A 61,273-nucleotide genomic window follows, 5' to 3' on the forward strand; every position below is an offset into this window, starting at 1 on the left:
TGTGGCCAGCTGCACATTCTGTCCTGAAGGTCCAGATGTCCAGACAGCTTCATTTTGAAGGGATCATAGGATTTAGGGCTGAGAGGGACCTTGGAGACGATCTAGACCTCATTTTATAGTGAGTCCCAGTGAGAGGAAGTCAGAGCTGCTGGGCTCACGGAGCTCACTGCTCTGTCCCCCTTCCAATAAGGAAACTGAGGTGGCGATAAAGAAACCAGAGAGGTGAAGTGATTTGCTTAAAGACACACAGCAGGGTCCGTGACACAGTTACAAGTAGAGCTTGGTTCTTTCCCTGCCCACCTGAGGATGGGATAAGGGAACACCTATTTGACTGAGTGCCGGCTCCCCACCGACCACCAGCCCATCCGTGTAACGGGGCAAACTTTCCTGAGATGCTGAGGGAAGGAAGGGCGGGTGAGGAAGGGGGGAGAAAAAGGTAGAGAGTCATGGAAGGATGTTCAGGGAGAGGACAGGAGGGATGTGAGAAGGAAAAACAAAGGATGGAGGGAGGAGGGGATGAAAAGTTAAAGAGGGCGATGGAGGGGGAACTGAAGCAGGAGGGCTGGGAGGGAAGATGGAAAATAGAAGGGACTGGGGGAAATGGAGGGAGCAACGCAAGGAAGGTGGAGTAAAAAAAGATGGAAGGGGAGAATGAAAAGAACTGCAAAGGCAGGAGACGGGAGAGAATAACAGGGAAGGGAGGGCTGATGGAAAAGGCAGAATAAGGCAGCCTGTAACGGGCAGAAGCTGAGGACGGAGTGTGGGGGGCGGAGAGGGAAGGGCAGGAGGAGAGAATGCGAAGCAGGGCGCCTGAGTAAGGGAAGGGCAGAGGAGCAGAAGGTAGGGGCTGGGCTGGAGAAAGGATGGCAGGGGAAGGAGGAGAGGGCTGAGAAAGGAAGGGGGAGGGAGGGAGGGGCACCTGAGTTGGGGAAAGAGGGGAAGGAAAGGATGGAGGGGGAGGATAAGAGGGTGGCGAGGGTGAGGGAGGGATGGAAGGGAGAATGAAAAGAAGGGCGGGGAGGGTAAGGCAGAGATGGAGCTGGGAGGAGGGAGGGAAGGATGGAGGGGGGAGAATGAAAAAAGCAGGGCGGGGAGGGGAGGGGGCCGGCACGTGCCGCCGAGCTCAGCCAATGCGGAGCCCCGCGGGGCGGTCACGTGCCGCTGTTTGGCGCTTTTGTGCGCGCCCGGGTCTGTTGGTGCTCGGAGTGTGGCCGGGCGGCTCGGACCGAGCAGGTGGGTGCGGGGCCTCGGCACAGCGGCGGCGGGAGCAGCAGAGGCATTGGAGGGCGGGGGAGCTAGGGAGGCTGGACGGCCGGCCGGGGCTAGCTGGACGGCGGCCCCCGAAGTGGAGCGGGGCGGGGGCTCGGACGGTCCGGGGTCCGAGGCGCTGCTTTGTGTCTGCCGCCGGGCGGAGCCTCTCTCGGAGGCTTGGGGGGGACCGTGGGCTCTGGGGATGCGGCGGCTGCGATGGTGACTTGGGCGGGGCCCCGGCCCAGTAGGGGGCGCGGAAGCAGGTCGGAGGAGACAATAGGGGGCGGAGACCCTCCTTTGGGCGGGCGCGGCCCCCATTGTCCGAGAGACCCGGGGTCAAGCTGTCGACCCCCCGCCCCGACCCGAGACTGCGTGACTGACGGGCCGCCTGGCCTTTGTGCGGGTGCCACTGGGGCCGCGCCCACCCCTCGAGGGCTGCGACCCCCACCTACCGGAGCCGGGGCGTTGACGGACAGCTCGTGGGGGAGGGGGCCCTACCCCGAGTCAGGGGGCACCCCCCCACCCTCTGTCGAAGCGGGGAGCCCGGGTGGGGGATTTGGCGGGAGTAGGGGGAGGGGGAAAACCTGAGGAGGGCGGAGTTCCCCGGATGGGACCGTTAGCCCCGCCCAGTGCCTCCTCCTTTATCTTGAAGCTCCAGCGCGCGCGTGCGCGCGCTTCCCTGCTCTGGGATGTGGAGCGTTCGGGGAGATTTCGAAAAGGCGCGGGGAGGGAAAGGGGCGGGGCGCCCACTACGCGACGATTGGACAAGCCCGGCCTCCCGGGGCGCGGGCCACGCCCCTCTCCGGGGCAGGTGGCTCTGGTGGCTGTTGGGCCTTCTCTAGCTCAGCCCTGGCAGGATGGCATCTTCTCAAGTGACCCTCTGGTAGTCACAGTGATGCAGCAGGTAAAGCTCAGCCGAGGCTCTCCGGCCTGGAGCGCCTCGAGCCTGAGGCGTGAGGATGCCTTCCCGACCCTCCGGCAGGTCCCCGGACCCCAGAAACAATAGGAATTCTTTATTGCGGGTCACGTTTGGGGAGCTGTTTTCCACCGAGACCTGACTGGGGAGCAGAGGTAGATCTCTGTCCTACACAATGGAGGGATTGTACGCGGAGTGCCTCCGCTCCTATAACAATGCTTCTAACACTGGCCCCCACAGCTCCCAGGGATGGTAGTTTGTAGTCAGGACGTTTTTGTTCTCGATAGAAAAATGTTTTTTACTTTGAATGGTTCAAGTTCAGCAAATCCCATGATTTTCTTTTCGATGCAGTACTAATATTTCTTTCTAGAAAATGTCATTTTAACATGTCATAATCTTTTGGTATTGCAGTACTTTATACGTTATTGTCTGTGGTTGTAGTCCTTTTCTTCCTCCCTGATACCCAAGTAATTTTTGCTGAGATCTTTTTATATTGAAATGCATGAAGCTTGATTTTTGCACTTAAAAAAATAATTTTCAGGGTTCTCTCCACCGTGTGGATTGTCTAGAGTACACTGCCAGTCTCTTGTCTTCTATTCACCATGGCTTCTTCTGGTATGTAATAATAAACCAACTGAATAAGCTTAAATGTTTAGATTATGAAATAGCTGGGGTCCATGCCAAACACTGTGGCTTTTAGGGGAAGCCTGATCTAACCGAATGTATTTGCCTTTGTTTGGGTAGGGGGAGGAGTTTAAACAGAAATGACAGGCTAACACTCGGTCTACAATCATGCTATTCACCTACTTTGTTATTAAGATCCTTCAAAGTAGGTCTTAGGACTTTTACAAAACATATTGTTAATGAAAATAACCAACTATTACTGATGATTTGACCAGAAGGATTAACCCCAAAATATAGAGCCCACTGAATTCTGGAGGGGAAGAGTGAAAGGGGGGATTGGATTTCAGTGTAGTGTGAAACAATGTTTTGTGGTTCTGTGTTTAGATGTAAAGGAATGGATTCCTTGCCTGATAAGACTAGCATACATATATATGCTTGATCTTAATTCAGTACCTTAAATTGTTCAGGGTTTTGGAGGATCATAATTAGTATATCAATAGCGTTTCCCAAGTACTCCAGAAACATGATCATCATTCTGTGTCTAGATATCCAGGTGAAAGAACTAGAGAAGCGTGCCTCGGGGCAAGCATTTGAGCTGATACTTAGTCCTCGTTCAAAAGAAGCAGTTCCAGAATTCCCTCTTTCCCCTCCAAAGAAGAAAGATCTTTCCTTGGAAGAAATTCAAAAGAAACTAGAAGCTGCAGAAGAAAGACGCAAGGTAAACACTGTTATTATTTGTATTGGATACATCAAAACTCATTTTGAGCCCAAATTTAAAGATCCTCAGAAGTTCTTGTTCATCACATCATTTGGTAATGTACTTGTTTATTGTACTGTATCATTTAAGCATCTATTTTGAAATTTGCAATAATTCAATAAAGATGTTGTTTAACTGAGTCATAATTGATGTACTTTAAGTATTTGTGCTTTGAATGTGTGTGTTCCCAGTTATATGGAGCAGCTAGATGTCAAAGTGGATGGAGATTCTGCCAGGAATCAGGAAGATCTGAATTCAAAGCACAGGCTTCAGATACTTAGTAATTGTGTGACCATGGGCAAGTTATTAATCCTGTTTGCCTCAGTTTTTATTATCTGTAAAATGAACTGGAGAAGTTAATGGCAAAGGACTCCCAACATGTCTGCCAAGAAAATCTCAAAAGAGGCTATAAAGAATCGGTCTTAATTGAAACAATTCAATGATAAAAATTCCCAGTAGTAAAGTATTTATATTTGATCTATTTTTATTCTTTTCTTTTGTGACTATCAGTCAGTAAGTAACAGTTGTATATACTGTGTTGCCACAGAATAATGTAAAACACGTGCTTGTAAAGATAAGACCTTTGATGTAGAGTCGTTCTATACAGAAATGTGTAAGGGACTTGCAAGGTCGTCTTTTAATTGTCAAATCAGAGAGAGGAGTTATAACATAGGGTTTTCTGTTTTTCACAAACTTGCATGTATACTGTTTAATTTATAGTCATTACAATCAGCCATGATACCCCTACTTCATGCAAGTATGGTCCCAATGTTACCCTCATTTTCCAGATAAGAAAATAATTTCAGAGCTTTTTGCTGACTTGCTTACTAAGGTTACGCACCTAATTGAAGTTGGAATCCAGATCCCTTGATTTGTACTATTCTTTGTACTATGCCATTATAACATTATAGAATACCTGCATTAGAATTCTGGTTTGAAATAAGATATCTGGCTGCTTCTTTGTGGCCCTGTCAAGTTAGATCAAATTCATATTGAACAAAGTGATATTTTGACAGTTGTGACTTGACTCATAATACAAATAGATCACTGTAATAATGAGTTATGAGAATGCACTTCTAATAGAACTGGATGAATGCCTGCTATCTACTAAAAAGGCAGCTGAAGTAAAGAGGACTGAATTTGGAATTAGAGCTACTGTATTCAAATCTGAATCAACTGCTTAGAATCAGAGATGAAAGGAACATTAAAAAGTCATCTTGTCCAACTGTCTCATTTTACAGATGAGAAAAATGAGGCCCAGAGAGGTTAAGTGTTTTTCCTGAAGTTGTAACTAGTGACTTAAAGATTATGGGATCAAATGTGTGACACTGTATGTAATAAAATACTTTCCAAATCTCTTAAGTACTGTATAAGTTTGTTAGTAATAGTGGTCATATTGTATTGCTGAATGGGCATAAGAAACTGTCATCCAGACTACTGGATCCTCCTAAAGCTGGGACTGGCCTAGGAGGGAATAACTGAATATTGTTTCTCTTAGAGCAGAGCAGAGTAGAAACCTTCTTGGTGCATGTACCAAGCTGGAAACTGACTTGAATTTTTGTATCAATGTCTTCAGTTGACAACAAGTCTATTCTTACATAGTATTTGGATATTGGTGCCAAATTCCAGAGCCTTTAACAATAAAACTTAATAATCTTTTTAAAAATCCACAAAACTACATTAGTTTTTTATTTATAATACTTAGTTCCAAAGTGCTTTTTAAAAATGGAATCATAGGTTTAGGATGGGAACTTTAGAGGTTCCCATTTTTAAAAATTGTCACAATATGGGATAAGATATTTAAGAATTATCTCCATTTACAGTTAAAGAAGAATCTTTAGGAGACAAAATGACTCATTTGGGTCATCTAGCCAGTTTTGCTTTGACCTCAGATTTTCATTACACTGCCCTCAGTCTAAAGATATATCACCATGAAGTTCAGCTTCAAGCTATACCCCTAAGAAATAATTTTAACAAAAACTTGGGGCCAAACATTTCTGTTTTCAGATAGAAATATTGGCCATTTCTTCCCATCTACTCTCTGCTGCCCCATTTCCCCCCAATCATGCACCTGATATCTAAAAGTATGACCACAGAGATTTTCATTTTACCTCATTCTTTAGTACCATTCTTTAGTAAGGTAGTGACTTCAGAAGCATTGAAGAAAACTTTTTCTTTGCCTTTTTTGAAAACACTTCTGTGTCTATTTAAACTGACTTGCCCAGCCCATTTCAGAGCTCATGGTCTGTGACCCTTATTTTTTTTCAGTCTCATGAAGCTGAAGTCTTGAAGCAGCTAGCTGAGAAGCGGGAACATGAGAAGGAGGTACTTCAGAAAGCAATTGAAGAAAACAACAACTTCAGTAAAATGGCGGAAGAAAAACTGACCCACAAAATGGAAGCTAACAAAGAGAACCGAGAGGCACAAATGGCTGCTAAGCTGGAACGTTTGCGGGAGAAGGTAGGTCTGGGCCACAAGCCTCTTTGAGGCATAAATGACATGACTTAATTGTCTACATAGAAAATGTGTGTGCATTGGAATGGTTTTATTTGGTGGAAGGAGATGATCATTTGTACCTTGTGGGGCTCATCTCAGGAAGTGACCTATGCAAAGTCTTTTGTTTTGTTTTAGAACAGGATTTTGTCACTTGCAGTGTGATTGCACCCTGGCGGGAAATGGGTCAGGTGTTAGAAACCATGTATTGGAGGGGCTCTGTTCAGCTGGGAGAGGGGGGGGCAATCCGATTTACTGGCGGCCCTTTCATGGGCCATATGTTTGTGTGTATGCTCTGCCTTGTTTTCTCCAGGATAAGCACATGGAGGAGGTGCGGAAGAACAGAGAGTCCAAAGACCCTGCTGACGAGAACGGTGCTGACTAGCTGGCCAAGAGCTGGCTTCTCCCCCTCCCGAGCATCCAAAGACTGAACTGGCCAGTGTCGCTTTTATTTTATTCCTCCTGACAAATATTCTAGAAACTGATGTAGAGCTGCATAGATAGATCAAAACCGTACAGATGTTGTTTTGGGGACAAAGGGGGAGAAACTACAAGTGTTTTGCTCTTTTTCTAAAGTGTTGAAGTCTTTCTAACGTAGCTATTTTTCTTGTTGCATCTTTTCTATTCCAGTATGCTCGGTGCTGGGTTAATGGCTAGTACTGTATTGGCTCTGTGAAAACATGTTTGTGAAAGGAATCTGTAGTATGCTTCTTTCCAACTGTTAGATGCTGAATATATCTGTCTGTTCACTTTTGAAACCTGACCTTTGTCCCGGTCTTTCCAGATACTACTGTACTTGAATGGTTAATAAAACTGCACAGTGCTGTTATGGCAATGACTTCTTTCTATCCAGGTTTTAACCACTTCAGCTGAATAGACTTGCCCAGTTTAAATTGCATCCCAAAGTTGCTCTGGTTTGGTAGAATGACTTAGCATGTGCTACAGCACGCTCTGTGCCCCTTTTCTTCAGATTTTGTTCTGGAGTTGTCCGTCTTCTACAATAATAGCTTTGTTTTGACGCCTCAGCCCAGATCAGCTGTTGCTAGTCTTTCGGATGTTTATTCACACACAATCATTTTCTGTTTTTGTGTTCCTATTTAATTCAGATGAAAATCACAATTGGTACAGTATGTAACATTTGGAGGCTTTACCATAGAACAAAGATGTAATAATGTTTATTTACCTCCCGAGGCTGTTCCTGGGGTGGAGGCACATCACCACTTTTATTTCTCTGGGTTTCAGCAGCTCACTCATTTAAGGAAGGAAAACTGGATTAGGAGATTTTTAAGGACTCTTCCAGCTCTCAGGAGAAGGATCCCAAAACCTATGACCTTTTCTGCCATTTGGTACACCACGAGAAACAGAAAAATATTAGGAGAAGCCTCTTCTATTGTGCCTTAATAGATACCCTTTTGTATTTTATAATTTCATAATTGGAAGGTACTTTAGTAGTCATTTTTAGTGTAAACCAACCATAACCCCCAAAAGAATGCTTTCAAGTCTATAATCTCAAAATGGTTGACTAGCCTTTGCTTTAAAAACTTCTTAAGTGACTTGAGTGATAAGGATTGGCAGTGATTTGATCTTTGGATCTTTGAGGAAGGTTTCTTAACTTTTTCTGAATCATGGACTTCTTTGGCAAGCTTATGAAGCCCATGAAGTCCTAAAGTTAATGCATAGAATAAAACACTTAGATTACAAAGGAAACCAATTATATTGAAATAGTTGTTAAATTATTTTCTTTTTAAAAAATTCATGGAGCTCTGGTTCAGAACTCCTGCCATAGAGGTTGCAAAACTAGAAGCATAATAATCTTATTTAAGAGAAACTTTTGGCAAATGGCCTCAGACATTTAGGAAAGTGAATTCTGAATACAGTAAGATTGTATCACTCCAGAGCTGACAGTTCTTTGTAAAGAGGCCTTTGAGTGCTAGGAAGCCAAGAATCTGCCACAAAAACACAGATATAGGAATAAATGGTGAAAATCTTATTAGTGATCTTGATATTTCTAATACAGAAATCTATGGATTTTATAAAATTTAGCTTTCATTTTATCTTTGGTTTTACTTTATCTGATTTCATTAAGGCAATTGTGATCATAAAATATGGTTCTTATGATTTTAGATGTCTGTTTAATTCATAATAATTAAATTTTAAAAGTAAGGTTTGAGGGTAGAAAGATATGAGGAAGATGACCCTGAGTCTGGGATTTAGAGGATATAGATACTAATTTTGGCTCTGCCACCCATTAGTTTTATGATCCTGTCACTATACCTTTCTGGCCTTCAGAATCCTCATCTTTAAGATGAGATAAGAGAAATGATTTAAAGGTCCCAGCTCTAACATTTCATGGTCTGTAGGCAACAGAGGCTGCAAACATGTGGAAAAGTCCGAAGGGAACGTGTTATATGCTAGATCTTAAGAGATCGAGCAGGGAAGAGAGCAAGCTAAAAAGCAATAGAATCAGGTAAAGCTCCTGGGAACTACAGGAGACGAATTGAATTGCATCCTGGGAAGAAGAATGGCAAGTAAGGCAATGCAGAGGTCAAACTGGGGGTTTGTGACAGAAAAGGCTGATGGTGGGGGCTGAATGGAAGTAAAGGATGTGAAATTCTAACAGAGTCCTGGAAAGGACAACACTGGAGCAGAGTGAACTCCAAACCATCGGATCAGAAAACAGCCTTCACAGTAATAGATTCAACAGCTCTTTCAAGCTCGTGCACTGGATATAACATTGTATTGTGCTGGAGGAAAACAAGCAGTAAAGGCCCACTTTCTTACCTTGGAATGAGTGGTTGGGCAGAATGGAAAAAGTCACTTGCCCCTTGTCCTGTGACTAGTGGGGGGCCTTTAAGCACAGTCACAAAGGCTTAGCACTTTCTAAAATTTAGGATCAGGAGACACTTGAGAAATCTCAACCTAAAGCCCACAGAAGGGAGGAACTTGCCCAACTTCACATAATGAGCAAAATCCAACCTTGGGCCTCACTCTTCTGATACCAGATCCAGGGCTCCTCTCCTTGAATCTCCTGTTCTTCTTGGATGAATTTCAATATTCCTTTCCAGTCAAAGTGAACTATCCCTGCCTTAGCCTATAGCATACTTATTGTCCCATTTCATTGGTTTGAGCTTCATATGGTTCAAAGTGATTTAACCAAACTTTAGACATATTGGAGCATGAATATGAGCCATAGCTGACTAGTTGAGTCCAGAAAACCATACTGGAGGTTAGCAAGAAACTTTTTTTTTTTTTTTGCCCCAAAGCCTATAAACCTGGTCCCTACCTTCTAGAAGCTCCCAGTTCAGGAAGGGGACTCATAGAATGCTTTAGGGAGGGCTTTTCTCCCAGCCCCTTGAAGGAGCATATTGTTAGTAAACATTATAGCCAAGAAAATGGGCTTAGCTGGAGTGCTAGAATTCTGGTCTCAGGATTCTAAGTCCAGAATCTGAATGGAATTTTTTTCTTTGTGTATATTGGTGATCTGTGCCTAAAGCAACATTTCTATAGATTTAATCCACATGGCAGTATTTTACTCAATTCTTGTTGAATGAGATTAGGAGGTCTTGTACAAAAAAAAAAAAAATCAACTTATTTAGCAGAGTGTGTCTTGTTCATTCTCTGGACCTGTGAGCTCCCTGGTAGATGACAGTGCCTCTGTCAGTTCTGCTCTGTCTTCAGAACTGCGTGGAGCACTGAGATGTGGCCTTTGTCAACTGTGGGCCCATAATCAGTACGTGTCAGATATGGGACTCAAACCCAAGTCTTCCCCATTCAGGCCTACTCTTGATCCATGTGTCAAGACTGCCTCTCATACTTAATAGGCATTTAATAAATTTCAAATTAACTTAGTTATATATAGAAATAAATGTTGCTTGTACAGATGACTTGTACACACAATTCCATGAGAAAACATCATTGGAGAGAGTCTGTCTTTTCTGGAAAGAAGGCAAGATTTGGCTAAATTGAGAGCGGCCAGGTGAGGGGTGGAGATGCATGTAACAGGTAGGGAGATGCTAGAGCCAAAGCTGTGGGCTCCTCCAGGGCTAGGATGAGAGGGAAGCAGATCTGGCCTTAGGAGGACTGAAAGAGACCAATTGGTGGCTCCTCTCAGAGTCCAGAGATCAAGTCCTGAGGATCATGGGCCTATAAAGGTGTCCAGGAGATCCCTTGGGTACACAAATGCAACAGAAACTGCTCCAGGCAAGATTGGGAGAGAGGAGTGTGTCTTTTCATCTTCCCTCCTTCCCAGGCTTCTCCTTCAGGGTTTGAGTTGGCTCCAGGAGAGCCAAGAGCAGAGAACTCTTGGGGCCCATGTTAGACCCACTTCAAATGTAGCAGAGCCATCAGGGCCCAATCCAGCCCCTTAATTTTGCAGAAGGAACCTGAGAACCCAAGTTTCCTGACTTCAGGAGTCCTTCCCTTACCTGCCCATATGGCCGGGAGCAAACCAGAGCTGTGCAGCCTTGCCTTTCGTTCCTATTCTATCACATCCATGCAGACCTGTACTCAGACTTCTCTTCCCCACAGGGACTTGTCTCACTGCCCCTTTGTTTGCCGAGTAGGTGTTGGTGGGGCGAGGAAGCCCTCTTTCTGCCTCCCTTCTCATGAGAATATGTTCATACTCTGCTTATCAGGTGACTGACCTTCATATTTGTGTTTTGCAGTAACAGAGGGTCTTTTGTCATGTGCCTCTTCCTTCTTCAAGCATTCCTGGGAGGGAGAGAAGGAGATAGTCTTATTCCCATTTTACAGATGGGGAAGCTGAATCTCAGATTAGTGAAGTGACTTGCCCCAGATCCCACATTGTGTCACTTGAGGCCTTCTGCATCATAGGCTCTTATAATTGGAAGGCCTTTAGGAGGTCCATCTTGCTTAGTACAACCTCTTTGTTTTACAGATTCCTTCTCTGCAGAACTTCCCAGCTTCAGAATCTAAACTTAAATCATAGGCATAGAGTTCAGATACTGTGATGGAAAGAACTTTGAAATGGAGTAGACCTATCAGGAACTGAAATAACTTGGTATCCTTTATCAAGGATTTAGAACTAGAAGAGACCTTAGGGGCCCTGTAATCCAACCTCCCTCATTTTAAAGATGAGGACACCCAGAGAATTTCTCTGTCTAGATCCGTATCTATCTACTGCTCCAGGGTAGCTCCAACAAGAGGAGTTTGAGTTCTGTCACTTTTAATACTTGTGTTACCTTGGGCCACAGTTTCCCATCTAAAATAAAGGGACTGGATCAGATGATTTCCAAAATTCTTTTCAGCCCCCAAAATAAGGAAATAATCATCACAAGCATGAATGAATGATAAGGTGTCAATGAGAAGGTGGCCGCCAGGGGGCACACGCATTCGCCTGGTTAAGAGAAACAAAGGCTTTTCACGACCTACTTTTCCTCATTTCCTTTGGTTTTGTCATCCATTCTCGGGAGAAGATTGAGAGCAAGGAGAATAATATTCTTTAGTTGGGCAAGATACTGACCAAGTCGGGTATTATGTTTGAAGTATGTCTGATGGAGAAAGGCCCCATTGGTGGTTGTTTTTTAATGTGATGTAGTGGAAAAATCAGTGGATTTGGAGTGCTGGGTTCCAAGCCTGGCCTTTGTACCAGCTGTGTAACCACGGGCAGCCTGGCGAGCAGACTCCCCAACAAGCACAGTTAGCTTCCGATGTTCAGGCCTCAGATCCCTGGGGCCACTGTGCTGTTCCCATCAGTACAACAGACCAGAGAGGATTTTATTGGGACAGAGCCAAAAGCAGGATGGCTGACACCCAGAGCTAATGCTTCACCCTCTTGATTGACCTGGTGATCCCTTCCTCAGGAACTGATCACAAAATAATTCTGCTGAGGTTGTGGGATGGCAGTGGGGTTGGGGGAGAGGAATGGACGGCATCTGACAATCAGATTGGAAACTATTAACCAGACTTGTCAGGTAGGCCCAGGCATGTTTGGGGTTTATCAGCCAGGCATTGGGAGGGAAAAATGGGAGGAATGTAGAACAACGTGCCTTCCAAAAGGTACATGGGAAATATGTGCAAAGTTACTGGCCATATAGCTACTACCTTCACAGGCTTGAGTTGCAAGAGAACTGAATTGGTCAATAACCTCAAGGACCCTATTTTTAAAACCTTATAAATAGTTGTTCCCCCAAGCTGGGGAAATTGAAGTAAACAGAGGGCTTAAATGAATGTTGGGCTTTCTTACCCCAGGCTGGAGCTGTCTGCTGTGTGACTCAGCATATTAATGAGATCAAGCAGTCAAGTTCATTGGATGATCTCAGAAGGAATTCACAGATCCCTTTAGTTTCTTCTTGGGGGGATTGAAGGGTAGATGGGCATCAAGTGCTAACCCCTTGTGGTGGGCATGGTTTTATTTCCTAAAGCCAGTAGTACTATGTCCATGGAGTAACTGACTGACTGAAGAGGCAAAGACTTTTTAGTTTAAAAATTCAGATCAGTTTCTGTGTGACGTTCTATGAGGGTATTGGGCCATTTATTCCTTGATTGATAAAGCTTTTTCTTTAGTATCCCTGAGCTTGATCCTAGTTTTCTCTTGCTGCTGAGAATGACAGGTAGCATCTATATTTAGCATTTAGAAGCGTAGTAGATTACTGTTATCCCATAAGAAATAATAAATGTATGAAGAATGAGGCAAAAGTTAAGAAAATCTTATATAGAATATAGAGGGCTAGATTCAGCAGAGAACACAGATCAAATTAGTTGTCATTTTGTTAAAAATTATATCACACCAGAAAAGCAGAATGAAAGAATTTTTCAAAGAAATGTAGTTTCCAACAAAAAGATGTGTCAGCCATGTGGACCCACAGGATTGTTGGTAGCCACCTAATGTAAAGTGTGATAAGGGAAGATTTCTGGTACATGGGGTTGGAGCCCCATTTGTCAGATTTGTCGGAGAAGCATGGTCAAGAATCACACAGGATGGACAGGCCTAGATGGACATTTGTATAAAGGGAGTGAATACCTACTTCGAGGAGATCATAGAACTATTTAAATATCAAAGCATCAAAGTTTTATTGTTTTTTAACCAAGCATTGTAATTCAGATTTAAAGTATTTTTTTGAAAAATTTACTCTATTTTTTCAATTTATTTGTCCTTGTTGAATGTGTTAATTTTTCAAGAGAAGAACAAAATGATATAGGGAGAGAATAGTACAAATCGTTCTTTCTTAGGCTGTTCACCCATCTCCACATATTTATGCTATGTGTCTTTCCCTCCCTTGGCTTCACAGCCCTTCGAGAAGGGCCTCTTTTGGGGTATGAAGCAACCAGCTCTCCTGATTCATCCCCCAGACAGAAGCCATCTAGATGCTCCCTCTTCCATTCATCCAAATGCCTGCCCCTGTGTTCAGTCCTTGGAGAGAAGCTTACAATCTACAGGGAGGATGCACATACCATAAGTTTAGATAAGGCAGAACCTGATGTAGCAAAGGAGAGAACTAGATAAGCATTTTCTGCAAGGGAAATTCAGGGTCTTCTTGTTTCCTATTATGGATTTTATCCACTGCTTGAGAGGATTTAATTGTAACTTAAATAGAAAGTTAAATAAAAAGAAAGATCTGCAATGTAATATCAGAAAGAGGGAGTCAAAGATCAGGGGCACATTGTATATTCCTAGGATCATAGAACTAAAGCTGAAGGGAGTTTTTAGAGGTCATCTGGTCCAACTCCTTCATTTTACAAGTAAAGAAACTGAGACTCGGAGAAATTGAGTGACTTGTTCAAGGCCACATAAGGAGAAAATAGCAGAGCCAGGATTTGAACCCTCAGATTTCTGGGAAAATTGCTCTTCTTCCCTGGATAGTTTTGAAGAGGAAGTTGTCAGGCAGAGACTGCAGCTTGTTTTTCTCTGTATTTCTTCTAGTCAAAGGATCTGCTCTTTCAAGTTTTGGGGCCAACTTGAGACAGTAGCATTTCCAGAATGGTTTAGGTGAAGGAAGGAAGATTCAGGTTATATGACAAGGGAGGAGGGAAGAGGTAGAGAGACTTGGCTGAGGTCATTAAACCCTCAAAATGTAATGTGGCCTGTGATTATACTTCAGAGATAGAGTCTTTGATCCTCCATTGCTGAAGCCTCTATACTGCCTTTAACTGCATTTTATCTCAGCATCTTATTGCCAGCCCATTGAGAAGGATGGAAATTTCCACCTGGAAGCCAAAGGGATGACCAAGTCTCAGAGATGGGGAGAAGGCACAAGGAAATTTCCATCACAAAAGCTATGACAGAAGGAGTAAGCTTTTAAATCCGTTCGCCTGAAGCAACTCTGCTTCCACAACTTAACTGTCCAACAAGAGCTGTGTGGGTTCCTCTTCTTCCAGGTTGATAGGACTTGTTTTGGTGTAAAGAATTTCTCAGGAATATCATTCATATCCCCTCTAGAGAATGCCAAGCTTATCTACTTTGCTCTCATGATCAGGATGATTCAAAATCTCCCCAATTGATCCCAGCTATGTGAGTCATGGGTCAGTAATTAGCCTGACAGTGCCTCCTGGTATCATAAGGTCATGAGAGTTTAAATGTGTTTTAGAAATTGTCTAGCCATAACTCATCCTTTTGCAGAGGAGAAGAAATAAACCCTGGTTGAGGGGGTAGGAGAGGTAAGAAGAGGATATAATTTTTACAATAGTTGGTGACAAAGCTAGGACTAAAATCCAAAGTTGGAAAGGACCTCAGAGATCATCTGATTTAACAAATACCTGAAGAGAAATGAACTCCCTTTATATTAATCTAGAACAGCTATTTTTAACCCTCCCAAGAGTCCCTGAGATGCTTTCCAGAGAGGTCCTCAAGATCCAAACTATTTTTGGATATTATTTGCCTTTTTTCACGCTCATTCTTTCAATGAGAATAGTGTTTTTGAGATTTTATATATATATATATATACATATATATGTATATATATATATATATACACATATATATAAAACCTTTGACTTAAAGATTTAGCTGTGAACACAAAGACTGAATTGATAATCCAGAGTTGTATTTTTGCCTTAAAAATGGACTAATCCACAGATGAGACTGGCCTTGGTGTTGCTTGTATTTGTCTGTTATCACTAACTAATCATTGAAGCTCTTCATTTATGTAAACACTTTGCAACAGACATGAATGATGTTGAAATAACCAAAGTATTGACTAACTTTTTTTGCATCTCATGGTTTATTCAGGAACCACTGGATTGATATTTGTGGCTGATGGTGCACAAGCCATGGTGGATCAAACTTCTGGTGCCTTGGTATGAATCAAGGCTCCAGCATTAAACTGTCCTAGTAGTCACCGTATCCTTTGCCAGTTTCACTTAGGACTGTCTTTGATGAGGCAATAAAGATGATTAATGTTAAATTTCAGCCCTTGAGTACATGTCTCTTTAGTCATTTTGTGATAATAGAATAAGTACAACATAAAGCATGCTCTGCTGCATACCCAAAAATGCTGGTTTGCCTTGAGGAAAAGCGCTAGTGTAATTGTTTGAGTTTTGAGCTGTCCTAGCCTCTTTTTATGGAATACCTTTCTTACTTGAAAAAACTACTGACAGATAAACTTTGGTTTTGCAGACTTGGGTATTTGGCAGACATTTTCTTTATGAATAAATGAACCTGTCCAAGTAAAGGACAATTCATAGGAGTGGCTTCTTCAAGGTCATCAGTGACTTTTTAATCAACAAATTCAACGACCTTTTCTCAATTCTGATCCTCTGAAAAACTTTTAAAAAATCTTTTTTAATTAAATTTTTTTCTCCTTGAACTTTTGTCAGCATTTGACATTATTAAGAACCTTTTCTTTCTGTATACCTTGTCTCTTTTCACTTTTCTGACCCTTCTTCTGGTTCTCCTCTTTCTTTGACCATTCCCAGCTTAGTCTTCACTGCTAGTTCTTGTCTTTCCATTCCTTGAGGTTCTTTGCATAACCTCTTCTCTTTGTACTCTTTGTGATCTCATCTACCCGCATGGTTTCAATTATTACCTCTTTGCAATTGACTCCCAAATCTATCTATCCAAGCTTAATTTCTCCCTTATATTTCCACTTATTTTCTAGATATTTCTACTGGACTGACTGACACCTTAATTTTAACATCTTTAAATTTTCACCCACATTCAATCTCATCCCACCTCCTGGCCCTACAAAGCTTATCCCTCCTTCCAGTTTTATTTTTGTTGGTAGTATTATGATTTTATTTATTTAGTTGGGAAGAGTCAGTTGCTAATTATTATCAAGTAAGTCTCTCAACAATATTTCTTGCATCCATCCTTCCAGAATTTTATATTCAGTATTGCTACGTACCTGCCTCTTTAATCTAAGCCCTCATCACCTTATACCTGGGCAAGTATAATACCCTTCTCACTGATCTTTATGCCACCAAACTTTCTGCCACACACAAATCTGTTAAAATCATCTTCCTTCACATCTCTTGCATGGAATCTTCTTGTACTCCTTACTCTAACCTGAAAGTGGATTTCAGAAACCTGCCTCAGGTTTTCCTAGAGTACTCTGTATGCATCTGCTCTTTGGCATCCCCTTTGTGGTATCATAAGTTCTGCCAGGGTGGTGATAGAATTTATTTCTATGTTCCCATACCCAGAACAGCAGCATATGCATGCTAGGTGTTTGATGTGTATTTAGTTGAATTATTTTGTGCATCTGTGCCTTCATCTAAATCATTAATGAAGATACCAAAGGGGGTCAAAACAAGGAAAGAGGTCTAAAGCATGTCTTCTGACTTTTATCCCAGTGCCTTTTCCACTGGACCATGACATCTCTTTCATGGCAATGTGGCTCTACCCCAAGCTGTAGCTTTCCCACAGCACGCTAGTTTTGCAATTTGTTGGCCTTTTCTGTGAATATCTACTACACTATTTGGACTTTCTATCATACTCTTGACAACCATTCTCATAACAGACTCAGTTTCTCTGCTCTTATTTCCTTTCCCAGCATTAAATTAATTTCCTGCTGAAAACTGACTTTGGTTCCAGTTTATTCTATGTATTTTGGTTCTTGGAATTAATCCATGTGTATTAAGTGCCTACATAGGCACTGCACTCCAGGCTAGTAGGTCACATCCCAACTTCCAGTAGTTAGTCAATATACATTTATTAAGCACCTGCTACCAGGCTAGTGAAAATAAATAAAATCAAGGAATGCAACAATAAGTTCCTGTATTTGATTTAGTATTTCACAAGAAGATGGCTCGAGGGAGGTACCTCTTGGAGGTATGTCAGTTGAGCCTAAAGTCAACAAGACTTGGACCTGATAGAACCACAACAGAAAATAAAGTCAGCTATTAGTAAGAAGTAAGTACATATTTCCAAGGCCTCACACCAGAACTATCTCTGATATTTCCTTGGAGTCACAGCAAAGGACAAATTCATGTATTGGTAGGTGAATTTTCAAGGAGGAGATGTTACAGAGACACCCAAGGGTCCCTTCTACTAAGATTCTGTAGGACAATGGTTAGTCAAATAGAAAAGGGGGGTCTTCATACTAGACATGAAGATCCCCACAGGCTGCATGTTGACTTGGTTTTAAATATAATATTGATATTTTATGGAATGTTTTATTTTGTTATATATTTCCCAACTGTACACTGTTAAAGCTACACGTTTGATCCCAATGCTCTGTGAACCCTAGAACTGGAGCAATCTCGTGACTAAGGGATTGTACTAAGGGATCAAAGAAGGCAAAGACAAGGCAGAAATGCTTGGCTCCCAGAGGACTGAGTGAAATCTCATTCTCTTTTTGGGGTCCCACAGTAAAGGGGTGGATAACTCACTTTTAGAAGATGGACAAAGGGAAAGGCTAGCACTCGTGGTACCAGAAAATAGAGAGGAGTGCTGGAATTAAGGCAGACAATAAGGCCTTCTTCAGGCCGGTGTTGCACCACAGGGAAGGGAGGAAAACTAGCCTCCTCCAGATCTTGGACAAAGTCAGCAGCAGCAGTAACAGCATCCACCTTGCAGAGAAGACCAAACCAGGGCCTGTGAGACAGGGCAGAACTAAAAGTCCATCTTTAGGAAGATGGCTTCAGGTCTGAGTAAAGAGAAAAACTCCTAGTACAATGAAAAAGTACTTGAAGTTGAGAGAAGCCCAAGAGTTAGAGCCTTTGGAAAAAGAATGACTTAACTACAAGGACTCTTAAGATTGGATACAATAAATGAAGCAAGAGATTTAACAATGAAAATAGAAGTCTTAGGGAAAACATTGGAAGAAAAGTAGAATAGAATGTTAAGTGGAATAAAATTGAATAGAAATAGATTTTTTGTTAGTGAAACAGATACATCTCAGCAATTGAGACAAGAAGAAATATTTAAACAAAGCAAAGATTGAAAAAAAAAAAACAATTGACCTGGGACATCTAGGTGGCACAATGGATAGAACACCAGCCCTGAAGTCAGGAGGACCTGAGTTCAAATGTGGTCTCAGACACTTGACACTTCCTAGCTGTGTGACCCCGAGCAAGTCACTTAACCCCAATTGCCTCAGCAAAACACACACACACACACACACACACACACACACACACACTTGATCTGAAACAAGGTTTAGAAGAATTTAGAATCATCAGACTTTCTTAAAATCTGATTTTAAGAAAGTCTAAAAGAGCAAAGTAAAAATAGGAAAAAAAAACAGCAGTCACCACCTTAAAGTTGAAAACACCCAGAAATGTGAAAACCAAAATCATTTCCAGATTTAAAAAAATTATTTTAAACTCTACAAACAACCAGGATAAAACAGTTCAAAGGAATGCAATCAGAATTACAAAATATTATATTGCAGCTTTGTAAAGGGAAGGAAATCTAGGAATAAAATGTATAAAAAGACTTTCAAATGAAAAATAACTTATTCACAATATAAATTTTTCTAGTGTTTAGAAATTTTTACTAGAAGAGAGAACTTTAAAACATTTCTGATGAAAAGACCACAGCTGTGAAGAATCTTTGTGAAAATACAGGAGAGGAGAGAAACACAAGGAAGTAAAGTTAAGCTATGGGAAAGTGCCAAATGATGATCATGCGCTTACATTTGTATTAGAAGTAAAAAAGATGAGTAGTCCTTCCAGAATCTTACTATCTTTAAGGTTCACAAAGGTCCTAAGTTTTATTTTGTTCTGCTGGTTTTAGGAGAATAAAAAAGTAAACTAGGGAAGAAGAAAAAGGAACTTGCTATTTCTCCATTGAGGTAAGCCAAAAAAATGGAGGCTGGGATGATGAGAACATTTTTTGAACCTCATTCTGAACCAGGCAAAGGAGGATAGAACACATACAGAGAAGTATATTAAACTCAACAAAGAAATATAGGGAAACAATGAGGACAGGGCAGTGCTTGCTTAAGAGGGAGGCTAGAGTTTGGAAAGGATGGACACAAGCAAAGCAAACTAATTATGGAGAGCAGACAATGAAGTGAATACTAAAAAGAATATATAAGAATTAGTGATCACATTGTGGACTGGATGAATGTGAATGAACTCACTCCTGAGAATTGGTGAGTGGCAAAAAAACTCTAGCAAACCAAAAGAATTGTTCAGAGAAAAGTTACTTAATTAGCAAATCAAACCTTTTCAAAGATCCCATTTATGATATCAAAAGAAATTACTTGCCTAATTTAACTTGCTTATAGTATTTTTAAGCATTAAAAAGCCTCAATCAATAGGAGAAACAGAACTACCTAAAGCTGTTGATATAGTTAAAATATCTGATTTATGTGCAAAAAAGTTTCTAACAATTTCATCTGTAGATGATATAGCAGAAAAGCGAATTCCTCATATTTATGAATTAAGAAAATCAAATCTTCCTGTTTTGCATTACAATAAAACAGAGAAAAGGATCTTAGTTTAGACATAAATAACACATTGAAATGATGCTGGGGAAGATTTGCTACTTGATAAACTTAATGGCAATCAAAAAATGTTCAACAACATTGATACATTTTTAAATGAAAGCTATATAAGACACACTGTTGAATTCAGTAATGTCAACTCAATCGATGAATACGTAATGTCAACTCAATTGATGTCAACTCATTGCAGACCTATAAACACTAGTTTATATAATTAGAGGCAAATCCAAAATAGTGAAATAGTGGGAAAAACAATAATAAACTCTTCCTTTCTCTTTCCAACAACAACAAAACCCATCTTCAAAACCGACCTAGAAGATGGACCAGACTGAATCTTGATCTGGAAAGTCAAGAAAATCAATGAATACTTTTTTGAGCCCTATTGATACAGGGAAACACACAGGAAGATCAGCTGACGAGGGGGATCTGGCTGAGAGCACAGGAGCATTCCAGCACAAGGGCACATGAGTTAGTGCTTAATAAATGTTTCTTGAATTGTTGACAAAGGGAAGTTGTGTGCCAGGACAACGAGTCCTAGATCCAGCATAGAGGGTCTTAACCTGGTGTAGAGCCCCAGAAGAGGTGTCAACTGGCAGCTTTGTGGTTTACAAGTTACAGGTGCAGGGTGGATTGAGGAGGAGACTTGGGTCCCCTGTAAAGGTGCCATCTAAGGGTGGCATTGCAGAGTAACAAATGCTTGCAGGAATTAGGCAAATTGAAAAGCATGCTGCAACTGTTTTGTTCTGACCCCAGGAAAAGAACAGGAATTCAATTTTACTCAGCCCAGTTTGAAACCTGCAGCAAAAGAACCAGAGCAAGAATCCCATACTGAAGAGGATCCTGATAGTGGGTGAGTCCAGAGCTCCAAATGGACAAGCCCACAGGCTTGTTGCTCAAACCCAGACCAACAAGAATTACAAGCTCAGACCCAGGAGACAGCAATCAGATTTTGCTCTTGATCAGATCACTTTGAGAACACTAAAAACTTAGTTCTCCAGTCTGAGCTGCCCTTGAGGTCCTGGAATAACAATAATATCCCAAAGAAAACACATAGGACCAGTCTAAATATTCCTTCCAGAAGTGCATAGAATCTAGCCCTAACATCAAGTTCCGAGTCAGGAAGTAGCTTGGAAGAAATGAGCAAACAGAAGAATTTCACCATAAAGAGCATTTATGGTGACAGGGATGCTCAGGCCACAAACTCAGAAGATTTCAAAATGAATACAAGCAAAACCTCAGAAAAAAACAGGTCGAGTATAAATTTGAATAAATTCCTAGAAGAGATTAAAAACAAATATTTTTAAAGTTAAAATATTTTTATTAATGAAATAAGAGTGCTAAAAGGAAAAAAATAGGAAAAGAAATGAGAATGATGGAAGAATGAATTTGAAAATGAATAAACAGGTCAGGACAAAAGGCATACAAAATTGTCCACGCAACAAACTCCCTGAACATTAGAATGGACAAAATAGAAGCCAATGATTCTGACACTGAAAAAAGTATTAAAAACAAAGCCAAAAATTTTTTAAAATAAAGAAAATTCAAGGTACAATTGATATGGAAGATAGATTGAACAACAAAATTAAGAATCATTGCACTACCTGAAAGCCTTGGCCAAAAAAAGAACCTAGACATTTATCCTGAGAAATTTTAAAAGAAAACTGCCTAGACATCCTAGAACCAGAGGGGAAAATGGAAACAAAGAATCTACTGATCACCTTCTGAAAAAAAAATCCCAAAATGAAACCTCCCAAGAACATTAAAATCCAAGATTTCCAGGTCAAAGAAAAAATTAGTGCAAGCAGATAGAAAGATATGAACCAAAAAAGCCGCAACTAGTATCACCAAGAATAACTTACCCAGGAAAACTGTGTATAATCTAACAGGAGAAAAAATGAATTCTTACTGAAACAGAGGACTTCCAAACATTCCTGATGAAAAGACTAGAGATGTGTTAAAAGTATAAACACACGTAAATGTAAATATGAATAAACACTGCTAAGGGACTAGACAAGGATAAACTGTTTATATAGGAGATGTCTCCTCTCAGAACCCTAATTAGCATTATCAGGGTTCAGAGAGGAAGTCCAGTTAGACAAGGCCTGGGAATGATAATTATGTATTGATCTTTAAAGAAGAATGGAAAGAGAAGAGGAAAATATTGGGGGAAAGAGGAGAGGGAAAGGAAGGTTAGGAAAAATAATTTCACATAATCAGTTGTGCAAGTACAAATCTACTTCTATAGATTTCTATATAATAGGACAGCTAGGTGGCACAGTGGATATAATACCAGCCCTGAAGTCAAGAGGACCCGAATTCAAATTTGACCTCAGACACTTAACACTTCCTAGCTATGTGACCCAGTTGTCTCAGCAAGAAAGAAAAATTAGATTTCTATACAATAAAGAAGGTTGCCAAGCAGGTGACTTAAATCTAATTCTCTTTTTAGCTAGTCAAGGGAGGGAATAATACATATACACACAGTTAAATACACTCAGGGAAATAAGATGGAAAGGGAGAAAAGAATTAGAAGAAGAGTAGATTAAGGGAAGTTAGTCATAAGCAAAACAAATTCTAAATACAGATGTACATAAAGATAGTTTTTCTTGTGGTAGAAAAACTTTGAAACTAAGAGGACATTCAGTGATTGGGAAGCAACCAAACAACAGTGTATAAATACAGTAAAATACTATTGTGCTATAAGAAATGAAGAAGGAAATGTTTTCAGAGAAACTTGGTCTGACATGTATGAACTGATAGAAGAGTGAAGTGAGCAGAGAAGAATTTATACAATGACAATATGGTAACAAATTTTGAAAGATTTGGGAAGTCTGATCAGTGTAATCACCAACAATCATCTATTTCTTGATAAAGAGGTAAAGGACCCAAATTGCAGAATGAAGTGTGTGTGTGTGTGTGTGTGTGTCTATGTGTGTGATGGTCAATACAGAAATTTGTTTTGCTTTACTACACACATTTGCACATTTTTCAAATGGGGACAGGAAAGAGCAGGAGGAAGAGAAGGCAGTTTTTTTCTAATAGAAAAAATGTAATTAAAATTACATTAAAATATAATTAAACCATATATAATTTGCATACATTGCAAGCTTCATAAACAATTATTATGAAATATAAATGAAATCTACAGAGCATTTTTCTTGTTATGACAAGAATAATCAATTTTTGGCATTAAATAATATTTTATATTTTCCCAGTTACATATGAAAATAATTTTGAACATTCATTTAAAAAGATTTTCATGTTTGAAATTTTCTCTCTCCTTGCCTCTCTCCCTCTTTGAGACAATGAGCAATTTGGTATTGGTTATACATGTACAATAATATGCAGAGCATTATTATATTAGTCATGTTATGAAAGAAGACAGACCAAAAAGGGGGAAACACAAAAAATTTACAAAAAGTTAAAATAGTGTACTTTAAATCTGCTTTCAGACTCCATCAATTATTTCCCTGGAGATGTATAGCATTTTTCATCATGAATTCAATGGAATTGTCTAGGATCTTGTCTATTGTCTATTCCTGAGAGTAGCTAAGTCATTCATAGTTGAAGTGTTCTCCTCATACTGCTCATTGCACTTTGCATAGGTTTGCCAAAGTCTTTTCAAGTTTTTCTGAAATCATCCTGTATCATTTTGGGGGGGGAGGGAATGGGGAGCTGGGATTAAGTGACTTGCCCAGGGTCACACAGCTAGAAAGTGTTAAGTGTCTGAAATTAGATTTGAACTCGGGTCCTCCTAATTTCAGAGCTGGTGCTCTATCCACTGCACCACCCTGCTGCCTCCATCCTGCATCATTTCTTAAAGCACAATAGAATTTCTTTACCTTCAATTTCCAATTCTTTGCCACTACAAAAAGAATTGCTGTAATATTTTTATGCAGATGGGTCCTTACCCTTTTTAATTTATCTCTTTAGGATAGAGACTTAGTAATTCTGCAGCAAAGGGGAGGCACAGTTTTATATGCCTTTGGGCATATTTCCTAATTGCTTTACCAATTTAATTTTTAAAATAATCCATTAGAAGAAGAACTGCATTTTGCAAAATTGTATGATGATATGACGACATTATTGTGGAACATACATTATAATGACAAGCACTTTTTTTTTTTTGCAAGTACTTCTAAGGAAATTCAAGTTAAAAGAAGAAACTCACTTTTTTGGTGTTGTTAAAAGATGAAGCAAATTCATTTTATGACAAATTACCTCTTAACATTTTTCACCAAAAAAATCCCAGTCATTACATTAATATTAGTTACTATTGAGAGATTGCATGGTGAGGAGACTAGAGAACCAGCCTCAAAATAAGGAAAACCTGAAATCAATTCCTGTTTGTCAGGTAAGTTTTATAACCCTGGGCAAACTACAACTTCTTGGTACTTTTAAGAAACTAAATTTCTTTACAGAAGAGTTCCCTGTAACAATTAAATCATAGTTCCAGGCCCTTTTATTATTATTTTTATGTTATAAATAACAAGCTATTCAGGATTTTATTTTTTAATCAATTATTTTGTTGCATGTCATAAATTCTTAATTTTATGTGAAAATGAATGATAATTATATTTGTTTTTATAAAGTAAACAGCATGATTTTTTAAAAATTTATTTTTTAAAAATAAAATTTTAAAATATCTACACAAAGTTCAGAAATTACTGTATAAGCTCTTAGCCAGTATTTGATTAATTTTGTTTTGTTGAATACATGGTATTAGCTCAATCTGAAGAAAAGCAACTGTACTCTTTTATACTATTAGTTATTATTTCAAGTGTCATTTTTCTTCACCCAGAGTGTGAGTGCCTTGAGGAGAGAGACAATGTTATTAAACTCTTTGTATCCCTTGGCACCTACCCAAGTTCCTGTTTGAAGAAATTGTGCCTGGCTGAATGCCATCCCACACCCTCTTCATCCTGGCAGCTGGTTTTATTTCAGTTTTACCTACAGGCTCAGGCCTGCTCTAGATTGGATACCATTCTTAGCCCTGGCTTGTGGACTCAGCATCCTATTAATTGTAATGCTTGTTCCTGCTTAAAAGTTGTTTTTACACTTACTGAGTTCCCTAATTTATGCCATCCTTCTGGCTTTAAGCCTAACATCAAAAAAACTAAGCTCTTGGCAATTGTTTCTATCACTTCCAGGCAAATAGAGGGAGAAGACATGGAAGCAGTGACAGATTTTATATTCTTGGACTCAAAAAGTCACTGCAGACAGCAACTGCAGCCATCAAATTAAGATGCCTCTTGAAAAGAAAACTATGGCAAATCTGGGAAGCATATTAAAAAGCAGAGATGTCACCCTGCCAACAAAGGTATTGTCAGTAGTGTAAAGCTGAGTTTTGCCTTTAAAGTTAAGGTTTTACCTTAATGCAAAGTAATATATGGCTATGAAAGCCAAACTAACTAAAGGAAAACTGAGTATTATAGAATTTAGGCCTTTGTATTGTGGTTCTGGAAAAGACTTTTGAGAGTCCCTTGGACAATAAGGAGTTCAAGTCAATATTTAAAGAAATTTATTCAGACTATTCATTAGAAAGTAAAATACTGAAGATAAAATGCAAATACTTTGGCCACCTAATGAGAAAACAGGATTACTGGAAAAAAGACTCTGATGTTGGGAAAGAATGAAAGAAAAGGGGATGGCAGAGAATGAAATGAATAGATACATAGTATGGAAGCAACACATGAGCTTGGGCAGACTTCAGGAGATAATCAAGGATAGAAGAGCCTGGCTTATTATAGCCCATACAGTCTTAGGGTCACAAAGACTTGAACATGACCGAACAATTTGAACCATAATTCTCTCTGCCACACATATGCTGTGACTGGATTCTAATTAAAGTTTGTGGGGGGGGGTTTGTTTGTTTTTTTTTTAAAGGATCTCTATGTATCAGAAATTTGTCTCTGCCTCCTGGTCCTGATAGAATCTAAGTTTTCATTCTTATTGTGAAATCCTGAGACAAAGAAGCATTTCTATGAGGCCTTCAATTTTCTTATTTGAAGAAGCAACTCAAATTCATTCTCTTGTCACTAGCTATTCAATTTAAGAAGCAGATTTCTCTGGGAATACACTCAGATTTATATCGATTAGCTAGTATCATATAAGTTATAATTATTCCTTGTTTTCTTTTTTTATATCTCTCCAAACCAACCAAAAAGGTCTCTTCCTTCCCCTTCCCAATAAAGACTTACAGACAAGGGTCTCTCTAAGCCAGACAGCCCCTTTGCACCTGGCATCATAAACAATACTATCCACATCCTTAATCCTGTGTTCTCATTCCCCTTATTTACTGCACTCAAAAATCTTAGAATGAAGATCTGAAAGTGGAAGTAGCAGATAATACTTTGTTCCCTTCCATTCACTATCCTGGAACTCCTGGAAAGGAGAAAGCATCTCATAATAGATACCAGGGTTAGGAATTTATTGTATATTGAAAAAAGGAAAGCTGAGGACCCCTTCAGAACTGTCCAATTCATCTCCCAACCACTCTGATTCATGTGCTGTTTGGAAGGATATATATATGGACCTTTTCCTTTCTAACACAAATGCTGAGAGGTAACTTAACATCATCATTCATTTAGAGGAACCTTTGCCACCAGATAGAAAGTCACTTTGTCCTCAGCTACAATTGAGTCTCTCTAATTTAATGGATTCCACCTGGAGATAAGCCACTTCTAATTGTGTTCAGTAAATGGAATCACAATTACCAGTTTTTAGCCTTCACTCTTATGAAGTGAAGTCCATTTGTGCTAAAAGTATTTCTGTAAATGTTCAGTTTGTCATGTGCCCTGAAAACATCTGTCAATTCTCTTCTTCTAGATTGACAAAGAAGCTTTTTTATAACTACCCCGGAGGGACAAACCCTATATTTTATAAACATACACATTTTTGTTTGGACATTTAATATTATCATTGTCATATAATACATTCTTCTCAAAGCCACACCATTTGTTTTTATTATACCATATTTTGAATTATTTATGCCGCTACCTTCATTCTTCCTCATGGATAATTGAGAGTAGACTAATCAATCTGCATCTAGGATCATAAAATCTGAAGCTCAGAGGTTATTCAATACAGGACCCTCATGTAAAAGAAAAGGAACTCAGGAAGAATAATACATTGCCCAACATCATACAGGTAGGATTTAAATGCCAGGCCTTCTAAATAATGAGCCAGTGATCTCTTCCACTACTATAGCATCTTGTTATCTTTGGATTTTTCATGTTTTTAGGTCCAACCTACCAGATTCTAAAGTCCTTGAGGTCCAAGCTGGTATCTCCCTCATCCTTGACGCCTCTTCTTGTCACTCCTGCTCATCAGACTGGAAATTTCCTGAAGCTTGGAGGCAGTAGGCTGTCTGTCGTGGAAAGGAAGCTAGATTTAGGATTAGAAGTGCTGGGTTGGAATCTTTGTAACCATGGACAAGTCATGTAACATCCCAGTGCTACAGTGTCCTCCTTAGTAAAATGAAGTTTAATTCAGTGCAACAAACTTTCATTAAGTTTCTATCTGTGAGAAAGTCCCTGGTTACCAGAAGAGGTTCCAAAAAGATGTAAAGAGTTGATAACTTTTGTTCCTTCTCTTACAGAAAAGATTAACTGAGATACACTTTATGCTTCTAAAAAGATAAGCTAAAATAGGTTGCCGCTGCCCTTGAGAGTTTAGTAGGAGGATAGGACACAGATGGACAGATAGCATGTATTCTTGCGGCAATAGCAAATCTGTTAGGGAAGTGTAATAAGCAAAGGCTGTGTGAGAAGGAGAAAAGGAGGTGGGTCTAGTCAGGCAATGTGATACAGCTAAATTTGAAGCCAAAGGACAAGAGTTCAGTTCCCTGCTCTAACATGAGTGAGTCATCTCTGAGTTCGAGTAAAATGAGGGGGTTGGAGTAGATGGCCTTGGAGAATCCTTCCAGTTCTAGATCCAGAATCGCTAGCTTAAGCAGTAAAGCACCCTGAAGAGGAGGCAGCTAAGTCCATCTGAGCTCAAGAGCTCAAAGTACCCTGAACCCAGGAGATCTGGGAATAGCACTCCATACCATCAGATGCTTCTAGCCCAGCCTCCATAGCCATCCTCAGTGAGAGAAATCTTCATGGGGCGGAGGGCTAAGCTTCTTTTTCACCACCAGTACCACCAACTGCCGACCAACTGCCACCAATTGTTCTAAAGGCACAGGAACCCTGAGAGTGGCAGCAGCTCCTAGACCCCTAGCCCTCCAACCCCATAGCTGTCATTCAAGAAAAGCAGCTCCTGTATAGGAGGGATTAGGAGGGACTACTAAAAACCAACTACTAAGATTCACTGATGGACAGTAGCAGGCAGCATATGTCAGGAAAGTCAGACCACAAACACCACTTTGACTAGCATCTCCCTGCTTTTAGCGACAATCCTGGGAAACCACCCTTATGGAACTGCTGGGAACTCAGAAAAGAAAGCTTTCTACCACTTTCCTTGACCTTATCAAATGGTTCAGCATCAGAAACTGATATAATCTTGTCAGTGGAAATGACATTAAAGAAAAAGTATCTCCATCTTCTTTGCCTCTGCTTTTACATGAAACTTTTCCATCTGATTTGCCCCTGAAACCTTCCATATGTGTTATCTTCCTCTTTAGGATGTGAGCTCCTTGAGAGCAGGGACTATTCTCTCTTAGTATTCCCAGTTTTAGCATAATACTTAAAGTAAGTGCTTAATAAATACTTCATTCATTCCTCCCTGAGGTCCCTTCTAGCTCAAATATTCTGAATCCTAGGATTCCATTTTCCCACAATGTGCAGCACAGGTCTTGCATCCTTACTCCTTATAGATAAATGGTCTTAATTAGGAAATGGAGTTATTTGGTCCCAACTTTGTGGCAGAAATTATCCCAAAGTATTAAACAAAGTATTAAACCAGATTTGCTTCCCTCATAACAAAATAAAATACCCTATCAGATCTGTTAAGATGGCAAAAAGGTAAAATGATAAATGTTGGAGGGTCTGCAGGAAAACATACACGTGCACTACTCATGGGTCTGTGAACCAGTCCAATCACCTTGGAGAGCAATTTGTAGTTATTCCCCAAAAGCTATTAAATTGTTCATACCCTTTTACCCAGTGCTCTCTACACCAAAGAGACCAAATAAAGAGAGGAAAATTCACATGTACAAAACTAAAGCAGCTTTTTGTAGAGGCAAAGAGGTGATGTTCACTAGTTGAAGAATGGCTGAACAAATTGTAGCATATGAATGTGAAGGAATACTATCATGCTATAAGAAATGATAAGGGGAATGAGAGTTTCAGAAAAAAAAATTGGTAGACTTGCATGAAGTCAAGTGAGCGGAATGAAGAGAACAATTTATACAATAATAGTAATATTGTAAAGAAAATCAATTTCTAAAAAATTAATTTTGAAAGACTTAGTAACTCTAACATAATGACTTACCACAGTTCTAAATGATTTTTCCCTCTTTAAAAGAATAATATTTTAATTTTCCCTCATTTCATGTAAAAGCAATTTTTAAAACTTTTTTTTTTAATTTGGTGTTCCTAATTCTCTTCCTCCCCCCTTCCACCCTCTTTTCGGGACAATAAACAATTTGACGTAGGTTATTCATGTACAATCATGCAAAACATTTCCATATTAGTCATGTTGTAAAAGAAAACACAGACCAAAACAAAACAACAAAAACATCCATGAACAAATAAAGTGGAAAATAGCAATCTGAAATTTGCAGTCAGACTTCATCAATTCTTTCTCTCAATGTAATTAGTATTTTCATCATGGATCCTTTGGGATTGTCTTGGATCATTGCATTTCTAAGAATAGCTAAGTCATTCACAATTGTAAGTATATGTTAGTCCTGTACATGAGCCTTTTCCTTTCTAGTACAAATGCTGAGAAGTAACTTAGTTCATTTGGAGGAACCTTTGCAACCAAATAGGAAATCATTTTGAATATTCTATTTTCTGCATAATATTCTTCCAACTTTACTTTGCATGAAATGTTCATATAAGGCTTTCCATTACTTATAGCAAAATAATATTTCTTTATAAAGAAATTGTATTATAATACAATTTGTTTAGCCATTTCTCATTTCATGGACATTCCTTCAACTTCCAATTCTTTGTCACCACAAAAAGAGCTGCTATAAATATTTTTGTACAAATAGGTCCACTCTCCCTCCCACTTCTTAAAAATTTATTTTGGCTGGGAAAACATTTTTACATCCAAAGGATCTGATAAAGGCCTCATTTCTAAAATATATAGAGAATTGACTTGAATTTATAATAGTTCAAGCCATCCTCCAAATGATAAATAGTCAAAGGATATGAACAATTTTCAGATGAAGAAATTGAAACTATTTATATACATTAAAAGGTGCTCCAAATCACTATTGATCAGAAAAATGCAAATTAAGACAACTCTGAGATACCACTATACACTTCTCAGATTGGCCAAGATGACAGGCAAAAATAATGACAAATGTTGGATGGGATGTGGGAAGAAAACTGATACATTGTTGGTGGAATTGTGAAAAAATCCAACCATTCTGGAGAGCAATCTGGAACTATGCTCAAAAAGTTATCAAACTGTGCATACCCTTTGATCCAGCAGTGCTACTATTGGGCCTATATCCCAAAGAAATACTAAAGAAGGGAAAGGGACCCACATGTACAAAAATATCTGTGGCAGCCCTTTTTGTAGTGGCAAGAAAGTGGACACTGAATGGATACCTGTAAAGGGCTGAAATAGGTGCACTGGAATCAGACAATTGAGCACTTAAGGCCAATTACCTATTGGACAATACTCTATTACCATATGCTTGGAAAATGGCCCTTCTCATTATTCTGTGCTGGCTCGATTTTTTGGTGTATACAGAGAATTGTGGGAGGGATTGGGAGTGGAGTAAAACAAGCCAGAGTCACTTTGGTGGTGGATGAAGAGAAGGGAGGTTGTGGAGAGTTTGTGTCCATCCCTTTCACTTCTCCCCCTAAAGACCAAGAATAAAGACCAAGGATTTTATTTATCCTGACTCTGGCTGATTCTGAGGCCTCCAGGGAGCTAACCTGGACATCACATTTGGTGCCCAACATGTGAACCAAGGACCCTAATTTCACTGAAGAAGTCCCTGGTGATCAGGAAATAGGGTGAGTATTTTAATAGACAAACAGGGAACTTTGTTAAGGGCTAAACTAGTAACCTTTTCTAGCTGAAATGGGGCAGATATTAGGAAAAGATTCTCTCCCCTCCACTCCACCCCCACCCCCAGCCCAAAGGGGGTGCTATAGAAAGCATACTTAAGTTGATCAAGGGACAAGGCTTACTTGTAACTTGGGAGCAGATTGCTGGACTCTTGGGTACATTAGAACGCACTTCCCCTTGGTTCTTAAAGGAAGAAGATATAGAGGCAGATAACTGGAAACTAGTAGTAGATCAACTATGTGAATACTACAATGATCAAGGTCCTGATTCAATTTCCAAGGAAACATTCTCTCTATATATAACATAATACAATTGGCCTTAAAGAATCCTGAAAGTTATAAAAAAAGAAAAGTTTTCAGAACAGCCAGATGAGGAAGTGTGAGGAAAAAGAAGATCCAGGACAGATTAATGGCAATATCACCAGAGGGCATGAGAACTTAAGTGAGGTTGAAGGTCATGGTGATTCCTGCTCTCACAAGGCAGCTTCAACTCCCCTTATGGAGCAGGTCCTTGACACTCCCCCATCAAAGTTCCAAAATGGAGGGAGGAGGAATAGTGAGAAGGGCCACCAGCCCCTCCCTCCCAGCAATCACCCCCTTCTATGACTAGATTACAAAAGGCACTACTTAAAGCCACAGAAGAAGGCCAGGATTTAGCTGATTTGAAAATCAATATGTATCCTGTGATTCAATAGTTTAATTCTTCAGGCCAAGAAGGTAGAAGATACACTCCTTTTGATCTAGAAATCCTCAAAAACCTGAAAAAGGCTTGCTCTCTTTATGGGGCTACATCATCTTATGTTAAAATGTTATTATGGAATTTGGCTTATGAAGTCTTAACCCCTAGGGACTGGAAATCTATAGCAAGCACATGCTTAGAACCTGGACAAAACTTGTTGTGGCTTTCTGAGTATAGTGAGCTCTGTAAGATACAAGCCAAACAAAATAGTCAAAGTGGAGTATTCTCCAATCACTTATGACTAACTAACAGGTGTAGGTTCTTATGCAAACATTTCAGTACAGATTAATTACCCCATAGTAGCATATAAGCAAATTGCTGCTGCTGCTATCAAAGCATAGGATTTTATCCCTGGTAAACATGACAAAGGAGAGACCTTCACAAAAATTGCACAAGGGCCAAATGAACCCTTTGCTGATTTTGTGGGACATTTGCAGACAGCTGTCATACAAACTATTGGTGAAAATGCAGCAACAGAAATTATGATAAGGCAACTTGCTAAAGAAAATGCTAATGAGGTTTGTAGAAGAATTATACTAGGACTATGCAAGGATGCTCCTTTAGAGGAGATCATAAGATTCTGTGCCACCATGGGCACAAATACCTTTTATAGCCAGGCTATGATGCAGACTTCCTAAGATCCGAACATGAGAAGACAGGGTCCCTTTTGTCAAGGGACTTCCAGAGAGACTTGTCAATGCTTTTAATATGGTAAAGTAGGGCATCTGAAAGCTCAATGTTGGCATAGAGACAGAGTGAGAAAACAAGGTGGGAGAACAAAACCCAAACCCCATGTCCAAAATGCAACAGAGGCTTCCATTGGGCATCAGAATGTAGACTGATTCAGGGAAAAGGGATGAGGGGCCCAGTCCCAAGGCCCAAGGCAAAAAATACTTGGGGCATGATGGCAGCCGATGCTACACCCAGAGAATACCTAGAAGTTCAATATCCAGACATGACCAATCAACCAGGAAGCCATTTGATGGGAGAAGGGGATTATACAACCAATCAGCGCGGAAGCAACCTAATGGGAAAAAGGGATTACAATTGGGGAGAATAGAGTTGTATGCAGTTGGGACAACTGAGATACAACCTGGAGAGGTGAAATCTCTTCCTCTCCAGTTATGGATCCCATGCCTCCAGGAACAGTAGGCTTACCATTTAACCTCCTGAGAGTACTCACAAAACAATGTTCATCCATACACTGATGTGGGAAACTGGGGAATGTGTAAATAATATCCCAGTCACTAATACAGGTAGACATTGTGTGACTTATTAATCAGGATAAGTAGTAGCATCAGGTTTACTGATACAGACTCCTAATAAGCAATCTTGTGATAGTTGTCCAGATTCTGACTCCAAACAACAGAATCCAGGAATATTCTTGACAGCAGCCGTGACAGTTGACCAACCTATGTTCACTATTTATATAAATGGCATACCATTAGAAGGATTGGTAGACACTGATGCAAATCGTACAGTCATTAGAAGTGCCAACTGGCCCAGTCACTGGTCAAAGATTAAGGCAGACACCTACAGGATCAATAACAACTGAAATTAGTGCTATCCCTTTGAGATGGAGTTTTAAAGACAAAACAGGAGTTTTTACTCCTTTTTTGTTGAAAAAATCCCCATCAATCTGTGGGGAAGAGACATTTTACAAAAATTAGGATTACAAATGAGTACTTAAATTCTTTAGGCAGGGCTGCTGTTAAAGGCCTGCCAACACTTTCACCTGTTCCTATACAAAAGAAAACTGATACACCAGTGTGGATAGAACAGTGGCCCTTAGCTAGTGATAAAATTCAGGCCTTATTAGATATAGTACAGGAGCAACTTGACCAAGGACACTTACAACCTTCTCTAAGTCCTTGGAATTTCCCAGTATTTGTTGTAAGAAAGAAATCTGGGAAAAAAAAAAAAAAGAAAGAAAGAAATCTGGAAAATGGAGGATGTTGATTGACTTAAGAAAGGTAAATGAACAGATGAAAACTATGGGTACTCTTCAGCCTGGACTTCAATCTCCTACTTATTGCCTAGAGAATGGCCTCTTTGGGTTATAGGCATTAAGGATTGTTTCTATTCTATCCCTCTAGATAAGGAGGATATGAAAAGATTTGCCTTTTCAGGGCACAGTGTTAACTTAGCTGAGCCTTATTTGATAAAATACAACATTCATTCCTACTAAAAATGCTTGAGAGTATAGGAATAAATGGACTATTCCATAAAATAGTCAGGAGCATATATTTAAGACCATCAGTAAGCATAATATGTAATGGAGATAAACTGGAACCTTTCCCAGTAAGATCAGGAGTGAAACAAGGTTGCCCACTATCACCATTACTATTCAATATTGTATTAGAAATGCTAGCCTCAGCAATAAGAATTGAGAAAGAGATTAAAGGAATAAGAGTAGGTAATGAGGAAATCAAACTGTCACTCTTTGCAGATGATATGATGGTATACTTAGAGAACCCCAGAGATTCTAATAAAAAGTTATTAGAAATAATTCACAACTTTAGCAAAGTTGTTGGATACAAAATAAATCCACATAAATCCTCAGCATTTTTTATACATCACCGACAAAATGCAACAGCAAGAGATACAAAGCGAAATTCCATTCAAAACAGATGTCAAGAATATAAAATATTTGGGAATCCATCTACCAAAGAAAAGTCAGGAATTATATGAATAAAATTACAAAACACTTGCTACCAAAATAAAGTCAGATTTAAATAATTGGAAAGACATTCAGTGCTCGCGGATAGGCCAAGCGAATATAATAAAGATGACAATACTCCCCAAACTAATCTATTTATTTAGTGCTATACCAATCAGACTCCCAAGAAACTATTTTAATGACCTTGAAAAAATAACAACAAAATTCATATGGAAGAATAAAAGTCAAGAATTTCAAGGGAATTAATGAAAAAAAAGTCAGGTGAAGGTGGTCTAGATGTACCTGATCTAAAGCTATATTATATAGCAGCAGTCACCAAAACCATTTGGTCTTGGCTAAGAAATAGACCAGTCGATCAGTGGAACAGATTAGGTACAAAGGACAAAAAAGGGTACAACTATAGTAATCTAGTGTTTGACAAATCCAAAGATACCAACATTTGGGATAAAAATTCATTATTTGAAAAAGACTGTTGGGAAAACTGGAAATTAGTATGGCAGAAATTAGATATTGGCCCACACTTAACACCATATACCAAGATAAGATCAAAATGGGTCCAGGCATAAAGAATAAGACCATAAATAGATTAGAGGAACAGAGGATAGTCTACCTTTCAGACCTGTGGAGGAGGAAGGAATTTATGACCAGAGGAGAACTAGAGATCATTATTGATCACAAAATAGAAGATTTTGATTACATCAAACTAAAAAGTTTCTGTACAAACAAAACTAATGCAAACAAGATTAGAAGGGAAGTAACAAATTGGGAAAATATTTTTACAGTTAAAGGTTCTGATAAAGGCTTCATTTCCAAATTATATAGAGAACTGACCCTAATTTATAAGAAATCAAACCATTCTCCAATTGATAAATGGTCAAAGGATATGAACAATCTCAGATGATGAAATTGAAATTATATCCACTCATATGAAAGAGTGTTCCAAATCACTACTGATCAGAGAAATGCAAATTAAGACAACTCTGAGATACCACCACACACCTGTCAGATTGGCTAAGATGACAGGAACAAATGATGATGAATGTTGGAGGGGATGTGGGAAAACTGGGACACTGATGCATTGTTGTTGGAGCTGTGAAAGAATCCAACCATTCTGGAGAGCAATTTGGAACTATGCCCAAAAAGTTATCAAACTGTGCATACCCTTTGATCCAGCAGTGCTGCTATTGGGCTTATATCCCAAAGAAATACTGAGGAGGGGAAAGGGACCTGTATGTGCCAAAATGTTTGTGGCAGCCCTTTTCGTAATGGCTAGAAACTGGAAGATGAATGGATGTCCATCAATTGGAGAATGGTTGGGTAAATTATGGTATATGAAGGTTATGGAATATTATTGCTCTGTAAGAAATGACCAGCAGGAGAAATACAGAGAGGCTTGGAGAGACTTACATGAACTGATGCTGAGTGAAATGAGCAGAACCAGAAGATCACTGTACACTTCAACAACAATACTGTATGAAGATATATTCTGATGGAAGTGGATATCTTCAATATAAAGAAGATCCAACTTACTTCCAGTTGATCAATGATGGACAGAACCAACTACACCCAGAAAAGGAACACTGGAAATTGAATGTAAAGAGTTAGCACTACTGTCTTTCTACCCAGGTTACTTATACCTTCGGAACCCAATTCTTAACGTGCAATAAGAAAATTGGATTTCCACACATATATTGTATCTAGGTTATACTATAACACATGTAAAATGTATGGGCTTGCCTGTCATCTAGGGGAGGGAGAAGAGGGAGGGAGGGGAAAATTTGGAAAAATGAATAAAAGGGATAATGTTATAAAAAAATTACTCATGCATATGTACTATCAAAAAATTTTTTATAATTATAAAATTAAAAAAACTCAGCTGAGCCTTATGAAATATATGAATGGACAGTTTTGCCACAGGGAATGAAAAACAGCCTTATTATGTGTCAAATGTATGTTGCTGCTGCTCTTATTCCAGTAAGAAAAAGCATTTCCAAAAGTAATGTTATTACATTACATGGATGATATATTGGGATGTGTACCTGAGGAGCAAATGTTAGAAGCGCAAAACACACTAAGGAACTACAAATTGCACATAGCTCCAGAAAAAATTCAAAGACATGCTCCTTCTCAATATTTAGGATATGAGGTATACTCTAAGATGCTTACAGTACAAAAATTTTCCTTAAGAACAGAGAAGCTAAACACCTTAAATGACTTTCAGAAATTGATAGGTGATAGCCAATGGATGCGTCCAATGTTAGGCTTGACTACCTATCAATTGCAGCCATTATATGACATTTTAAGGAGAAACAGTGCTTTAAACTCACCATACCAGCTTACATAAGAAGCTCAAGAGGCTTTGAGAGAAGTTGAACTGGCTTTATGCATTGTGGTTGAAAGGGTCACTCAAAAACTCTTGGAAATATCAGTTTTTGCTACACAAGAGGAACCCACAGCAGTCCTTCATCAAGGAGACAGTGTGATTGAGTGGGTGAACCTCCCAGCACAACCAGAACAAAACCTTACTCCTTACCCAGTGCTTGTGGCTAGAATTTTATTAAAGGCCATTAAGCAAGCAGTTCAATTATCTGGGATAAGACCTGACAAGATATACACCTTCTATACTAATGCACAAATTATGTGTGCTGTGAAACCACCCCAGAGTGCCAAATTTTATTAGTCATGGCTCCAAATTTTACACATGGGTCTTTATTAAAGATAACCAGACTATTATATAATTGGTGATGGATTCTTGAAGAAAAATTTATAAAGTTCCTCTTAAAGGACCAACTATCTTTACAGATGCATCCAAACATAATATTTGTGCTGTATACTTTCATGACTTAACTATAAAGAGAGTAGTCAGAACTCCTTTTCAGTCCACTCAGCAGAATGAATTGTATGCAATCATTCTAGCTCTTACTTATTATCCGGGAGATATAAATATAATATCTGATTCAGCCTATTCAGTAGGTGTGGTACAAAGAATTGTCACAGCCCAAATAAAATTTGTAGCCTCTAATATATATCACCTCTTTAAGGAATTTCAAGAGCAAGTGAGAATGCATCCAGGTAAGATTTATATCTTGGATATCCACTCTCATAATGGACTTCTAGGTCCTATTTTTGATGGTAATTCAAAGGCAGATAGTCTTCTAACTATATTAGCCAGTACTCCTTTATTTCAGGAAGCACAAAAATCTCATTCTAAATATCATCAGGCTGCTCGAGCTTTATGTTTACAATTTGGAATAACAAGAGAGGAAATTAGGAGCATAGTAAAAGCCTGTACAGCTTGCCTTCCTTTCCACGCTCCTATACTCCCTCCATGGAAGAACCCTCGTGGTTTGAGACCCAATGAAATTTGGCAAATGGATGTGACCCATTATAAATCTTTTGATCGTCTGTCTTTTATCCATGTTGTGGTAGACACCTTTTCAGGATTCACTTTTGCAATACCAGCAGCAAAAGAGACAGCCAGAGTGGTCAATGAATTCCTTATACAAGAATTTGCAATTATGGGTGTTCCACAAGCAATAAAAACAGATAATGGACCTGCATATACTTCTAAACATTTTGCACACTTTTGTGCACACTATATGATTTTACACACCACTGGTATACCCTTTAATCCTCAAGGACAGGCAATAGTAGAGAGGAGAAATAGAGACATTAAGACGCTCCTCCAAAAACAAAAGAAAGGGAGAGCCACAGGTAACCCTAGAGAACTTCTAAATCTATCTCTTTATACTATTAACTTCTTGATTTTTGACAAAGATGCACTGGCTCCAGCAGACAGGTTTTATAACCCACCAGAAGGGCAGGGTCCAGTGCAAGAATCTCCACTATCTTTAGATAATCACAAGGTGATGTGGAGAGACTCAGAAAGTGGTGAATGGAAGGGACCAGACAGGTTAACTGCTTGGGATGATGGGGGTTGAGGTCCCTTTAAGATTCCTTTCTAATTTTCCAATCCATGGCTGACCTTGATTCACAAATCCTGGTCAAAGGCACCCTTTGAATATCCGGGCCCAGCCCCCGCTATCAGCTCAGCTTCCCCCAGCCCTCACCTGATCTGAGCTAACTGAAAAACCGGCTGAGAACTTAGGGGTACTGCCCATCATCTTTTGGGTATAAAAGAGGTGAGCCAGAGTACTCTCTTTGCAGGAGCCCTCCCAGCCAACACATGGTATTAATGAGGGAAAGGAAAGGGGGAACCCCATTTCTCAGCGCATAGATAATCCCATGAGGCACAGTGTCCCCTGTAAAATGAATTTACAGGCCCGAAAACCTAGATTGATAAATAAAAGGTTTATTGTAGGAATTTGGAAGTAAAGCTCAGTTAGAAAGACGCCAGGGCCAAAGGTGGCCGCTGGAGGGCAGGGACCCTTACATGGCTGGAAGGATACCATGTGTTGGCTGGGTGGGCTCCTGCAATGAGGGCGCTCTGGCTCACCTCTTTTATACCCAAAAGATGATGGGCGGTACCCCTAAGTTCTCTGTGGGCTTTTCAGTTAGCTCAGATCAGGTGAGGGCTGGGGGAAGCTGAGCTGATGATGGTGGGGGCTGGGCTCAGATATTCAAAGGGTGTCTTTGACCAGGATTTGTGAATCAAGGTCAGTCATGGGTTGGGCAATTAGAAAGGAATCTTAAAGGGACCTCAAACCTCATCAGTTCCCCCCTTAAACAGTTGAGACTTAAATTTATTTAAGAAAAAAAGAAAATATGGGACAGTGTCCTTCATTTAAGGAAAGGTTGAAGATTTTCTCCAAAGATCTTCAGAGTAGCGGGGTCCCTTCGTCTTGTTCCCCCCTCAAACCATCGCCTCCAGATGCATGTGGGAAAAGGGGCATTGATCTCCTCTTTAACTGCTTTGAGCTGACAAGGGTCATAGAGATTTGGGGTTCTATGCCAGGAAGTGAGGCGTGAGGTGTGGGGATGGCAGCAGGGCATCGAGGAGGTGTCCCAGTCAGTTGTCCCCAGTCAATGTTCTCCAGGCTGAGAGGCCAGCTGAGAATCCAAAATGTGAAGCCTAGAGAAAACAGATCTCGGGAACAGATTAAAAGTGGGATGTCATCCAGGGTGGAGATGGTGACATTCAGGAGAATGGGGCCTTTAGCAAGAAATGCATCAGGTCCCTTCTGTGGGCTGCTTGTCTGATGGCCCAGCTAATTATCAAAGAGAAATAGGAGAAAATGCTGAGAAAAGATTATTTGTAGCCTAGCCCTTTCACCCTTAATTTCCAGGAAAGCTAATTTCTCCTGGGGTTGGGATTAAGAGTGTAGACCAGAAGCCGGGAGAGGCAAGAAGCCTTGATATCTAGTAGATTTAATGAACCACTGCTCTTCTGTAAGGCAGGGTCCAGGGATGGGCATATCCCCAGTTGTCAGAGCTGCAGATCAAGATAAGAATGCGGTTTAAGCTCTTGGAAATGTTGGAAAAACTGTGCTGCTTTTTTTTTGAAAAGAGTTGGTTATTCAATAAGCAAAGATCCTGAATCTTTTCCTTCTTAGTTTCCCCACTCTTTATGGAGGAGGGGTGCACAGTATCAGCATTGCCTACCCAGCTTACCGGCGCTTGAGGTGTTCGGGCTGTCCTGAGATAAAAGGGAAACAAGGCCAGACCTCAAATTCCTACTAGGGAGCAGGATGCTGAGGGGCCAGGTGAACCCTTGTGGTGTTCTGTGGTGGTGAGAAGACAGCTCCTCCTGCTCCGATTCAGGGCAGAGACTAGAGTCTTTTAAGGCTTAAGTGTAGAAGAGATTTGCATTAAGAGAGCATCTCTGCTTCATTCTGAGTGTCTGGAGGCCGGAGTTGCCCTGAGGAGAGAATTGAGAGCCTCTGGTTAACGAGATAAAGGGAAACCAACAGGTGTTAGAAATCAGTTTGGGTCTTATAGATATCTATTATTTGTCCAATAGCAGACAGATGACGAGGCTAAATGCTTATTTGCCCAAGCATTTAGGATACAATGATTATATATAATCAGGCTAGAAACAGCAAGGTATGACAATTGAATCGCATTAACAGTTTCTATTGATTATTGCTCTGATCTTAAAACCAGTTACATGAGGGAAAAATGTAAGAACAAACAAATATTTATCATAACCTTATGTTGATAACAATGAGGAATTTGTCCCCATAGGTTCATATCCAAGTAGATGATATTCATACAAATCTGTTTTTAAAATACCCAATGCAAATACAATCACATACAGAATGTCTAATTCCACATAAGAGAATTGAAGAAGTTAGCAGTTAAACTTTTAGAAATAAATCCTACCGAAGTATGGATAGCATTCACAGAAACCCAGGCTAAGTTTGGTTATTGCTCTTTTCCCAACCTTTTTGATTCAAAGGGGCTAACAGCAGGGAAGCCCTGTTAAGGTGGGTGGAGAGAGATTAGTTAATCTGTTCAGTGGAGTTTGAGAGGCAGTAACCAGACCCCAACTCTATAGCCTTCATTCCCTTTAAGCGTCCCTAAGGGAGAGAGAGATTATTTCGCCAGAGCTTGTGCCATGACGTCTCAATGACTAATGCTTGGCTTGAGCATAGAGCTCCAGACAGCGTCAGTATCCTTCCAGCCATGTAAGGGTTCCTGCCCACCCAGCGGCCACCTCTGGTCCTGGCATCTTTGTAACTGAACTTTACTTCCAAATTCCTACAATAAACCTTTTATTTATCAATCTAGGTTTTCAGGCCTGTAAATTCATTTTACAGGGGATGCTGCGCCTCATGGGATTATCTATGCACCGAGAAATGGGGTTCCCCCTTTCCTTTCCCTCATTAGGGGGAGAGGGTTTGCTTGTATTTCCACAGATGGAGAAGGAATCAGATGGGTGCCAATGAGTTGTATTTGCCTTGTCCATTGGAGAGAGATGGAGCAGACCCTTGAAATGAAGAAGACCCAAGAAACATCGGGTGGTTCCGTTGCCGACAATGCCCACCACTGAAAGAGCATGGCAGTTATGGCATTTGACTCATGGATATCAAAAATTGTTGAACTTCAAAACCCTCAGGAATCATTGGAATCCCTAAGACATGAAAAGATTGTTGTAGGACTTGAAAACCCTCAGGAATCATTGGATTCTCTGAGACATCATAAGACTATTGCAAGACTTAAAAATCTGTAGGAATCATTGGATTCACTAACATAAAAAGACTGTTATAGGACTTCAAAAACTTGCAGGGATCATTAGATCCCTGACACGTGAAGCAATGGACTATAGATTAGTTTTGGACTATCTCTTGGCTGCTGAAGGAGGCGTATGTGTGATTGTTGTTTACATACCCTCCTTCTAACACTTCTGGAAATCTGTTACAACACCATGTAGATTCATATTGTTTGTTATATCACTACTTGCATGTACAATTCATGTTTGTTACGCCACATTGAACCTGCACCAGCTGTGGAGAGAGTCATCACCATAGCCTGTGCTTTATTGCTATGTGCTCCATGCTGATGGGTTTGTACCTACCTGTTTCTAGTAAGACCCTTCAGCCCAGAAACCCTCTAGTAATATCTGGCTTGACTCCCCAATTCCCTTTAGTGCTTTTCATCTCTCTTCCTGAGAAGTCAGGGATGATGTGATCACCTCCTTTTCAGTGTTTTCACCTCCTTTCCTGAGAAGTCAGGGATGGCGTGACCACCTGTGTTCTAAAACAAAAGAAAGCAGGAGATGTAAAGGGCTGAAACTCTGAATAGGTGCATGAGAATCAGACAATCGAGCATTTAAGGCTAATTACCTATTGGACAATACTCTATTATCATATGCTTGGAAAATGGCCCTTCCCACTATTCTGTGCTGGCTTGATCTTTTGGTGTATACAGAGAATTGTAGGAGGGATTAGGGGGTGGAGAAAGACAAGCCAGAATCACTTTGGCAGTGGATGAAGAAAAGGGAGAGTTTGTGTCTATCGCCTTCACTTCTTCTCCTAAAGACCAAGAATAAAAAGCAAGGAGAGTATTTAACACAACATAGCATTCTTTCTCACTCTCTGTTGTTATTTGCTTGCATTGTGTTTTCTTTCTCAGTTTTTCTTCTTTCTTGATCTGATTTTTCTTATGCAACAAGATAATTGTACAAAAATGTATACATAGATTAGATCTAACATGTATTTCAACATATTTAGCATATATTGGACTACCTGCCAACTAGGGGAGGGGGTGTGGGAAAGGAGGGGAAAATTTGCAACAAAAAGTTATGCAAGGGTCAATGTTGGAAAAATTACCAATGCATATATTTGTAAATAAAAAGTTTCAATAAAAAAGTTTAAAAACCTTAATTTAAAAAAATTCTTTTTGGAATACAGATTTAGTAGTGGTATTGGCAGATCAAAGAGTATACACAGTTTTATAGCCCTCTCATCATAGTTCCAAATTGATCTCCAGAATGGTGGGACCAGTTCACAACTCTAGGATCCTAATTTTCCCATATTCCCCCCAACATTTGTCATTTTCATTTTCTGTCATAGTATTCAATCTGATAGGTGATAGGTGGTATTTCAGAGTTGTTTTCATTTGCATTTCTCTAATAGTGATTTAGAGAATTTTTATATGACTATAGATAGCTTTGATTTTTTCATCTGAAAACTGCCTTTTCATATGCTTTGATCATTTATCAATTGGGGGATGACTTCTATTACAAAAATTCGATTCCATTTTCTATATATTTGAGAAATGAGGTCTTTATCAGAGGTACTTGCAAATATCTCCCCCCCAAGATACTGCTTTCCTTCTAATTTTGGTTACATTGGTCTTGTTTGTGCAGTGTAGATTGAAACATTTTCTTCTTCTTCTGTTCTTTCTCTTTGGGCAATATGTGAATTTATTTTTCATTACTAATAAATATTTATAATAGGTTTAGTTTCTCTTGCTTCTCAGTGGGGAAGGGAAGAAAATGAAAGAGAGAAAATTCAGAACTGAAAAGAATATATTTAATTTAAAAAACAAATTAAAATAGTTAAGCAAAAGCAACTGGTGACTATATTTGACTATGTTTGTAACATTTTACTTTAGTAGTCTCCTGTCTGTCTGCCCAGAGGAGGTAGGTATCTCACTATCTATTCTTTGAGACCTTATTAATTTTTCAGTTGCTCAAAGTTCAAATTCCTTTCAGTGAACTTTCATCATCTGTATGTGTACAAACATACACACACACACACTTTATATATATACACTCAGGTATGTATATGTAATTTATCTGTTTCCATGTATTTACATGTAAAACAATGTTTAACCTTTGTTTTTAACATTTTTGAGTTCCACATTTTGTCTTCTCCCCCTTTCCCTCCCCCTTCACTGAGAAGGCAAGCCATTTGATAAAGGTTATATATGTGCAATCATGCAAAATCCAATATTTCACTCGCATGTTGTGAAAGAAAATACAGATCAAAAGAAAAAAGAAAGAAAGCAGTAAGCTTTGATTTACATTCAGATTCCACCAGTTCTTTCTCCAGGGCAGGTAGCATTTTTTCATCTAGCTCTTTCATAATTGTCTTGGATCTCAGTGATTTTTTCATTTACATTGCTGTAGCCACATCTTCATTCACCCCATCCCCACCTTCTCATCTCTTTCCCTGGCTACTTGATCACAGTGGTTTGAAAGCAGTGATACTGAACAATTAAAATCCAAAAGACAGATAGGTTTAGAATTTAGCTAAGAAGGGATGTTTTGGAATGCTGTTCAAAATGTTAAAAAAAAAAAAAAACTTGAAATCTGAACACTCTATTAACCCCTCATTCTCTCCTCCACATCTGGAATTTCCTCTTGGTCAACAATCCCCAATATTTTCAGGACACACCTACTAAATCTGCCATGATCACATAGTTTATTGAATATAGCAAAAATGAAACAATAGAGGTTAAATTCTCTTACATAATGACAATCAAAGCTAATATACAGTGCTTTAAAAATTAGCAGAGAACTACAAGGAGCAATTTTTAGCCATCGCCTCAAATCTCCTCCTGCTTGCCCTCTTGGGCTGAAGGGAAGTTTTTGCGGCTCCCTCTAGAAGTCATGGAAAGAGGGATAAGTTATCAAGGGCACCCAACTCTGGGGGAGAGTGGAAAGAGGAGAGACAGAGAGATAGAGACAAACCAGAAAGAGACACATAAAAGAGACAGAGGCAGATACAGAGACAGTCAGCTGAGACAGAAACATAGAAACAGACATACACAGAGAGACAGAGACAAACTGAGATGGAGACAGAGAGAGAGATAGACACACAGAGACAAAGAACTCTCTTCTCTAGCTCACCAGCTAATGGAATTTATTGTCAATAGCTTACTCCTGACTACACTAGCTTTATCTCTGCTCTAAGATATGGCTTTTGTCTCTAAGTCTGATCTCTGTCATCCTGATTAGACACTTGAATTTCTTCCCAAAGCCACATTGACTATAGTGCTAGAGTGGCTCCTCACCTCATAGAAACATGTAGTCTTAGTCTAAGCAATGACTACAACTGCTTGCTCTCTGAGGCCTGGGCGTCAAGAGTGGCAGAAGGAAACAGAGAGAGACAATTCTGGACAGCAGTCCCTGAATCACATTCCTTTTATCCTATTGAATGTCCCTTGTAGATGCATACCTCCCCCTTTCTTTCCCCAGTTTCCTTTGGAAGAAGTGAGGGGTGAGATCTCCAGGCTAGATGTCTTCCCAAACATGGCCCTAGAATAAATAATTTAAAAGAGGTAAAGTGGTATGGGGACATATATGAAATAAGAACCAGAAAGATCTAATCTCTATATACATATATGTATATAAATATATATTTTATCATTCATCATTTCCTATAAATCTTACTATGTCTCTATATTTTTCACTGATTTGTCACTGATTACTACTGATGATGCTATTCTAGTACTTTAACATACCACAATTTGTTTAGTCATTTCCCCAATCCATAGGCATCCACTTTGTTTCTAGCTCTTTGCTACCATAGAATCTGCTTTGATATTTTGGAATACATATGGAACTTTGTTTTTGTCTTTTATCTCTGGGAGCAGAGGATGAGACCATGTCCAAGAATTCTTATATGTTCATCATATTTAAATTTGTATTTTGTTTGTGTATGTAACTTAGCTTTCCCATTAGACTTTGAGCATCCCAAAGTAAGGGACCACATTTCTTTTTCTTTGTATTTTTCTACCTTGCCTATCATAGAATGGGTGTTCAATATAGTTTTATGTTTAATTCCTACTTCCCCTCTAGGGATCCTCCCCAAGCTGATCGGAGAAAAAACAAAACAAAACAAAACAAAAAAAACCCCAACTGATAGATGAGCATTCCTGACAGGAGCCCTGATGTTGAAATAATTTACTTGTTCCTGTAATCTCCTGGAAAAACTAGGTAGCTGAAACCCAGAAGCAAAAATGGGAGGTAGGAGGTGGAGCTGGTTTAGATCTTACCTTTGTCCCAAACTCACTGGGTGACCTTAGATCTTTGTATCCCCAGCACCTAGTAGAGGTGCTTGGCACATGAGAGTCACTGATTAAATGCTTGTTTGACTATTGGAGACACGACATTGTCAACTATCTTTCTGGGTCTTAATTTCCTCCAATGTAAAATGAATGAGTTAATAGATAATATTTCTGTTTGTGGCAGAAACTAAAAACCGAGTGGATGCCAATCAGTTGGAGAATGGCTGAATAAATTACAGTATATGAATGTTATAGAATATTATTGTTCTATAAGAAACAATCAGCAGGATGGTTTCAAAAAGGCCTGGAGAGACTTGAATTAACTGATGCTGAGTGAAATGAGCAGAACTAAGAGATCATTGCACACTTCAACAACGATACTACATGAGGATGTATTCACACCAGTTCCAATAATCTTGTGATGAAGAAGGTGCCATCTGCACCCAGAGAGAGGATGTGGGAACTGAGTATGGACTACATACAACATAGCATTTTCACTCTTTTTGTTGTTTGCTTGCATTTTATTTTCTTTCTCATTTTTTCCTTTTTGATCTGATTTTTCTTGTGCAGCATGATAAATGTGAAAATATGTTAGAAGAATTGCATATATTTAACATATATTGGATTACTTGCTATCCAGGGGAAGGAGTGGGGGGAGGCGATGAGGGGAAAATATTAGAACACAAGGTTTTGCAAGGGTGAATGTTGAAAATTATCCATGCCTATGTTTTGAAAATAAAAAGTCTTAATAAAAATAGCTAATGTTTCTTCTAGCTCTAACAGCACTTAGCACAGTGATAAGTACATAATAAATGCTTGATATTATGTGCTAGTTGACTATCATTCCTGGAATCAAAATTATAGAATTACAATTCCTGCAATAGGAAGAATGTCAGAGGCCATCTTGTTAAATTAGTCCCTGACCAAGAAATCATCCTTTCCTTAAGACCTCCCTTGAAGTCTTTGAAGACCTGTAGTCACAGAATTCTCAAAGCAGATCATGACATCAGGGGGGTGATACTATGACATGCAAGTGAATTGTATTTAAGTGAGAGTGGACTGTGCAAAGTCACCTGCCTCACTTTTCCCTCCAGAGACAGTTGAGTTCAGTGCTCAAAATGACTGGAGATGGTACTGGATGCAATGGAAAACCTTGGCCTTTTTAAGCTAAGGTCTTCAACAGGTCCCAGTTTGACAGAAGCCATACCCATTCAGTTATTAAGACTACATGAGTAAATGAGCAGAAAGAAATGGGGACAAAGGCATTAAGGGATCTGAGCTTTTCTGATACTTTAGGAAAACTTGGGTTGGGGAGGTAGATGGATAAGGATAGAAAGGAGATTGAATGTCCAAAGTTTCTTAAGTACCCTTAGGAATAGCCAATCATCCTGACCTATTTCTGACCAGTAGACACAGAGGGCTCTGAAAGGGAAAGTGAGGCAAATGACCTTAGGGCCCAGCCATACCTCACTTAAATCCAATTCACTTGTATGTCATGGAATCACTGATGTCATAGCCCTCCTTGAGAACAAAGGAAAACAACAATAGTCACAGGATACCCACTTTTGATGAACTCTCTAAGCATTAGAAGATTCCTTTTAAATCAAATCTAAAGCTGCCTCTTTGCAACTTTCACACATTGCTCCTGATTTTGTAATCTTGGGGCAATTAGAGTCTCTATGACGGCCCTTCCTTAGCCAATCCTTCTTGTAAAACTTCCCAAAGGGCCAGTTTTGGCTTCGTGATCAATTAATTTGGTTTTGTTGGTTTCCAATTTATATTTTCTCATCTAATTTGTGATTATTTGGGGGTTCATCTATTGATTTTCTAATTTTAAAAAATTATGTATGTGATCTTTGTTAATGTATATTTTGAGATGAGATTTTCCCCTGAGAACTACTTTAGTATGCCTCAGAAGTTTTGAAATGCAGTTTCATCATTATTATTCTTTCACATAGTTATTGTTTGATTTGTTCTCTGACCCATTCATTATCCATAATATCCTCAAGTATTTATTTAAGTCTGAATCTTTGTGTTCCCTGTAGCAATTTTTCTTTCCTGCATGATGGTCTGTAAAGGATATGTTTAGCACTTCTGCTTTTTTTCCCCTTAATATTATGTAAAGTTTCTTTGTTCCTTGGCACATGCTCTGTTTTTGTAAAGATACTCTTAGGTATTTTGAATGTACATTTTTAAATGTTCCTATTCAGAAGACACCTTCTTTCAGCTTAAGTTTAACAATTTCCTCAGTTCTATATTTCCTTTTTCATTCTTCAAGATTTCTTTTCTCCAGGCTAAATATCTCCAGTTCCCTTAAGTCCAGTTCTCTCACCACTACTCTGCCCCCCTCTGGATATTTCTTGTACTGTGCATTCAGAATCAGACTCAGCATTTCACATGTGTTTTGACCAGGTTTAAGATAGTGGGACAATCACCTTCCATTTTCTACATATTCTACTTACAGCTTGTGGAATACTTTTTTTTTTTTTTTTTAAATTCTAAAAAGCTCTGACATTCTATGCTCTGGGGTTCTTTCCATCAGGTCCCCTCCAGTTTAGCCAGCCAAATTTCGAGGGAGCACTTTGGGGGTATGGGGAGATTCGGCCGTGGAGTGATGGACACAGAGAGAGAAGAGCGAGTGAGGAGACTCTGAAGTTCCTTTCAACTTGAAGATTTTTTTTTAAATTTATGTGCATAATAACCAGTATTGGCAATTTTATGGAGCTACTTAGAAGACACAGAGTTGCCATCCTTTTGGAGACAGACAGATAGGACCGGAACACTGGGGGAGGGCTGAGGGAGGAAAAGCACCGAGGAGGAGGGATCAGTCTAGTTGTGGTTTATATAACAATAACGCAGGCGGTGTCCTGAAGGGATATGGAGTTTGGAGATCCGGTTGCCCGTCGGTACTTGCTTTCATTCATTCCCCATTTCCAGCTGTGTTCAAGGTGCTGAGCTAGCACCCGGGGAGAGGCAGGGGAGGGGGGCACACCGAGTGCCGTGACACTTATTCTTAGCCCGGGCGCTTGGAGATCCGCTCTACCGAGGTCTCCTCAGTTGGGGTGAGGATTGTCCAGGGAGGCCGCAGCTCCCTACGGGGAGGGGAAGAGGAGGGGGAGGGCACGCTGTCTGGGCGGCTCCCTTGGGGGAGGAGGGGAGGCTGTTGGGGGGTCGGGCGGAGGCCGGGGCGGAGCCGCTCCTAGCTTCCCTGTTCACTGTCCCTCCTTGCCTTTGCTCTTCCCTGGCTTCTCTGCAGACGAACCCTGGCTTTGAGGCGGGGGCTGTCTCTGTCAGTCTGAGAGAGCGGCGGCTGCAATCTCTGCTAACAGCCCGGAGGGGCCACGGGCGGCAGGTAGGTGAGGAGGCCAGAGAAAGAGGGATGGGGGGGGGGAGGTCAAAGGACGGGAGCCGGGGAACCTGGGTGAGCACCGAAAGGGGAGCGCAGGAGGAGTGGAGGGTGCCCACCAGCAGAGAAGGAAGCTCAGGAGTGGAGTTTGCCCACGGGCAGAGAGGGGCGCAGGAGCAGTGGAGTGTGCCCACGGGCAGAGAGAGGGGAGCGCAGGAGCGGAGAATGCCCAGAAGCAGAGAGGGGCGAAGGAGTGGAGTGTGCCCACGGGGCAGAGAGAGGGGAGCGCAGGAGTGGAGAGTGCCCACCAGCAGAGAGGGGCACAGGAGCAATGAAAGGTGCCCACGGCCAGTGGGCTCGAGGGGTCAAGGAAGGACGTGTGGCGCACATCTGGAGACACGGTGAACGAGGATCAAAGGAAAGATCAGTGGAGAAAGCTGAGGATGCAACAGTGAGTTTAAGAAGTCGGAGGTGGGGGTAGAGCCCAAATGCTTCTGCTCAGCTTAGGCACTCTACTGAGATCCCAGCTTCCCAGAGCACCCAGCTGGAGAATGATCAGGAAAGAAATGGGGGCAGAGGCTTTAAGGGTTCTGAGCCTTTCTGATACTTTGGGAATACTCAGGTCGGGAAGGTGGGTGGATAGAAAAGGGATTGATCTCTTAGAGTCTCTTAGCCTTTGGAATAGCCAGACCCTAAACACCAGGGATGGACTCCTCAGAGAGTAGTCATTCAGGAAGTAGAGAGATAAAGGCGTAGATACATAGAGCCCTTCATAAATTCATAGACATTTATTCAGAGTTGTGGGGACCCTAAGTACAGATTTAGCAAGGAAACAGGACTCTAAAAGACCAATTTGTCCAACCATCTTATTTTAATGGTTGAAAAAATGGAGGGTCAGAGAGATGAAATCACACAGTTAATCCAGGTGACAATTTATTACACCTTTCTATGTATTTTCTATGTAGTTGCCACACTCAGAAGGCCTAGATGGGCCTCAGGCCTACTCCCAGGGGAACAGGGAAGAGTGGAGAAATCTTACAGGAGAAGAAACTGGTATTTGGGAACTATACATCCTAGGGGGTCCAAGAAGGCCTCATGATCTTTTTCATAGAGGATGAAGAAAGCTCCTGGATGGGAAAGGGAGTGAGGGGATGTGAGAAATGACTGGGAAGTGAGAGTGACTAGTCGGTGTAAAGAAGTGTTAGTCTCAAGGTTCCTGGTGTAAGACATGTTTTGCTTCACTAAAGCCTCCATGTTTCCTTGGGCCCTTTGTGGCTTGGCTCAGAACACTGTGTCCTGGCTCAGAAAGGAGATAGGGGACAGAGCATCCCTTCTTCCCTGGGACTAATGCCAACTTTATGATACCTTGGCTGAGAATGCTGCTTCTCTCTAGATCTCTGTTTCCTTCATCTGGTTTCTCCTCATTGGCCCTGTTGTATCTATCTTGTGTCCCCAAAGGAAACTGAATTTTGGGGAGCTCTTACAGGTTGATCATGTGCTCCCTAATCAAAAAAAGACCTGCTTTTGTTTTTGTCCCTCATGATGTGTGATCAATCCTCTGCAGCTCTGTTAGTTTCTCTTTGCATGAACTTCCTCATCTTTAAAATTAGAGGAATTCACTTCTTGGAACATATTGTAATTAGAAACCAAGGAATTATTATTATTTGACTTTCAACAATCTGAAATTTTTAGAGAAATGACAATGATTCACATATGTGTACATTCATAACAGAAGTTTCAAAAAAATCATTTCTATTTGGTTTTAGAATGCACTGTGGGATTTTTTAAAAAAGCATAACAGGGGGCAGCTGGTTGGTGTAGTGGAGAGAGCACCAGCCCTGAAGTCAGGAGGACCTGCGTTCAAATGTGACCTCAGACACTTAACACTTCCTAGCTATGGGACCCTTGTCACACCTAAGTGACTTGTAAAAAAAGGATTACAGATTAAGTTCAGCATGGAGGTAAACCAGGTGGTAGGAGACAGCTACTCAGGCATTAAATACTCTTTGCCATTTCTGAATCACAGAGTGTCTAATCAAAATGCAGATAACTGAGAATTGACTGAATAACCAGTTTCTCTTTTTCCATATCCCAAGAAATTCATCTTACTCCTTAACTACCATATACCCCTGCTGGGATTCTGGATATCCCTTTCCCCGACCCCACCCTCTGTATGTATTCCCATGGATTTACAGGATTTACACCCTGCCTTCCAAGGCCTTACCTCACTAGAAGCCTTACAAAAATCCCAGTTTCTCATGGACCTACACCAAACGTCCCCTTGTGTCCCCTCCAGGGACCCTGTAATCCAAAGAGACTGCAAGCAGAGATTTTACATAGGAATTTGGCAAGACTTGTGAGCTGGGTATGGAATTCATCAAGAAGGAGGGACATTTGGAGGTCTGGAGATGTCAACAAGCAGAATCTGGACAGGAAAGCAGGAGCACAGCGGTAGCCCAGTGGGGTGGTGGAGGAACAAGAAGTGTATCAACTCAGGACTCTGGATCTAGACTTGGAGAAGGTGCCAAGAGATGGGGTGTTTTCTGGAGACAGTTGGGTTTCAGTGAGCACCAGGAGAGGGAAGGAATGTAAGAGGAAGAGATTTGGTCTCAAGGGCAGTTTGTTAATGACCGAGGAGGCTTCCAGAGAGTGGAATGGGAGGCAAAAAACGATAGGGATTGTAGAGGGCCAGGGCTGAGTTCACTATTGGAGTGGATTTCCTTGTTCAGGAAGCCAAGAGATACATTTTGGAACAGCAGCTTTTGTTTCCAATGGTCATTGGACTGTGGGGGCAATAACTGGGGGCTGGGCTGGGGGAGGAGGACAAGAGCTCCCTCTCCGTGTTGGTGTCTGGGTCAAAGTTCTGGCTGTCTCAAAATGGCTTCATGCATAAGTGCTCTCTATGTGTCTACCCCATAGTGCCAATGCTGGAGCCTTGCCAGAGGCAACCACAGCATTATCAGGGCATGCTAATGATACTGTAAAACTTTGCTTTAAAGGATAAGATAAGCCTTTTATTAGGGTGCACAGAACACTTAGGACCTCAAAAAGGTAACAAAAGAATTTTTCAGGAAGAGAAATGATTAGCTAGAGGTCAAGCAGGTTTGTCTGTGACTACCTGAGTTGAACTGTACGTTGTCCAAGACGAGGTCATAGTCAGGTCACCCAATACTTAATAACGTGGCCTGAATGGGTGACATTAACACAGTCCCCAAATCACAAAGTCCAAGGCATTTCTCCTTTTAACCAAGTAAATAGGAATGGTGTCCAAGGTCTAATTTGAAGTAGGAGAGAACTTAAGAGACCATCAAAGAAACCCCTTCATTTCATTGTTGCTCAGTTGTTTCTAACTCTTGAAGATCTCCTTTGGTATTTTCTTAATAAAGATACTGAAGTGGTTTGCCATTTACTTCAGCTCATTTTATAGATGAAGAAACTGAGGCAAATAGAATGAAGTGACCTGCCCAGGATCACACAGCTAGTAAATGTCTGAGGTCAGATTTGAACTCAGGACTTCCTGACTCCAGGTCACTATCCACTGCACCTTCCTACCTGCCCTTCCTTTTACAGATGAGGAAAGTGAGGCACAGAGCTGTTAAGTAATTTTCCCAGAATCACAGAACTAGCAAAGTGTCTGCGATAGGTTTTGAAGGTGGGTCTTCCTGACTTCCAAGTCCCTGTGCCCTCTCCACTGTTCTAAGACAACAGCCACCTAAGTAATGGCGGGAGTGTTAGTTGGAGTTAAAGGACCTGACTTTGAACACTGGTTCTGCCACTTTATTGCTTGTGTTTGTGGCATTAATTTGTCAAGTATTTATCTAGTATATGACAAGCACCAGGAATGCACCAAAAAACGAGTTTCTGCCATCAGAGAGTTGACAAGGGAGTGTGATTGGAGCCTAATAAGGACTTGGATTTGAATCCTGTCCCTGCCATTTGCCAGCTGTTATTTTGGACTGAGTCTCAGTTTCTTTTGTTTTAAAAGGAAGGGGGCTGGGCAAGATAAAGCCTTCAGTTCCTAAGAAGAGCACAGCCAAAGGCTGGGATACCAGAATTCCCTACTGCCTTGCTGCCTATTGATCAAAGGGTATTTAGGCGGTGCAGAATGCTAAACTTTGATCCATCTATGATCCACATCATCATGCTACCTATGCCAGGATGGAAGAGGATATTGGAACATCCATTATTTCTGATTACCTATCGCTCCCCTCTCTGGGTTGGATCATCACCCAGAAATCATTGATATTCCAGTTTATGAACTGGCTTCTGTCTTGGGCCTATATATAAACTTCTGCTAATTTTCAAGGTTGTGGGAATCTGGGAGGACTTTCCAAATGGACCTAGGGAGCAGTAGACAGTAAACGGTGCAATTATTTAACACTTGAGGGATACATTTGATCACAGTATCTTTAGGAAGTACAACATCTCCAGCAAACCTCTGTCTCCATCCCATATTCCCAAGGGTTTCCACTGAACCAAGGTGAGAATCTCCTGGAATCAGAGCTGTTGGTATTTTTTAAGGACCCTAGGGGGTTCAGTTGGTGCTCCAAAGCTTACCAGTAACTTAAGTCCTTAGGGAGAATTGAATCCTTTAAAATAATACCAACACAATCTTCTTTTCGGGTTTGATATTGATCCCATTTGGAAGGCTGTAGGGTATGGTAGAAAGAATACTTATGCTGAGCATTTGTTTCTATCAAATGGGGGAGTCAATACAATTATCAACAGTGATTCCAGAGACCAGATGATGAAGCCCTCCATCTATCCCCAGAGGGAAGGGATGGATCCATGATTCAGAATGAGACAAACATTTTTGGATATGGAAAATATAATTTGTTTTGCTTGATTGTATTTATTACAAGTTTTCTTTCTCTCCCTCCCCCCCCCCCCCCGCAGTGAGAGCGTGGGAGACAAGGAGGAAAAAATGCTTGATAATTTGAGGGGAACAGTAAAAAAGGGGGAGCTGGACAGGATGATCTAAGTTCTACTTTTGTTGCAAATTTACTTCCATTTGCATTTAGATTGGAGAACACTTCCATTTTCCTAATATCGCAGAACACCTTCATTTTTCCTAAAATTCTGTAAAGAGAGTTTTGGACTGAGAGCCTGGAGGCCTGAGAACATTGGACTGTGTTTACTTTTGACTGCTGGGTGACCTGGGGTAAGTCACTTCTTTTGGGCCTCAGCTTCTCCAACTGTACATGAAGCCAACTGTGTTATCTGCCTCCCCAGACCTCTTCCTGATGTGAGGGGAAAGGGTATGAAACTCTTTTAGAGGAATCCCCAGAGGCTAGGGCAGTGGGAATAGGAACCTCTAGACCAATTCTTTAACTAAAGATGGTAGGCAGGTACTAGGGCTGTTCTCAGCCCCACCCTTTAGTGACATCACACAGGACATCTCTGATCCCTGGAAACCCCTACCCCAGCAGTCCCACTTGTCTTGTAGTAGTGAAACATCCTGGGAAGTTCCCCTGGCAGATCACCTGCCCCAGGCTTTTGAGAACCCTTTCCTTTTCCCCAGGTGACCTTAGCATGCTTTGGAAGTTTTATCAGGATCCAAGGGCGGGACATCCTGGAAAACTGCCCATTCCCTTGGCAGAGATTATCTGCCCTGGGCTTGAGAGAACCTTCCTTTTATCCCCAGGTGATCTCAGCATGCTTTGGAAGTTTTATCAGGATCAAAGGGTGGAACTTTGGGCTAGTAAATTTATTATATTAATTGCATGGCCCACTACAACCAGGCTTCAGCAGCCAGACTTGTCGATACAGGTTCCGAAGAGGCATCCAGATGCTTCCCCCATCGCACCCATTGCACCCATCACCTCATGTCTGGTGTCCATCCCTTATGACCTCCTTTCAACCAAGTCAGTGTTCATTTCACCAGCATCTAGAGATGGGGCATGGAGACCCAGTAAAGATCTGAAGGCTTTCAGCAAGGAGCCTCTCCTTCCTGAACAGCCTCTCTCTGTTCTCTTGGACTTTTTCCTGGGAGAAGAGGGAGAGGGAGGAGATCCTGAGATGTTTACTGAAGGCCCAGAAAGATGAGAGCCTGAGGTGGGTGTGGTTTTCAAGGAAGGGCAGGGGGGGGGTGGAGGGCTGTGAGGGAAATGTGTATGTTTTGGGGGGGGGGATATCATTAAAGCTTAGGGGATAAGTTCTTACACTTGAGAGTTAGAATCTAGCTAATGCCTCATTTTGCAGAGAAGAAAACCCTGAGGGAAGAAATAGCTGGCCAGGGTTCCACATTTAGTCAAGATTAGTAAGTAGCAAGTTGTGATGAAGAACTCAGGGCAGATAATATAAGATGAAGAAAAATGATTTCAGAGAATAAATGTACTGACAAATAGTCGTGTTTCATCAGTAACAGGAAATGAGATTGTGGCTTAGGGAAGAGCCTTGTGACTGTGAACTCAGAGCAAAAGTTAAGGCCCACAGAGAACTTGGTCCTCTTGCCTGGAGACAGAACAGATGCTCCAGAAATTGCTTAATGTTTATAAAGCAGCAGCTAAAAGTCATCCAAAGTAATAAAAGCAAACTAGGCCCTTCAGTGTTTGGGATGAAGAAGCCAAGTTTTCTAGAGGGAAGGACTTATAAATCTCAGAGCACAGAAGGAAGTTGGAGAGGTAGGATGCTGAAAGCCAAAGAAAGAGCATGGAGTCAGGGGAATGGTAGATTTGGATCCTAGCTGTGACCCCTGCTGTCGGAGTGACTGTGGACCAGTAGCCTTTATTTGTGAAACAAGGTCATTGTTACACTACTCATGCATCACAAAATTGTAGTGAGGAAAAGGCTTTGTTCATATGGCAGGGCTTTAGAAATGTGAGTTGTGGTTTCATCATCACCACCATCATGATTATGGGGTCAGTTTTTTTGTCTGGCTTTTGTTGTCTTCTCTAGGCTTAACTTCTCTGGATCTCAGTTTCTTCTTCAGTAAAATGAAAGGGCTAGATGATAATTGAGATGGCTTAAAAATGTTCTCCTATGAATTTTTCCTACTGTTCTATTAACTCTGAAGGCTTGGGTGTTTTTGGGTTTTTTTTTTTTTTTCCAATTTTTGAAATGAAGGGAGTGGGCTAGATAGTTGCAAAGGATTCCCTTTCAGTCACTACATTCTATTTTCTAACACTCTGTGTCCCAAGGTTCCTTCCAGCTCTTATATTCTCTGTTCTAAAGACCCTCCCAGCTCTGACATTCTGGGTTCTAAGGCCCCTCCCAGCTCTGACTTCCTTCCTTTGATCAAAAGTTCCTTTCTACTTCACACACTGCATGCTCCAAGATCTATTCCAAACATGACATTTCTGTTCTAATGCTCCTCCCAGCTCTGAGGTTCTAAAGTCTATTCCATCTCTGACATCCCATGATCTGAGGTCTTTTATAGTAACAACACTGTTATCCTGAAGTACTACCTTGGTGTAATTTGTGATTTTCTCAATTGGTGGAGAATAGGAGGCAGGAAAGGGAATGAAATTGGGAAGAGAAAGTGGTGGGTTTAGTGAATCTAAGAGAGGAGATAAATTGTAAGTAACATTTATTGGAAATTCGTTAGTAGAAGGCTCCTCCCTAAAGGCTGAATACAAAAAAAGAATGGGGATGCATGAGAATAACTAAGAGAAGTTTCTTTGATATAAAATGACCCAATCCAGAGAAATAGCACCACTAATTCAAATTATCAGATTACAGACCTAAATTTGAGGAATTATACAGGAGAGAGAGGTATAGATTCTAGGTCTGGGAGAGCACAGGATGATGTCACAATGGTCTAGCCTGGAAATTTGGCAGGGGGATACATTAATATGGAGAAGATGACTCTTCTTTGATTTTGGACTTATTGCCTCTGAGGTACTGAAGGAGTTGGAGATGCAGGGCTGGAAATAGATGGCTATTTCAGAGAAGTCGATAGAGGTAATGACTGAGAGAAAGAAGTCATAGTGTCTTAGAGACAGAAGAATAAAGGCCAGAGGAGTCTTGAGTATTGCCATTTGAGAAATGGGAGGAAGAAGAAGGGAAGTCAAACGGAGGAAACATAAGTGACACAGAGGGGCAGGAGAGTTTTTTCTAGGACAGAGTAAATATGAGTCATCGATGTCAGATGCTGAGGATGGATGGAGATGAGGTTGTCGGTCTTCCTTGAGGAGACTGTGTGTGTGTGTGTGTGTGACCAGAATATTCTGCCTTCTCATCTTGGGGGATCCCTAGTTCCACTCAAGGCTCAGTTGAGGTATACTTTCTCTGAAGCCTTTTCCCATCTTCTGTCCCTTCTAAGTTTTCCCCCCTCTCTCTCAAAATTACATTGTTGGAGTTGAGGATCTCGATGGGAAGCCTACCTTTGCTTACTACTTGGGTGACTTGACAAATCTTTTAATCTTTTCTGTTTGAACTTCCTCTGTAAAAACAGTAGAGGTAGATCAGAGGATTTCTTAAGGTCCCTTTCTTTCTCTAAACCTGTGATCCTCTTATCCATGCTGTATCATTCCTCCACTAAAGCATAAGTTTTTTGAGGGCAGGGACTAGTTCCTTATTGTCAATGGGTCCCTAGATTGTAGTAGGTAGCTGTGCACATAGGTGCTTAATAAGCTTTTTGAATTGATTTTGTACTGATAGGGGTTATACTGCTTTTCAGATAGAATATAATCTCAAAGGTAGGGATTGTTTTTGTTTTTTGTGCATACCCAATGCCAATCACAGTGCCTGGCATACAGTAGGGACTTATTAAATGCTCATTGTTTGAAGAAGCTTGTTGGATTTGGCACTTGTGAAATCTTTGGTCTTTGAAATGGCTATCTGCCTGATAATGTAAGCTTTTGTATTATTCAAGCATAGTGACTGGCACATAGTGGACTTGGCCAACAGTGGGTATTTAACAAATGCTTGTTGGCTGTTTGAAAGAGACCATAGGATTTGGGGATGAGTCTTCAAGAGAGCTGTTCCAGTAAAATGGTCAGGTTGATCTGACCTAAGGTATTGAGGAGGGAATGAGATCATAGAGGAAATGGACTGTTCTTTGTCAAAAGAGGATAATGCTGACATTGACCACTTCTAGGACTATTGTGTTTTGGAAACCTTGAAGTAGCAGAGATGGAGGGTATTTTCATGATTGTTTAATTTGTTCATTCTCCACAGCTCTCTGCCCTCAGCCCCCACCATGGCCACAGCTGTAGCCCAGAAGCTCAGTCGCTTCTTCCCCAGTGTCCGGCAGCTGGGACAGATGCCCAGGCTCCTGGGGGAGCTGGCTTCCCCCCTGCCAGACAGCACTGTGGGCCGGGCTGAGGTGCCCCGCCTCTTCTGGAAGCCATATATCTACTCAGGCTACCGGCCCCTGCATCGCACCTGGCGTTTCTACTTCCTGAGCCTTTTCCAAAAGCACAATGAGGCCGTCAACGTCTGGACCCACCTGGTGGCTGCCCTGGTGCTGCTCCTGCGCTTGGCATGCTTTGCGGGCACCGTGGACTTTGTGGGAGACCCCCACGCCCGGCCCCTCTTCCTCATTGTCCTTGCCTCTATCACCTACCTGCTCTTCAGTGCCCTGGCCCATCTCCTTCAGGCCAAGTCTGAGTTCTGGCATTACAGCTTCTTCTTTTTGGACTATGTGGGTGTGGCCGTGTACCAGTTTGGCAGTGCCCTGGCCCATTTCTACTACGCCATTGAGCCCGCCTGGCACGCTCGTGTGGCGGCCATCTTCCTGCCTGCTGCCGCCTTCCTTGCCTGGTTATCTTGCGCTGGCTCCTGCTATACCAAGTACCGCCAGTTGCCTGGGCTGCTAGGCCGCATTTGCCAGGAGATGCCCTCAGGATTGGCTTATGCCTTGGATATCAGCCCCGTGGTGCATCGCATTTATGTGGCTCAGGCCCTGGGCCAGGAGGATCCTGCTGTGCTCTACCACAAGTGCCAAGTGGCTTTTTTTCTTCTGGCAGCAGCCTTCTTTTCTGCCTGCTCCCCAGAGAGGTGGTTTCCCGGCAAGTGCCACATCTTTGGGCAGGGCCACCAGCTGTTCCATGTCTTCCTGGTGCTGTGCACACTGGCTCAGCTTGAAGCCGTGGCCCTGGACTATGAGGCCCGGCGGTCCATCTATGAAGGGCTCCACCGCCGTGCCCCCCACAACTTCTCAGCCCTCTTCCTCCTCACTGTGATCTGTAGTGTTCTCACGGCCCTCTTCCTCAGCCACCGTGTGAAGCAGGAGCTCAACTGCAAAGAGGACTGAAGGGGGGCAGTGAAAGGGTGCTGGGTGGGGAGGGGGGAAGGGCCTGGGCCCAGCTCCCAGCTCTGGAGTAAGGAGAGCATTCAGACTATCTTAGAAGCCCCAGTAAAGTTGTTTGTGTCTGGCCATTGGTGAATCTTAAGTGCCCCACCCCCACTCCCTACCTCTGCCACCCAATGCCCTCTCCTCCCCCCCCCCCTTTTGGAAGGGGTTTGAAAGAACAATAGATCTGGACTGTAATAGGAAGATGGTCATGCTATGAGGCTTTAGGATGCTAGGACATTTGTCTCTGCTAACTAATCCTAGTAGACCCTTCATCTTTTCTATCCTCTCATATATGCATTACTCATCCATCTCTTTTTCTATGCAGCTGGAAGAAATAGACTTGGAGAGGTGAGTGTGGTTAAGATGACCACTAGGAGGTGGTTAGTAGTTCCTCCTCCCCACTTTTAAGTGAGATGACTGCAGCATTGGCTCCTGTCTCTTGAGCAAAGGGGTATGCAATTGGTTGGCAGGTTAGCTCCCAGGCAAAGTCCAGGGTTCTTGAGATTATCTGGGAGATGGAAACAACTGGTGGGTGGGTGGGGAAGTCAGGTGGATTTGAGGGCGTTCCCAGAAGACTCTCGAGTGGTCTCAAAGCTCAGTAACCCTCAGTGGTAAAAATGAGGGGGTTTCAGATTCTTGGGATTGAGACTTTCTTTTTGGCGTGGGATACCAAACTTCCTTCTCTCCCAGCAAATCTTGTGGGCATTTTTCAGCTACAGAAGATGCCCCAAGATGTAGTTTGGAGCGAACAGAAGAACCATAACTTGCTGAGTTGGAGGGCTACAAAATAGCAATACTTATTCTTTCCTGTGGCCCCCCCCTTCCCCAAACTCCCACCCTCTGAAAGCCTCTGTTGTCCACTAAAGCATGCGGGGAGGGAACTTTGTGCAGTCTCCTTCCCCAAACCGCTGAGACTATTCTTTTGATCCAAAGGTGTTTTCTTTTTGGGGTCCCAGGCCAAAACCAGAACATGTTAGCTCCGTGTGGCCCAGCCCACCTCCTAGCTGCCCTGGGAGGGGGGGCTTTGGGGCTCCCTGGCCTGGCCCTCAGATAATCTCTGCTCAGGTCTCGCCCCTCGGGGCTGAGTGAGCTTCCCGAGCCGGGAGCAGTGGGGGTGGGGAACGCAACCCTTTTAATACCTTCCTCATTTAACGAGGAAATTGAGGTCTGGCGGTAACCGAGCCGTCCCAAGTCTCACGGCAATGAAGTTCCATGACTAAGGTTAGAGCTCAGGCTCTCCGAAGCCCTTTCTCCGCGGGACAGCCGTCTGCTCGCCCTTCTTCCAGGGGGCTTTTCTCTGAGGCTTGGGAGCGGATCTGAGGGCAGTCCGGGGGCAGAACGCTGTCCCTGGGGCGCGGCCGAGTGACTGCCTGGGGAAGACAGCCCGGCCCTCAGACTTCACAAACTTCCCGCCGCCGCCTCCGGCCGCAGCAGCCCCGCTGAGGGAAGGAGGCAGCCCGGGGTCGGCCCTCCCGGAGAGGCCGGCGCGGCTGATTCTCCCGGCCCACGGCTTGGACTGTAGCGGGCCTTAATAAATATTAACTGGACTCGCATTTGTTTCCGGCTGGTCAGAGCTTTTGTCGCACCCGTTCAGAGCCCGGAGCCGGGCTGGGGGCTGCGAGCGCACGGCTCCGCGTGCGACCCAGACTAGATTCTGAGGCCGGGATCAAAGCCGGGGACCAAGGCCCGGCCTGCAGGTGGAGAGGGGGAGGTGTAGGGACGGGGTCGGACATCACAGTAAACATCAAAGCGGGGACACCGCGG

General features: G+C 41.3%; 2 protein-coding genes and 2 long non-coding RNA genes across 16 annotated transcripts; 3 read left to right on the top strand and 1 right to left on the bottom strand.

Annotated features, from left to right (window-relative positions):
• Positions 1-1,152: 1,152 nt before the first annotated feature.
• Positions 1,153-6,870, top strand: STMN1 (stathmin 1). Of its 2 annotated transcripts, none has more exons than XM_074305770.1 (5): positions 1,153-1,233; positions 2,709-2,782; positions 3,337-3,509; positions 5,817-6,008; positions 6,355-6,870. In XM_074305770.1, exons 2-5 carry the CDS (start codon positions 2,770-2,772, stop codon positions 6,424-6,426), a joined length of 450 nt encoding a protein of 149 aa, XP_074161871.1. In that variant the 5' UTR covers positions 1,153-1,233; positions 2,709-2,769; the 3' UTR covers positions 6,427-6,870. The 2 variants fall into 2 exon arrangements, with proteins under 2 accessions (XP_074161871.1, XP_074161872.1); XM_074305771.1 differs by lacking the exon at positions 1,153-1,233 and adding an exon at positions 1,995-2,155.
• A 2,981-nt stretch (positions 6,871-9,851) lies between these two features.
• Positions 9,852-27,822, bottom strand: LOC141563946 (uncharacterized). The gene is made up of 2 exons (XR_012488545.1): positions 27,146-27,822; positions 9,852-10,751 (listed from the first exon to the last, which is right to left on the bottom strand). It is a non-coding gene; the product is annotated as an uncharacterized LOC141563946 (long non-coding RNA).
• Positions 23,576-28,432, top strand: LOC141563947 (uncharacterized). The gene is made up of 2 exons (XR_012488546.1): positions 23,576-25,211; positions 27,135-28,432. It is a non-coding gene; the product is annotated as an uncharacterized LOC141563947 (long non-coding RNA).
• Positions 28,433-48,720: 20,288 nt separating this feature from the next.
• Positions 48,721-59,592, top strand: PAQR7 (progestin and adipoQ receptor family member 7). Of its 12 annotated transcripts, none has more exons than XM_074305779.1 (4): positions 48,725-48,829; positions 49,180-49,279; positions 54,291-54,430; positions 58,390-59,592. In XM_074305779.1, the coding sequence occupies exon 4, from the start codon at positions 58,412-58,414 to the stop codon at positions 59,465-59,467; it is 1,056 nt and encodes a 351-aa protein (XP_074161880.1). In that variant the 5' UTR covers positions 48,725-48,829; positions 49,180-49,279; positions 54,291-54,430; positions 58,390-58,411; the 3' UTR covers positions 59,468-59,592. The 12 variants fall into 12 exon arrangements, 11 of the variants coding, with proteins under 11 accessions (XP_074161882.1, XP_074161880.1, XP_074161877.1 ...); XM_074305776.1 differs by having other exon boundaries at positions 49,180-49,275; XM_074305774.1 differs by having other exon boundaries at positions 48,761-48,871; positions 49,180-49,275.
• The last annotated feature ends 1,681 nt before the right edge of the window (positions 59,593-61,273 follow it).

Source organism: Sminthopsis crassicaudata, chromosome 3 (assembly GCF_048593235.1).
Source record: "Sminthopsis crassicaudata isolate SCR6 chromosome 3, ASM4859323v1, whole genome shotgun sequence".
Lineage (NCBI taxonomy): Eukaryota > Metazoa > Chordata > Mammalia > Dasyuromorphia > Dasyuridae > Sminthopsis > Sminthopsis crassicaudata.

What these genes read in the sequence shown, in the direction of transcription:
- STMN1 (XM_074305770.1), top strand. An exon ending in CTGCAGAAGAAAGACGCAAG is followed by an intron (nt 3,510 to 5,816) that starts GTAAACACTGTT and finishes ATTTTTTTTCAG; the next exon opens with TCTCATGAAGCTGAAGTCTT. An exon ending in TGGAACGTTTGCGGGAGAAG is followed by an intron (nt 6,009 to 6,354) that starts GTAGGTCTGGGC and finishes TGTTTTCTCCAG; the next exon opens with GATAAGCACATGGAGGAGGT.